Genomic DNA, 72,089 nt, shown 5'->3' on the forward strand with positions numbered 1-72,089 from the left:
AAGTGATGCAAACACAAGCAAGTATCTTTAATATATTGATGCCTTTAGACTCCAACCTGCACACTCATCCTTTCTGAGGAATTTACATGCAGTCTCCCCTGACTCCAAAACAGTTCTGAGGAATCGGTGATTGTGACTGAGTAGGAGGGCTCACTGCCTAGGTATCACACTTCCTAGGTCTGCATGAGGGCTATTGCACCTCAAGTGGTGTCTTAGTGTGCCTCAATCAGTGTTTCCACACAAATCCCTAGGCTTCTGAAGTTCTTAGTAGCCTGTGTCCTGCAGTCCCTTTTACCCAATAACCCTGTTGTTTATACTTTATAACCACCTTTCCATTTGTGGAGATTAAAAAAATTATTTGTTATTAAATAATGTGGTTTATGTAAATTGAAAAAATAAGTCATTAGAAACTTATTTGGCTAAAAAAAATAATGCCAGTTTCCCAGGAAATGTCTGCATAGACTGAGTGGAAAATAATAGAGCAGGCTCAAAGTTGGCAGCCAAGCACTTGCTTCATTGAATGTGTGTCACTATCCACAGTGTTGGAAGTAAATTGGCGTCATGAAACAGGTTCCTGAAAGGTTTCCAAATCACTATTCCAAGGATTTAAACCACATTTTCCCCCATTCCATTTAGCCTTCCAGATCATTCAAGCTTTTAAAAAACAGATCAATTTCACATTCAGTTCATCAGCCCACAAATGAATTGGCTCATATCCGTTCAAAGTCCCAGAAAACACAATCTCTGAGTTGTGCTTATTAAAGTTATGATGAACTGCATTATGACCATCTGCTTTTCTTTCTTTTTTTAGAAAGTTTACCATAAGTACCATGCACTCATGCTATACCACACACCTCTGATGCCATTGTAGCTGTAAGTTTATATCCAATGTATTCAAGCCCCAAAGACTAATGACGGTGAGGTGTGTAAAGCCAGGGGGTGGGAGTCCCCCATCCAGAGATTTTTACCTTTTTTGAATCATTAACAAACACACACAACACTGGTTTCTCTTGTTGGTTTTTTACAATTTTTAAAATAATGCTCAGTTATGATTTTGTTGGGGTTTTTACATTTTGTGTTTGTTTCTGTTTATTTTTTACCTCCTGTGTATTAGTAGGGAATTTATAGGGAAATATTTACTTTATGGAATAAATTTTAAGAACTAAAATATATTTTATTTTAAATAAAATAACGGATCTTTGATCTTACATCTAAATCACTGAATATATTTTTGCATAGCCGACATAAAGGGTGAAAATAAATTCTATCAAGAGTTTTACTTTTTTACTTCAAAGCCTTCTTAAGAGAGTCTCTTAACTACCTGTCGAAAAACATAAGAAAAGAAAAGCTAGACTCATGAGGCATTTGACTTCGGTCAGGATTGTCTCATGACAGAATCGTCTGGATGGGGCCGGTCATAACTCAGGGACTGAGTACCTATCTTCCAAACAGTTACTGTGGGGTAGATTTCCAGTCATGGAACTACCAGTTGAGTAGAGCCAAACTGAACCTTGTGAGATAGGGGCTGCAAGACTGTGTGAGGGTTCAAAAGGAGACCACCAGGTCTGTCTTCTGAGGCACCACCATATAGGTTCAGATGATCATTTCAGTTACAAACTGAGCACTTAACTGCTTGTGCCACCCAGAAGGCATGGAGGAAAATAGCTTTTCACTGTTTAGTATCTTTCCCAAAAGGAAACAGGTGCTTACTTGTGTCCTGCCTTTCCTCATATTAGTTGTGTTAGTCTGAGTACATTAGAGAAATAAATCCACAGAAACTGAAATGTATAAAAGAGAGCTATAGAAAAAAGGTAATTTCACATGGAGAAAAAAATCCCAAATCAGTGCAGCCCAAGTCTACAAATCCAACATTAGCCATATGTCCCACACCAATCCACAATGTCCTCCTCCATCTTAACAAACACATGCAGTGATGGTGGCTGCAGGTGGAAAGACCTGACCATCTGGGTTTCTGAGGTTGTTAACTATTTACTGGAATTAGAATCCACATTTTCGCCCCTGGAGCGGCTGGTGTTTGTAACCACTCAGCCACGAGGGCTCCATATCCTTGTGCAGGACTACTCGTGATTTATTATCTATCCCAATGCTGCTCCAAGGGTGGTACATGGGCCGGTGATAAACTGTGACATGTTTATTATCTGTCCATTTGTAGCTAGGTACAGAAAGGAAGGCCAGAGTGCAGGTCACTAGTATTTCCAATGCCAGCAACGTCATGCAAAGAGCAAAGCGCGCAGCAGGGTTTCCAGACTAAGGACACACTGAGGATGAAGGAATACAACACTGAAAACCTTATGCTAATCATGGAAACACTGTCAGGTAGTGGAGGACTAGTAAACCAAGGCACAACCTTGTCAGAGAGAGGGCCAGATGACGAACACTTCTGGTCAGATTAAAGGGGAGGGCCAGTGACAAAGAGACAGGACGTTTGCAGGATGGATGGCCACGGGGGCTGCAATGATGGCTTCAAACATCAGAAAGATATGGGGGTGGCCCAGGACTTGGAAACCTTTCCTCGTCCTGTACATTGGGGTTGCTTTGAAGCAGACCAACTGGATAGCACCTACCAACAAGACCAACCGAGGAAGAGGAAGCTTCTATGATCTCAGAAACTGACATCACTAGGACGTTTCAGGAGACTTATATAAAGGTAACCAATGGCCTGGCCCTTCATCACAGAAAACTGGGGAAGCACCATTGTCCTGGTTTACCAGACGTTCCCCAGATTAATTACTGTCCAGCTGCCCATAGGAAGTAGAAATACCTATAGACATGACGGAAGGGAGGTTCACTCTGCTATGGGAATGTGTTAATCTGTGCACTTTAGATGTTGAAATCCACAGACACACGTGTATAAAAGAGAGTTGTAATTAAATATTAAATGCACATCAAGAAAACTTCCCTACAAGATATTTTTAATCTCATAAGACCACCATTATCCCATTGCCCCCTCCCCCAGAATCCACACAGTCTTCAACCATCTACAAAAGATATGGAATGAGGCTGACTGCTAGTAAAAGACAAGTCAGAGAAAGGAAAATAATGTCATATATGGTGGGCCTCTGCATATAGCTGTGGAGCACCCAAAGCTGTTTCACGTAGATAATGTGGCTTCTGCTCAGATATGTCTGGGTGTACGTGAGGCTTGGAAGCAGTAGCATTTAACTGGCTAAGGCATCATCTCACTCTACTGAATTTCAAAATCAAGATACTTGAGAACTTGCAAAGCTAAAGTGACCAATGCATTAATCATTCCGCTCTTCAATTAACACCACCTGTGCATCTTGGACATTTGGCATGAGAAGCTAACAATATCAGTGAGCATAACCTGTTGTGAAAAACAGGAAGATACAAAAAGCTCCATAGTTTAATGTAATTATTGTATACGGGACCATGCAGGATGCAAAATTTCCCATAAACAACTGATGATGGGAAATGATAATGCTCTTTGAAAAAAAAAAAACCCATGTTCAGGCACTCTAGAAATGAAAAACGTAAATCTGGGTGAGGCAACACAGAAGGCAGTCTGTGAAATATGGCATTTTATGATTTCCTTCACATTCAAGTAGTTGAAAATCTAAGGCATGAGCTGAGAATAGTAAAACTGATTAAGGGTACATTAATCAATGCAGGGGAAACGCCAGAATAATTGCCACTTGCTTAATATTCTTGAATCTGCTGGAGTTCCATTTGGAGGTGAGATATGTGAAACTGTTTGAATTACAATAGTTCGGAAGTAAAAGCAATTTTACATTGCGATAAACTCAAGTGTTTTCATTGGACTCGGTTGTCTGAATTACACCCATCTAGAGCTTTTCTTTTTTTTTCACTTGTAGCTTTTGATTCTGTGTCTTCTCTTCTGCAGGCTAGGTTTTCAGGGTATTGACTGCTCTTTCTAGACTTTTGACAAACTCTTAGTCTGCAGGTTTAAGGTCTTGTGCTGGCTGCAGTTTTGTCTATGGGAAGGAGAGGGACACAGAATCAAAGGGTCTATTCAGATGGTCTATGTGTCCCAACATAGAAGTCAGACAGAACAGTCTGGTTACTGTAGTTGCCATCCCCCCTGGGACTGAGTTTTGGCTGCATGAGAAGAATGATAGGGATAAAAGTGATGCAAACCCAAGCAAGTATCTTTAATATATTGATGCCTTCAGACTCCAGCCTGGACACTGATCCTTTCTGGGGACTTTATATACAGTCTCCCCTGACTCCAAAACAGTTCTGAGTAGTAGGTGATTGTGACTGAGTAGGAGTGCTCACTGCCTAGATATCACACTTCATAGGTCTGCATGAGGGCAATTCCACGTCAAGCGGTGTCTTAGTGTGCCTCAATCAGTGTATCCACACAAATCCCTAGGCTTCTGAAGTTCCTAGTAGCCTGTGTCCTGCAGTCCCTTTTACCCAATAACCCTGTTGTTTATACTTTATAACCACCTTTTCAATTTGTGGACATTAAAAAAATATTTGTTATTAAATAATGTGGTTTATGTAAATTGAAAAAATAAGTCATTAGAAACTTATTTGGCTAGAAAAAAATAAGGACAGTTTGCAAGGAAATGTCTGGATAGGCTGAGTAGGCAATAATAAAGCCGGCTCAAAGTTGGCAGCCAAGCACTTGCTTCATTGAATGTGTGTCACTATCCTCAGTGTTGGAAGTAAATTTGCATCATGAAACAGGTTCCTGAAAGGTCCCCAAATCACTATTCCAAGGATTTAAACCATACTTTTTCCCATTCCATTTAGCCTCCTAGATCATTCAAGCTTTTAAAAAACAGGTCAATTTCACATTCAGTTCATCAGCCCACAACTCAATTGGCTCATATCAGTTCAAAGACCCAGAAAACACAATCTCTGAGTTGTGCTGTATTATAGTTATGATGAACTGCATTATGACCATCTGCTTTTCTTTCTTTTTTTAGAAAGTTTACCATAAGTACCATGCACTCATGCTATACCACACACCTCTGATGCCTTTGTAGCTGTAAGTTTATATCCAATGTATTCAAGCCCCACAGACTGATGACGGTGAGATATGTAAAGCCAAAGGGTGGGAATCCCCGATCCAGAGATTCTTCACTTTTTTTTAATATTAACAAACACACACAACATTGGTTTCTCTTGTTAGTTTTTTACAATTTTTAGAAAGATGCTCAGTTACTGTTTTTTTGTGGCTTTTATATTTTGTGGTTTTTTAATATTTTTTACCTCTTTTGTATATGTAGGGAATTTATAGGGAAATATGTACTATATGGAATACATTTTAAGAACTAAAATTTATTTTATTTAAAATAAATAACGGATCTTTGATCTTACAGATAAATCACTGATTATATATTTGCAGAGCCGACTTAAAGGATGAAAGAAAATTCTATCAAGAGTGTTACTTTTGACTTCAAAGCTTTCTTAATAAATACTTTTTCCTACCTTTGGGGAAAAAAAGCAAAGAAAAAGCTAGAATCATGAGGTATTTGACTTCGGTCAGGACTGCCTCATGACAGAATCGTCAGGATGGGGCTGGTCATAACTCAGGACTGAGTACCTTTCATCCAAACAGTTACTGTGGGATAGATTGCATGTCATGGAACTACCAGGTGTGCAGAGCCAAATTAAACCGTGTGAGATAGGGGCTGCAAGGCTGTGTGAGGGTTCAAAAGCAGACCACCAGGTCTATCTTCTGAGACACCACCATATGGGTTCAGATGATCGTTTTAGTTACGAATTGAGAAATTAACATTTTGTGCCGCCCAGAGATGGCATAGAGGAAAATAGCTTTTCTCTATGTAGTATCTTTCCCAAACGGAAAGGGTGCTTACTTGTGTCCTGCCTTTTCTTATATTAGTTGTGTTAGTCTGAGTACATTAGAGAAATAAATCCACAGAAACTGAAAAGTATAAAAGAGAGCTTTTGATAAAGGGTAAATGCACATGGAGAAAAAAATCCCAAACCAGTGCAGCCCAAGTCTACAAATCCAACATTAGCCCATATGTCCCACACCAATCCACAGTGTCCTCCTCCATCTTAACAAACACATGTAGTGATGGTGGCTGCAGGTGGAAAGAACTTCCCATCTGGGTTTCTGAGGTTGTTAACTATTTACTGGAATTGAAAGCCACTGTTTTTCCCCTGGAGCGGCTGGTGTTTGAAGCCACTCAGGCACGAGGGCTCCATCTCCTTGTGCAGGACTACTTGTGATTTATTATTTATCCCAATGCTGCTCCAAGAGTGGTACATGAGCCTGTGATAAACTGTGACATGTTTATTATCTGTCCATTTGTAGCTAGGTACAGAAAGGAAGGCCAGAGTCCAGGTCATTAGTATTTCCAATGCCAGCAACCAGATGCAAAGAACAAAGCGTGCAACCGGGTTTCCATTCTAAGGACACACTGAGGATTAAGGAATTCACCACTGAAAACCTAATCCTCATCATGGAAACACTGTCAAGTAGTGGAGGACTAGTAAACTAAGGCAGTACCTTGTGAGAGAGAGGGCCAGATGATGAACCCTTCTGGTCAGATTAAAGGGGAGGCCAGTGACAAAGAGCAGGACGTTTTCAGGATCGATGGCCACGGGGTTTACAACGATATGTTCAAACAAGAGAACGATATGAGGGTGGCCCAGGAATGGGAAATGTTTCCTTGTCCTGTACATGGGTGTTGCTATGAAGCAGATCAACTGCATTGCACCTACCAGCAAGACCAATCAAGGAAGTGTAAGCCTCTATGATCCCAGAAACTGACATCACTAGGGCTTTTCACGAGACTTATATAAAGGTAACCAATGGCCTGGCCCTTCATCACAGAAAGCTGGGGAAGCACCATTGTCCTGGTTTACCAGATGGTCCCCAGTTGAATTAATGTCCAGCTGGTCATAGGAACTAGAAATACCTATAGACATGACGGAAGGGAGGTTCACTCCGCTATGGGAATGTGTTAATCTGTGCACTTTAGATGTTGAAATCCACAGACACACGTGTATAAAAGAGAGTTGTAATTAAATATTAAATGCACATCAAGATAAATTCCCTACAAGATATTTTTAATCTCATAAGCCCAACAATACCCTATAGGCCCCCAGAATCCACGCAGTCTTCAACCATCTACAAAAGAGATGGAATGATGCTGACTGCTTGTAAAAGCCAAGTCAGAGAAAGGAAAATAATGTCATATATGGTGGGCCTCTGCATATAGCTGTGGAGCACCCAAAGCTGTTTCACGTAGATAATGTGGCTTCTGCTCAGATATGTCTGGGTGTACGTGAGGCTTGGAAGCAGTAGCATTTAACTGGCTAAGGCATCATCTCACTATACTGAATTTCAAAATCAAGATACTCGAGAACTTGCGAAGCTAAAGTGACCAATGCATGAATCGATCCGCCCTTCAATTACAACCACCTGTGCATCTTGGATATTTGGCATGATAAGCTAACAATATCAGTGAGCATAACCTTTTGTGAAAAACAGTAAGATACATAGAGCTCCATTGTTTAATGTAATTATTGTATATGGGAACTTGAAGATGTAAAATTTCCCATAAACAACTGATGATGGAAAATGATAATGATCTTTTACCAAAGAGAAACCCAGGTTGGAGCACTCTAGAAATGGAAAACATACATCTGGGTGAGGCAACACAGAAGGTATCCTGTGTAAGGCGGCTTTTTATGATTTCCTTCACAGTAAAGAAGTTGAAAACCTGAGGGATAGGCTGAGAATAGTGAAACTGATTGAGGCTACATTAATCGATGCAGAGGAAATACCCGAATAATTGCCTCTTCCTTAATAATCTTGAATCTGCCAGAGTTACCTTTGGAGGTGAGATATGTGAAACTGTTTGAACTACAATAGTACAGAAGTAAAAGCAATTTTACAATGTGAGAAGCTCTAGTGGTTTCATTGGTCCCAGATGTATTAATTACACTCACATGGAACTTTTCTTTCTTTTTTTCATTTGTAGGTTTTGATTCTATGTCTTTTTTCTACGGGCTAGTTTTTCTTGGTATTGACAGCTCTTTCTAGACTTGTGACAAACCCTTAGTCTGCAGGTTTGGGGACTGGTGATGGCTGCAGTTTTGTCTATGGGAGGGAGAGGGGCACAGAATCAAAGGGTCTATTCAGATGGTCTAGGTGTCCTAACGTAGATGTCAGACAGCACAGATGGTTCACTGTAGTTGCCATCCTCCCTTGGACTGAGATTTGGTTGCAGGACACGAATGTTAGGGATAAAAGTGATGCAAACACGAGAAAGTATCTTTAATATATTGATGCCTTCAGACCCCAGCCTGGACACTGATCCTTTCTCGGGTCTTTACATACAGTCTCTTCTGACTCCAAAACAGTTTTGAATAGTCGATGTTTGTGACTGAGTAGGAGGGCTCACTGCCTAGATATCAAACTTCCTAGTTCTGCATGAGCACACTTCCAACTCAAGCGGTGTCTTAGTGTGTCTCAGTTCCGTGTTTAAAAAATGGGATTGATAATTCTCCCAATATCATCCACTTTGTAGTTAGTCAATTAAATAACTAATCACGCCTATACGTTATTTCAAGATAAGGGGCTTGGCAACTAGGCAAAAGGCTGGCTATTTGAATCCATGCTGAGGTCCTTCAGAAGAAAGGCCTGGTGTAATAATTCCAAATTCTCAGCCCTGGGAAACCAATGGAGCAGAGCTCTATGACAGACAGGGGGTCGCCAAGAGTGAGAGCATCTAGATTGCCACTTTCCCCCCCTATTTTAACACAATTCAGGAGGCCTGGTGATGGAATGGGTGTAAAATGGGGCTGCTAACAAAATGATCAAAAATATATAACAATTGGCCTCTAACTCAGGAGAAAGAAGAGGGCTGCTACTCCCAGAAAAGTGTTCCAGCCACCAAAACATACATAGGGGCAGTTCTACCCTGTCCCAAGGTGGCACTACAAGTCACCCTCAACTCGATGGCAGAGAGTGTTTGAGAGATGCACTTCCATCTGTGTTAGGCAGCAAGACTACATGCAACCTGGATCCACTCTGCTCAGATGTTTGGGTCAACATTCAGGCAACTGCTAGGCTTAAACCAACACCATTGTCTTCCTGGAGACGTGACCAGAGGCCAGGTAGCTAACTCTCACCTTACCTATAGTTCTTTGCTCACTCCCACAGCATGATTTACTCTTCCCATGTGGATTGAACCCAAGAGAAAGGAAAGTAACTCAAGCGTTCTATTTTCAGCAGTTAATTCTGTGACACTAAGCAGGCTCTATATTACATAGAGGGTCTCCACCAACCAGGTTGCTGCTGCTGCTGCTACCTAGGAAAGAATTTTATGAGCATTGCCTTGATGGCCAGTAGTGCTTGCTCCTGAGGGGACAGACTCTAGTCACCCTTCCATTAACCCCCTTAGGTAATATTTTTATTCAACAAGTCCTCACCTGGGAGATGGTTGAGGATATCTACACTCATTGAATTACAGCCTTAGCACCCCACAGGAGCAGTTCTACTCTCTCCAAGGGGTCACTAGTAGTCACTATGGACCCGAAGGTAGTGAATTTGGTTTGGTTTTGCGTCCTCACACAACACGCATGTGTAAGTGTATAACACGTCGGGCTGCTAACTGTAAGGTCAACAGTTCGAACCACCAGATGCTTCTCTGGAGAAAGAGGAGGCTTTCTATTTCCACAAAGATCTGCAATCTCAGAACCCCACAGAGATAGCACTATTGTGATCCATAGGGACACTAACCTCAGAACTGAATCGATAGCATTGATTTTTTTGTTGTTGGGACCTCACACTGAGGAACACAGGGTGTGTTGTGTTTCGTGCCTGCTAACTGCATGGTCATTGGTTTGAATGCACCAGGACCAAGGAGAGGATTTCCACTAAACAAAAACTGTAGGGATCAGTTCTGCTCTGTCCACTTGATCACTATATATCCGAATAGATTTAATAGCAGTGGATGATTATAAAACTCATACAGAAACCCTATTCGTGCAGGAGTTTAACATCTGGATGCTAACTGCAAGTTTGGTGTTAGAAAAGCACCAGAAAACACCACAGGACAAAGATGAAGCTGGCTGCTCCCATAAAGATCCATAGCCTTGGAAATCCCGGTGGAGTTTCCTACTGTGTCCTGCACAGTCACTAAAATCAGAAGTCTCAACGAATGAGAAGGTGGCTATAAAGTAGAATCAGGAGGGTTATTTGGTAATAGGGACTGCAGGACACAGGGTACTAGGTGTTCCATCCCACGGGATGTTCACCGTGGATTCTGGAGGAGAGGATGGGAATTGGGGGGGTATAAGAGGCACGGAGAATGAGGACAAGACAATATCCTGATCAAGTCCTGTTTTAATGAACAAAGAGTCACAGCTTATAAGGGCCAGCCAAGGGGGTAGCCTCAGCCGCACATGCAGATTAGGCTACCTTGGCAACAGACCAATCAGGGAGTTCAGGGCTGCGTGCCCTGCCCATGAGTCAGTAAGGGTTTACAGTCTTCAATTAGGTACGCAGAGCTGTGGCATGTACATGCAAATCAAGCATAGGGGAGCACGATCTTTTGCCCAATCAAGGCGATGCAGGACACGGGTGCTTATCTAAAGAGCATCACCCCTTGTTTGCTCAAACTTTACAGCTGCAGTCCTCTGTCACGTAGGCTGGGGTAGAAGAATGTCCAGAGCTCCGGCTAATAAATTCCAAGTAATGGCCGGGCCTCATGGCTCCGGACAGGTCCCCCTTTTATATAGTATTCAAAGCCAAGGGAGATCCCTTTGGGAACTGCCTCTGTCTTAGGTTGTCAGGCATCAAGGGTCATCCTTACCCATCATTGATCAATGGAATGCCTTCATAAAATAAGATCAAACCAATGTCTGTCTTAGGTTGGTATGTCTTGTGCCAATTTTACCCGTCATTGACCGCCAGTTCAGCTCACAAGGGCAGGGTGTCTTATCATAACTACTCATATGAGCAACCCTGTTCAGACATCTCAAGGCGGTGGTAATGGACCTGTATGGGCTTTTCCTGGATGGCCTCAATCTGCTGTTTGATGAAAGCCATGAGCTTATTGAAAACCACCGGTACCAGTGAGCACATTAGTAACAGACTGAGTATAGGGCCTAAAAGTGGTAAGAAATAGGGTAAAAATCCATTCAGCCCAGTCCAGAGTGGGTCAGCAGCCAGCTCCCTTCTTCAATTCTCAAGGTCATCTTGCAGGTGTTTGATCTTGCCCCTGACGATCCCAGACTTGTTTGTGTAGAAGCAGCATTTTTCCTGTAGGGTCAAACAGACACCTCTCTGCCCTGCGGTGAGCAAATCTAAGCCTCTTTTATTCTGCAGCACTACTTCTGCTAAAGAATCTACCTGATCTTGTAAATCTTGTATGGTGCCTGACAAGGCTTGCACATCTGAAATCAATTGTCCGGACAGTTTGGTATATTGAGTAATAGAGACACCTAGGCCGGCAGTTCCGGAGGCAACCGCGGCAGAAATTCCTAATCCTGCAAGTAAAGGAATAAATAGCACTGCTCTTTTAACTTTTCTCAATATGTGATCAATAGTAGGGATAGGGACAGGTTCATCTCCAGGGAGGTTAATAAACATAACCCTGTCCAATTCACAGGCAATTAGGTGTAAGCCATGTTGTTACCACAGACAAAACTAAACTATTGAGAGCAAACAGGGGCTTTGAAATACTAATTACTGCACTGCAATTAGTAAATGTAGCTAAACCTACATCAATCTCATCAGTATTATTGTAAGTGGGGGAAAAGAAACAGGAAGAATTGGAAAATTGTAAAGGTTGTACCTGTAGGGGAGGAGTCATTATGCAAGAACTATTATTTGTATAGTTCATGGAATGTGTAGGTTTGGCAAGGGGGGCAGGGAATCCTTGCCTCATACAAAGCCAACATTCTTTAGCAAAGCTTGAATTAGAAGCGTTAAGCAAATTATATGTGGCTTCAAGGATATCAAAAGTCTGAGCATCAAGTTCTAGTTCACCTCTAGCCTTAGGCAATGCTAGGGGATAATATTGAAGTTGAGGATATAATGCTTTATGTAGCTCCTCAATTTTCTTCTGTACAACAATCTCTCTGACCTTATCCTGTGGACCTCCTCCGTCTGATATGTGAACAGGAGGGTTGATCTCCCAACACACAGGCTGTCCCACTGTACCTGCGCAGGAGGCTACTCCCAAGTTGTTAGATACTCCTGTGGTTTGAGGTATAACACTCCAATCACCCCCAATGGACCCGGGGCGTGTCCTCTCTAAAGTGGCAGTACAGTAAGTATTACTCCCGTGTGTGCATGGCTGATAAGAGGTATAACAGGTGCTATGCACAGCTTGGTAAAATGTTGTGCATGGGCAAGGTCCAGGATGCCCATTCTCGGAAGGGATTATGTTCGTTTTTTTTAACACACTGCCACATATTAGAAGTCCAGTCTTGATATGCTGTAGGAGAGGCGCAGTCCACTATAGACCTGACTTTCTTTGGGGGTGCTGACACATATCCTGTTTTGCAATCACAGGGTTTGCCATACCGATTTTGTAGTATGGCATGAGTCTTGCTTGGGTCATCGAGGCCAGCGTGGATTCCAGTCATGTAGATGCGCAGGGTAACAATCCACAGGACTATTGTGCCAGGACTCATTTCTGAAATGATAAGAAAGGGTACTCTCAGGGAATGACCTCTTCCCTGGATTGATTGTTATTATCGACTTGTTTCACCAGTCGCTCCGGCAGCCATCTGGCTGCATCATGTTCTTGAGAGAAGACACAAACCGAGCCTCTCCCCCAGATCAACACTGGGTCTGGGCCATGCCATGGATTGTCTAATGGATCCCTCCATTTTACCATGGCGAATTGTTTTTGAGATTCTGAGTGCCAGAAGCGATCAGTGGCGGATTTTCCGTGATCATCCAATGCTAAAAAATTTTTTATAAAGAGAGCATGATTAAGGATATTTCTGGGGGTACCCTTAGTGGGTTACCCTTCAACCCTTTTTATTTTATCAATGGTAGTCTTTAAAGATAAATGGGCTCTTTCGACCATTCCCTGTCCTTGAGGATTATAAGGGATCCCTGTGACATATTTTATTTGTCATTTATCACAGAAATTCCGAAAAGCCTTTGCTGTGTAGCCAGGACCGTTATCTGTTTTTATTTGTTTAGGAATACCTAAGATGGAAAAACAGTGCAACAGATGAGCTATAACATGTTTGGTGCCTCTCCCGTTTGGGGGTTAGCAAGTATGAACCGGCTATAAGTATCTATGCATACATGAATATATTTTAAATTACCAAATTCTGCATAATGGGTAACATCCATTTGCCAAATTATGTTAGGAACAAGCCCTTTGGGGTTGACTCCCAGGTGGGGAACTGGCAAGTATTTCACACAGTTAGCACATTGCTTAACTACCTGCCTAGCTTGTTCCCTAGTTATTTTAAACATCAGTCTTAGGGACTGAGCATTCAAATGGTGCAGACATGAGCGGCCTGTGCTAAGGTTAGGCCTTATTTGGTAATTGTGGCCACTATTTTTGTGGCGGCATCTGCTATTTCATTACCCTGAGGGGCCCTAGTAGGCCTGAATGAGCTCTAATATGCCCTAGGAAAAAAGGGGCAGTTCTCCTACGAATAAGTTGCTGACAATGTAAAAATAACCGAGCCGTTTCTGAAATATGTTTCATCTGTGCAACAGTTTCTAGGAGGGGAACTGAATGAGCCAAGTAAGCACTGTCAGTATAAATATTGAGTGCCCAAATAGGAAAAGCTGAAAAAACTGCAATAAGGGCTTGTAATTCCACCAATTGAGCTGATGTATGAGTAGTCTTAAATTTAATTATTTTGTCAGAAAAGGCATAGGCAGCAACTCCTGTAGATGGCCCATCCGTAAACACTAACAACGCATCATTTAAAGGTTCCTTACTAATAATACGAGGAAAGACAAACGCATGCAATTTGCAAAATTGAGTAAGTTTATCCGGTGGATAATGATTATCTAATTCACCAGACCAAGAAGCACAAGCTATAGGCCATGTATCAGTGTTTTGGAAAAGCCAATGCATTTGTGAGCGAGAATAGGGTTGTATAATTTTCAAAGGTTCTTTTCCAAAATATTTTCGACTATCTTCTCTGCCCAAAGTGAACAAATCAGCAATAGCATCATAATATGGGAGTAAAACCTTTTTAGGTGAAGAGGGCAAGTGAATACACATAATGGGATTATTTTGCCAAAACAAACCAGTAGGTGTAATTGCTGTGTTAAAGACTATAAATGTCAAGGGATGAGAATAATCTATACTAGTAACGAATTGAGCAGCAATAGCATCTTCTACCCGTTTAAGTGCAATGAGCGCCTCCTCAGAAATTGTTCTGGGAGACTTAGGATGGGTGTCACCTTTCAATATGTCAAACAGAGGTTTTAACTCGCCTGTGGTTAACTTTAGATATGGTCGGAGCCAATTAATATCTCCTAAAAGTTTTGGAAAATCATTGAGTGTTTTTAACTTATCTTTACGGATGACAGCCTTTTGATTGGTGATTTTTGGTCCATTTATTTGAAACCCCAAATAAGTATACGGGTCTTGTAATTGTACCTTTTCTGGAGCTATTTGCAGCCCAGCTGCTGCCAATTCCTGCTTGAGCCGGGCAAAGCATTGCAACACCTGCTCTCCTAGCTGTCCTGCTATTAAAATATCATCCATATAATGTACAATATGCATGTCCTTCCAAAAGTTTCTGACTGGTTGTGTAGCTGCAGTTACATATTTCTGACACAAGGCGGGGCTGTTCGCCATTCCTTGAGGCAAAAATTTCCACAGGTACCTTTTCATTGGTTCTTTAAAATTCGTAGATGGCACACTAGAAGCAAATCTTTTTTGATCCGCAGGATGTAAGGGGATTGTAAAGAAGCAAAATTTAAGGTCTATAACAATTTTAAAATATCCTTGAGGAATTGCTACTGGGGAAGGTAACCCTGGCTGTAGGGCACCCATGAGTACCATGGTGGCATTTACAGCTCTCAGATCCTGTAAGAGTCTCCATTTACCAGACTTCTTTTTAATGACAAATATAGGGGTGTTCCAAGGAGAAGTACTCTCTGTGATATGCCCTGCTTTTAATTGTTCCTGCACTAACTGCTGGGCAGCAACAAGTTTTTCGGTTGCTAAAGGCCATTGATCAACTCATACAGGTTCATCTGACTTCCAAGTGATGGGATCAGCACACCCTTGGGGTGCAGGCATGTCAATGGCCAAGATCAAAAATTTCCAAAGCCCTTCTTATCCAATTGTCCCAAGGCTGGGATTGGTTGCCAGATGCCATCTTCTCCTTTCCCTAGTCCTTTTCCAGGAATATAATCCTGAGCTAGCATCTGTGCAGTGACTATGTCATTGGGGCTGCACATCATGATCTTCATTTGGGAGAGCAAGTCCCTGCCCCAGAGGTTAACAGGCAATTGAGGTATAATAAATGGCTTAATGAGGCCTGAATTATTTTCTTCGTCCTTCCAGGTGATATACTTAGAACTTTGACGAGGGTTACTACTTTGCCAATTCCTCTCAAATTAGTTAGCATCTCCGAAGTGGGCCATGTAGAAGGCCAATCTTCTTGTTTGATAATAGTTACATCAGCTCCGGTATCTATCAGTCCTGTAGATGGCTTGCCATCCAACCATAAGGTCAGCGAAAGCTTCCGATTAGTAATTGGTTGTACCCAATATACATTAGAGGAACCAAAGCCTCTTGTCCCTCTTTTAGAACATTGGCTCTTATTATCAGTCTTAACAAATTGTAGTAGAATCAACTGTGCTATTCTTTCTCCTTGAGGTATAGCAATGATAGTATTAACAGCTTTGGCCATAATTTTAATTTCTCCAGCATAATCATTATCGATTACCCCTGGGTAGATTTGTAAGCTTTTCGCAATGACACTACTTCTCCCTAAGATCAATCCAAAGGTTTCAGGGGGGGGGGCATGCACCCCAGTGCTTAAGGCTTGTGCTCCCATGTCAGGGGTTAGTACTGTGTGGGAGGTGGAACAGTGGTCCAGTCCCGTGCTCCCTGGGGTTGCTTTAATAAGTTCTGAAATTGATTGTTGCTGTTTGCTGGAACAAAGCTGACCGCCCCATAAGCTTGTTTTGGGGCCTGGGGCGGGCCCCTCATCCCGTTTCCCTGCTGGGGTGGCAGAGGATTCCCTTGACTATCAGTTTTAGACTTACATTCATTGGCCCAATGCTTTCCTTTTCTGCACCTTGGATAAGGGCCTGGAGCCATCGTCTCAGCGCTCCTATGTGGGTCCCCTCGACAATCCTTAACAAAATGTCCAATTTTGTCACATTTAAAGCAACCCTTTTTATTTTTATCTTGGTCATTAAGAAAATCCCTTACTGTTTGCCCACTAAAGGCTGCTGCCATGGCCAGGCCTGTTGATAGGAAGGCCCGATGTCTGAACAAAGGGGGATATATCCCTTCAAGTCTGTCCTTTTCCTGTAGGGTCTAATTGCTGCCTGCCTGGCCGGATTGGCGTTCTCATATGCCAGTTGTTTTACATAATCTATACCAGCCTCAGCATTACCGAAGAGCCTTTCCGCTGTTGTCATGAGTCTATGAGCAAAGTCTGCGAACGGCTCGTCTGACCCCTGCTTAACTCCGGTGAGTGAAGCTCCGGGATCCCCTTTAACGGGAATTTTTTTCCAAGCCTTTGTAGCGGCTTCTTGGATTTGTGCAAACAACTCAGGGTCCTACTGCTTTTGGGTTTCAATCGCGGCATAATCACCCTCACCTATGAACATGTCAAGATCCCAATCCTTTCCCACTTGAGAGTTCCTTTTTGCCGGCAGGACTTAAAAAACTAAGATTTCCAGAGCAAATGGTCTCCTCCAGTGAGAACAGCCCTTGCCAACACATTCCAATCTCCTGGGGTGAGCCATTGTTCAGCCAAGAAATCCAAAAGGGCTGTGCGATAATGGGAAGTGGCCCCATATTGAGAAACAGCCTTCTTTAATTCCTTGATAAGGGTAAAATAGAGACCAATATATCTTCTGATAGGTTCCCCTGCTCATCTTTGCTTTCAGTGACTGGGAAAGCATGCAGAGGGGAGAGACCCTACCCCCCTCCTTCCGCATACCTCTCCTCTTTAAGGGAGTGCTGCCTGTGCTGCTGGGGTGGGCGGGCAAATATCCCTTGCTTTTCTGGGTGGGCGGGCAAATTTGCCTTGCTTTTCTGGGTCCGATGTGCCTGTATTCCCTGTTCTCAACGTTTTCAGTCTGTTAATCAAGGACTGATACAGCTCTTCTAGTCTTATCTGTTGCTCGAGCTGACTAATTTTTTCTTTGAGTTCCTCGTTTGGGTCCACTACTGCCATCACTATAGGTGCCGAGGCCAAATTACAAGGAGGAGGGTGCCAGTCAGGATTATGCTACTTAGCTGCCTCCTCTTCAAAATCATCCCAATCTTTTTCCAAAGGGTCAGGACTGTACTCATCCTGATTATCTTGGAATTCTTTTAAGATTGGACTTTTTTGGCCTTTTGTGTCCTTCTGGGTCTTTAATTTTAATAGAAGAGTTTTTTGTCCCTTCATTATTGTTTTCATCTGTAATTATAGGAGGATCCTTGGCCTCCTTTTTATCACTATCTGGGGAAGTAAGGTCAATCTTCTTCCCTGGTGGAGACTCTCTGAGATATTTTAGAACTGATTTTTAATATTGTTTCTGTCTGGGCAATGGCCGCTGTTATTTGTGGACATTTTTCCTTCTTTTCTATTAAATCTTTAATTAAAGCCCAATAAGAAAAGGCTGTGGTGGGAATTTTTTTCCTGTCCAAAGACCTCATAATAATCCTCTAAAGCATTACCAACTCTTTGCCATCTTTTTATATCAATCGTCCCTTGCTGTGGAAACCAAGGACAAGTATCTTTTATAAAGTCAAAAAATCTAAATAAATCACAACTTTTAACCTTACTCCCCATGCCTTTAAAGCCTCTTTCAATTGTTTCACATAAATCTGATGCTGGCTTAGTTCTTGACCCATCTTTAGGCACTCTCACCTTCAGTCTCGCCCCAGCAGGTTCCCATGCCGCCTGAAGGAATTTTCTTCCACTTTAACTCGCCAGCTTATTCCTGGGCCTCAATTCCTCACATTATCCCTCATATCCAGCTCACACGATGGGTGCCAGTTGTCCCGTCCCACAGGACATTCACCGTGAATTCTGGAGGAGAGAGTGGAAATTGGGGGGGTTCAAGAGGCATGGAGAATGAGGACAAGGCAATACCTGATCAAGTCCTGTTTTAATGAACAAAGAGTCACAGCTTATAAGGGCCAGCCAAGGGGTGAAGCCTCAGCCGCACTTGCAGATTAGGCAACCTTGGCAACATTCCAATCAGGGAGTTCAGGGGAGAGTGCCCTGCCCATGATTCAGTAAGGCCTTACAGTTTTCAATTAGGTTCGCAGAGGAGTGGCATGTACATGCAAATCAAATATAGAGGAGGACGATCTTTTGCCCAATCAAGGGGATGCAGGACACGAGTGCTTATGTAAAGAGCATCACCCCTTGTTTGCTCAAGCTTTACAGCTGCAGTGCTGTCACGTAGGCTGGGGTAGAAGAATGCCCAGAGCCCAGGCTAAAAAATTCCAAGTAAAGGCAAGGCTTCATGGCTCCAAGCAGGTCCTAATAAATTCCAAGCAATGACCGGGACTCATAGCTATAGGCAAGTCCTAATAAATTCCAAGTAATGGCCGGGCATCATGGCTCCAGACAAGTAGGAATTTCAGAAGCCTAGGGATTTGGATGGAGACACTGATTCAGAACAATGTGACTTGAACCTGGCTACCACTAAACCAGCGTGAACCACTCTGAGAAGCTCTAGTGTTTTCATTGGTCTCGGTTGTCTGAATTCCACTCACCTGGAGCTTCTTTTTTTATTTTTTTTCACTTGTAGCTTTCATTCTGTGTCTTCTCTTCTGCAGGCTAGTTTTTCAGGGTATTGACAGCCCTTTCTAGACATTTGACAAACTCTTAATCTGCAGGTTTCGGATCTGGTGCTGGCTGCAGTTTTGTCGATGGGAGAGAGAGGGGCACAGAATCAAAGGGTCTATTCAGATGGTCTATGTGTCCTACTATAGAAGTCAGACAGAACAGTCTGGTTACTGTCGTTGCCATCCGCCAGGGACTGAGTTTAGGTTGCATGAGAAGAATGATAGGGATAAAAGTGATGTAAACAAAAGCAGATATCTTTAACACACTGATCCCTGCAGAGTCCAGCCTGAACATTGATCCTTTGTGGACTCTTTGCATACAGTCTCTCCTGACTCCAAAACATGGCTGAGTAGTCGGTGATTGTGACTGAGTAGGAGGGCTCACTGCCTAGATAACACACTTCCTAGTTCTGCATGAGCGCTCTTACAACTCAAGCGGTGATTTAGTGTGCCTCAGATTCCATGTTTGAAAAATGGGGTTGATAATTCTCCCCACATCATCCACATGTGGTTCGTCAAATAAATAACTAATGAAACCTATAGGTAATTTAAAGTTAAGGGGCTTGGCTACTAAGAAAAAGGCTGGCTTTTAGAATCCATTCAGAGGTCCCTCAGAAGAAAGGCCTGAGGTTACATCCAAACTCTCAGCCCTGGGAAACCAATGGAGCAGAGTTCTATGACAGACAGAGTATTGCCAAGAGTGGGAGCAGCCCTGGGAAACCAATGGAGCAACTTCTATGAGAGACAGAGTGTCGCCAAGAGTGGGAGCAACTAGATTGCCACATTTCCCCCTATTTTAACACAATTCAGGAGTCCTCGTGGAGGAATTGTTGTGAAATGGGGCTGTTAACCAAATGGTCAAAAATATGTAACCATTGGACCCTATCTCAGGAGAAAGAATAGGTCTGTTACGACCAGAAAAGTGTTACGGTCACAAGGGAAGTTCTAAAATGTCCCATGGTGGCACTATAAATCACCCTCAACTCAGTGGCAGTGAGGGTTTAAGAGTTGCACTTCCATCTGGGTTAGGCAGCAAAACTGCATGCAACCTGGATCCACCCTGCTCAGATGTTTGGGTCAACATTCAGGCAACTGCTAGGCTTAAACCAACACCATTGTCTTTCTAGACATTTGACAAACTCCTAATCTGCAGGTTTTGAATCGGGTGCTGGCTGCAGTTTTGTCTATGGGAGGGAGAAGGGCACAGAATCAAAGGGTCTATGTGTCCTACTGTAGAAGTCAGAGAGAACACTTTGGTTACTGTTGTTGCCATTCGCCTGGGACTGAGTTTTGGTTGCCTGAGAAGAATGATAGGGATAAAAGTGATGCAAACACAATTATCTTTAATACATTAATCCCTCCAGAATCCAGCCTGAACAGTGATCCTTTGTGGGGTTTTTACATACAGCCTCTCCTGACTCCAAAACAGTTCTGAGTAGTCGGTGATTGTGACAGAGTCGGAGGGCTCACAGCCTAGATATCAAACTTCGTAGTTCTGCATGAGTGCTCTTCCAACTCCAGTGGTGGCTTAGTGAGCCTCAGTTTCCTTGTTTGAAAAATGGGGTTGACAATTCTCCCCACATCATCCACTTTGTGGCTAGTCAATTAAATAACTAATCACGCCTATATGTTATTTCAAGTTAAGGGGCTTGGCTGCTAAGCCAAAAGCTGCCTATATTAATCCATCCAGAGGTCCCTCAGAAGAAAGGCCTGGTGTAATACTTCCAAACTCTCAGCACAGGGAAACCAATGGAACAGAGTTCTATGACAGACAGGGGGTAGTAAGGAGTTGGAAAAGATGGATTGCCACTTTTTCCCTCTATTTTAACACAATTCAGAAGGCCTGGTGATGGAATGGGTGCAAAATGGTGCTGCTAACAAAATGGTCAAAAATATATAACCATTGGCCCCTGTCTCAGGAGAAAGAAGAGGGCTGCTACTCCCAGAAAAGTGTTCCAGCCACCAAAACATACACAGGGGCAGTTCTACCCTGTCCCATGGTGGCACTATAAGTCACCCTCAACTCGATGGCAGTGAGTGTTTTAGAGATGCACTTCCATCAGTGTTAGGCAGCAAGACTACATGCAACTTGGATCCACCCTGCTCAGATGTTTGGGTCAACATTCAGGCAACTGCTAGGCTTTAACCAACACCATTGTCTTCCTGGAGACGTGACCAGGGGCCAGGTAGCTAGCTCTCACCTCACCTATAGGTCTTTGCTCTCTCTGGCTGCATGATTCACTATTCCCATGTGGATTGAACCCAAGGGAAACGAATGTAACTCAAGTTTTCCACTTTCACCTGTTAATTCTGTGACACTATGCAGACTCTAGATTACATAGAAGATCTCCACCAAGCAGGTTGCTGCTGCTGCTGCCACCTAGGAAAGAATTATATGAGCATTGCCTCGATGGCAAGTAGGGCTTGCTCCTCAGAGGACAGACTCTAGTCACCCTTCTTTAACCCTCTTAGATAATATTTTTCTTCCACAAGTCCTCACCTAGTAGCTCATTAAGGATGTCTACACTAATTGACTTAAAACCTCAGCACCCTACAGGAGCAATGCTACTGTATCCAAGAGGATCACTAGGAGTCAACATGGACTCGAAGGTAGTGAGTTTGGTTTGGTTTTGAGTTCTCACACAACACACTTGTATAAGTGGATAACACGTCGGGCTGCTAACTAAAAGGTCAACAGTTCGAACCACCAAATGCTTCTCTGGAGAAAGAGGATGATTTCTATTTCCACACAGATCTTCAATCTCAGAAACCCACAGAGACAGATCTAATGTGATCCTTAGGGACACTAACCTCAGAAATGAATAGAGAACAGTGATTTTTTTTTGTTGGGACCTCACACTGAAGAGCACAGGGGTTGTAGTGTGGTCTGCCTGCTAAATGCATGGTCAGCGGTTTGAAACCACCAGGAGCAAGGTGAGGCTTTCCACTAAACAGAAACTCCAGGGATCAGTTCTGCTCTGTCCACTTGATCACTATATATCAGAATAGATCTAATAACAGTGGATGATTATAAAACTCGAACAGAAATCCTATTGGTGCAGGGGTTTAACATCTGGATGCTAACTGCAAGTTTGGTGTTAGGAAAGCACCAGACAATTCCCCAGGACAAAAATGAAGTTGGCTGCTCCCATAAAGATCCGCAATGTTGGAAATCCCGGTGGGGTTTCCTACTCTGTCCTTCAGAGTCCCTCTGAATGAGAAGTGTCAACAAATGAGAAGGTGGCTATAAAGTAGAATCAGCTGGGCTATTGGGTAATAGGGACAACAGGACACAGGGTAGGAAGAATTTCAGAAACCTAGGGATTTGGGTGGAGACACTGATTCAGGCAAATGTGACGTGAACCTGGCTACCAATAAAACAGCGTGAACCACTGGGGGAAGCTCTAGTGTGTTCATTGGTCTCGGTTGTCTGAATTCCACTCAACTGGAGCTTCTTTTTTTTTCACTTGTAACTTCTCATTCTGTGTCTTCTCCTCTGAAGGCAATTTTTTCCGTGTATTAACAGCTCTTTCTAGAATGTTGACAAACTCTTAATCTGCAGGTTTCGGGTCTGGTGCTGGCTGCAGTTTTGTCTATGGGAGAGAGAGGGGCACAGAATCAAAGGATATATTCACACGGTCTATGTGTCTTACTGTAGAAGTCAGACAGAACACTCTGCTTACTGTTGTTGCCATCCACTTGGAACTGCAAACACAAGCAAGTATTTTAATACATTGATCCCTCCAGAATCCAGCCTCAACATTTATCCTTTGTGGGGTGTTTACATCCAGTCTCTCCTGACTCCGAAACAGTTCTGAGTAGTCGGTGATTATGGCTGAGTAGGAGGGCTTACAGCCTAGATATCAAACTTCCTAGTTCTGCATGAGCGCTCTTCCAACTCCAGCGGTGTCTTAGTGTGCCTCAGTTTCCTTGTTTGAATATGTGGTTGATAATTCTCCTCACATCATCCACTTTGTGGTTAGTCAATTAAATAATTAATCACACCTATAGGTTATTTCAAGTTAATGGGCTTGGCTACTAAGCAAAAGGCTGGCTATTTGAATCCATCCAGAGTTCCCACCGAAGAAAGGCCGGGTGTAATACTTCCAAACTCTCAGCCCAGGGAAACCAATGGAGCAGAGTTCTATGACAGACAGGGTATAGCCAAGTGTGGGAGAAGCTAGATTGCCACTGTCCCCCCACCCCCTATTTTTAACACAATTCAGAAGTCCTGGAGGTGGAATGGGTGTAATGGGGCTGCTAACAAAATTGTCAAAAATATATAACCATTGGCCCCTATCTCAGGAGAAAGAAGCGGCTGCTACTCCCAGAAAAGTGTTCCAGCCACCAAAATATACACAAGGGAAGTTCTACCCTGTCCCATGGTGGCACTATAAGTCACCCTCAACTCGATGGCAGTGAGTGTTTGAGAGATGCACTTCCATCTGAGTTAGGCAGCAAGACTACATGAACCTGTATCCACCCTGCTCAGATGATTGGGTCAAGATTCAGGCAACTGCTAGGCTTAAACTAACACCATTGTTTCCTGGAGACGTGACCAGGGGCCAGGTAGCTAGCTCTCAACTCACCTATAGTTCTTTGCTCACACCTGCAGCATGATTCACTCTTCCCATGTGGATTGAACCCAAGGGAAAGGAATGTAATTCAAGCTTTCCATTTTCAGCTGTTAATTCTGTGACACTATGCAGACTCTAGATTACATAGAGGGCCTCAGCACCCAGGTTGCTGCTGCTGGTGCCACTCAGGAAAGAATTTTGTGAGCATTGCCTCAATGGCCAATAAGGCTTGCTCCTCGGGGGACAGACACTAGTCACCCTTCCATTAACCCCCTTAGGCAATATTTTTCCTCCACATGTCCCCCCTGGGAGATGGTTGAGGATGTCTACACTCATTATGTTACAGCCTCAGCACCCCATAAAGATCCACAGCCTTCAAAATCCTGGTGGGGTTTCCTGCTCTGTCCTGCAGAGTCACTCTGAATCAGAAGTCTCAACGAACGAGAAGGTGGCTATAAAGTAGATTATCAGCAGGGTTATTGGGTAATAGGGACTGCAGGACACAGGGTACTAGGAATTCAAGAAGCCTAGGGATTTGGGTGGAGACACTGATTCAGGCCAATGTGACTTGAACCTGGCTAACACTAAACCAGCGTGAACCACTGTGGGAAGCTCTAGTGTTTTCATGGTCTCAGTTGTCTGAATTCCACTCACCTGGAGGGTTTTTTTTCACTTGTATCTTTTGACTCTTTGTCTTCTCTTCTGCAGGCTAGATTTTCAGGGTATTGACAACCCTTTCTAGACTTTTGACAACTCTTAGTCTGCAAGTTTGGGTCTGGTGCTGGCTGCAGTTTTGTCTATGGGAGGGAGAGGGGCACCGAATCAAAGGACTATTCAGATGGAATATGTGTCCTACTGTAGAAGTCAGACAAAACATTCTGGTTACTGTAGTTGCCATCCCCATGGGACTGAGTTTAGGTTGCATGAGAAGAATGATAGGGATAAAAGTGATGCAAATGCAAGAAAGTATCTTTAATATATAGATCCCTTCAAACTCCAGCCTGGACACTGCTCCTTTCTGGGGATTTTACACACAGTCTCCCCTGACTCCAAAACAGTTGTGAGGAGTCGGTGATTGTGAATGAGTAGGAGGACTCACTGCCTAGATATCACATATCCTAGATCTGTATGAGGGTTATTTCACCTCAAGCGGTGTCTTAGTGTGCCTGAATCAGTGTTTTCACCCTAATCCCTAGGCATCTGAAGTTCCTAGTAACCTGCGTCCTGAGGTTCCTTTTACCCAATATTCCTGGTGTTGATACTTTATAACCACCTTTTCATTTGTGGACATAAAAAAAATTATTTGTTATTAAATAATGTGTTTTATGAAAATTGAAAAAATACGCCATTAGAAATTTATGTGGATAAAAAAATAATGCCAGTTTGCAAGTAAATGTCTGAATAGGCTGAGTAGAAAATAATAGAGCCGGCTCAAAGTTGGCAGTCAAATACTTGTTTTACTATCCACAGTGTTGGACCTATATTGGCGTCATGAAACAGGCTCCTGAAAGGTTCCCAAATCACTATTCCAAGGATTTAAACCATATTTTTCCCCCCAGTCCATTTAGCCTTCCAGATCATTCAAGCTTTTAAAAAACAGGTCAATTTCACATTCATTTCCTCAGCCCACAACTGAATTGGCTCATATCAGTTCAAAGACCAAGAAAACACAATCTCTGAGTTTTGCTGTATTAAAGTTATGATGAGCTGCATTATGACCATCTGCTTTTCTTTCTTTTCTAAGAAAGTTTACCATAAGTACCATGCACTCATGCTATACCACATACCAGTTATGTCATTCTAGCTGTAAGTTTAAATCCAATGTATTCAAGCCCCACAGACTAATTAGGTGAGATGTGTAAAGCCAGGGGGTGGGAGTCCGCCAACCAGAAATTTTTACCTTTTTTAATTATTAACAAACACACGCAACATTAGTTACTCTAGTTCATTTTTTTACAATTTTTAAAAAGATGCTCACTTTTGGTTTTGTTGGGGTTTTTATATTTTGTGTTTGTTTGTTTTTATTTTTACCTCCTGTGTATAAGTAGGGAATTTATAGGGAAATATGTAATTTATGGAATAAATTTTAAGGAGTAAAATATATTTTATTTTAAATAAAATAACGGTTCTTTGATCTTAGAGCTAAATCACTGATTATTTATTTGCAGAGGATGAATGAAAATTGCATCAAGAGTTTTACTTTTTTATTCCAAAGCCTTCTTAATAAAGTCTTTTTACTACCTTTGGAAAAAAAAGAAAAGAAACAGCTGGAATCATGAGGTATTTGACTTCGGTCAGGACTGCCTCATGAGAGAATCGTAAGGATGTGGCCGATGATAACACAAGAGTGAGTACCTTTCATCCAAATAATTACTGTGGGGTAGATTCCAAGTCATGGAACTACCATGTGTGCAGAGCCAAACTGAACCGTGTTAGATAGGGGCTGCAAGGCTGTGTGAGGGTTCAAAAGCAGACTACCAGGTCTGTGTTCTGAGGTATCACCATATGGGTTTAGATGATCGTTTTAGTTACGAATTGAGTACTTAACTGTTTGTGCCACCCAGAGATGGCATGGAGGAAAAGAGCTTTTCTCTATTTAGTGTCTTTCCCAAATGGAAACGGGTGCTTACTTGTGTCCTGCCTTTTCTTATATTAGTTCTGTTATTCTGAGTACATTAGATAAATGAATCCACAGAAAATCAAATCTATAAAAGAGAGCTTTAGATAAAAGGTAAATGCACATGGAGAAAATATCTCAACCCAGTGAAGCCCAAGTCTACAAGTCCAACATTAGCCCATATATCCCACACCAATCCACAATGTCCTCTGCCACCTTAATAAATACATGCAGTGATAGTGGCTGCAGGTGGAAAGAACTGCCCATCTGGTCTCTGAGGTTGTTAACTCTTTCCTGGAATTGAAAGCCACATTTTCTCCCCTGAAGGGGCTTGTGTTTGTAACCACTCAGCCATAAGGGCTCCATCTCCTGGTGCAGGACTACTCGTGATCTATTGTCTACCCCAGTGAAGTTCCAAGGGTGGTACATGGGCTGGTGATAAACTGTGACGTGTTTATTATCTGTCCATTTGTAGCTAGGTACAGAAAGGAAGGCCAGAGTCCAGGTCACTTGTATTTCCAATGCCAGCAACGTCTTGCAAAGAGCAACGCGTGCAGCAGGGTTTCCAGACTAAGGACACACTGAGGATGAAGGAATTCACCACTGAAAACCTTATGCTCATCATGGAAACACTGTCATGTAGTGGAGGACTAGTAAACCAAGGCAGAACCTTGTCAGAGAGAGGGCCAGATGACGAACCCTTCTGGTCAGATTAAAGGGGAGGGCCAGTGACAAAGAGGCAGGCCGTTTCCAGGATGGATGGCCACGGGGGCTGCAACGATGGGTTCAAGCATCAGAACGATATGAGGGTGTCCCAGGACTGGTAAGCATTTCCTTGTCCTGTACATGGGGGTTGCTTTGAAGCAGACCAACTGGATAGCACCTACCAACAAGACCAACCGAGGAAGAGGAAGCATCTATGATCCCAGAAACTGACATCACTAGAGCGTTTCAAGAGACTTTTATAAAGGTAACCAATGGCCTGGCCCTTCATCAAAGAAAGCTGGGGAAGCACCAGTGTCCTGGTTTACCAGATGTTCCCCAGATGAATTACTGTCCAGCTGTCCATAGGAAGTAGAAATACCTACAGTCATGACGGAAGGGAGGTTCACTCCGCTACGGGAATGTGTAAATCTATGCACTTTAGATGTTTAAATCCACAGACACACGTGTATAAAAGAGAGTTGTAATTAAATATTAAATGCACATCAAGAAAACTTCCCTACAAGATCTTTTTAATCTCATAAGCCCACCATTATCCCATAGGCCTCCCAGAATTCACACAGTCTTCAACCATCTACAAAAGACATGGAATGAGGCTGACTGCTAGTAAAAGACAAGTCAGAGAAAGGGAAATAATCTCATATTTGGTGGGCATCTGCATAGAGCTGTGGAGCACCCAAAGCTGTTTCACGTAGATAATGTGGCTTCTGCTCAGCTAATCTGGGTGTACGTGAGCTTGGAAGCAGTAGCTTTTAACTGGCTAAGGCATCATCTCACTATACTGAATTTCAAAAGTCAAGATAATCGAGAACTTGCAAAGCTAAAGTGACCAATGCATGAATCATTCCGCCCTTCAATTAACACCACCTGTGCATCTTGGACATTTGGCATGATAAGCCAACAATATCAGTGAGCATAACCTGTTGTGAAAAAGAGGAAGATACATAAAGCTCCATTGTTTAATGTAATTATTTTATATGGGAACCCGCAGGATGTAAAATTTCCCATAAACAACTAATGATGGGAAATGATAATGCTCTTTGACCAAAGAAAAACCCATGTTTGGACACTCTAGAAAGGAAAAACGTAAATCTGGGTGAGGCAACACAGAAGGCAGCCTGTGAAATGCGCCATTGTATGATTTCCTTCACATCCAAGAAGTTGAAAATCTAAGAAATGAGCTGAGAATAGTAAAACTGACTGATGCTATATTTACTAGAGGCAGGCTAAACACCAGAATAATTGCCTCTTCCTTTATTTTCATGAATCTGCTGGAGTTACCTTTGGAGGTAAGATTTGTGAAATTGTTTGAATTACAATAGTACGGAGAAAATAGCAATTTTACACTCTGAGAAACTCTATTGTTTTCATTGGTCTCGGTTGTCTGAATTACACTCACCTGGAGCTTTTGATTCTATGTCTTCTCTTCTGCAGGCTAGTTTTAATTACATTAAACAATGGAGCTTTATGTATCTTCCTTTTTTCACAACAGGTTATGCTCACTGTTATTGTTGGCTTATCATGCCAAATGGCCAAGATGCACAGGTGGTGTTAATGGAAGGGCGGAATGATTCATGCATTGGTCACTTTAGCTTTGCAGGTTCTCGAGTATGTTGACTTTTGAAATTCAGTATAGTGAGATGATCCCTTAGACACTTAAATGCTACTGCTTCCAAGGCTCACGTACACCCAGACATATCTGAGCAGAAGCCACATTATCTACGTGAAACAGCTTTGGGTGCTCCACAGCTCTATGCAGATGCCCACCAAATATGAGATTATTTCCCTTTTTCTGACTTGTCCTTTACTAGCAGTCAGCCTCATTCCATCTCTTTTGTAGATGGTTGAAGACTGTGTGGATTCTGGGGGGCCTATGGGATAATGGTGGGCTTATGAGATAAAACAATCTTGTAGGAAAGTTTTCTTGATGTGCATTTAATATTTAATTACAACTCTCTTTTATACATGTGTGTCTGTGGTTTTAAACATCTAAAGTGCACAGATTAACACATTCCCATAGTGGAGAGAACCACCCTTCTGTCATGTCTATAGGTATTTCTACTGCCTATGGGCAGTTGGAAAGTAATTCATCTGCGGAACGTCTGGTAAACTAGGACAATGGTGCTTCCCCAGCTTTCTTTGATGAAGGGCCAGGCCATTGGTTACCTTTATAAAAGTCTCTTGAAACGTCCTAGTGATGTCAATTTGTGGGATCATAGAGGCTTCCTCTTCCTCGGTTGGTCTTGTTGGTAGGTGCTATCCAGTTGGTCTGCTTCAAAGCAACCCCCATGTACAGGACAAGGAAATGCTTACCAGTCCTGGGACACCCTCATATCGTTCTGATGCTTGAACCCATCGTTGCAGCCCCCGTGGCCATCCATTCTGCAAACGGCCTGCTTCTTTGTCACTGGCCCTCCCCTTTAATCTGACCAGAAGGGTTCGTCATCTGGCCCTCTCTCTGACAAGGTTCTGCCTTGGTTTACTAGTCCTCCACTACATGACAGTGTTTCCATGATGAGCATAAGGTTTTCAGTGGTGAATTCCTTCATCCTCAGTGTGTCCTTAGTCTGGAAACCCTGCTGCACACTTTGCTCTTTGCATGATGTTGCTGGCATTGGAAATATGAGTGACAAGACTCTGGCCTTCCTTTCTGTACCAAGCTACAAATGGACAGATAATAAACATGTCACAGTTTATCACCGGCCCATGTACCACCCTTGGAGCAGCACTGGGGTAGACAATAAATCACGAGTAGTCCTGGACAAGGGGATGGAGCCCTCGTTGCTGAGAGGTTACAAAAACCAGACTCTTCAGGGGAGAAAATTTGGCTTTTGATTTCAGGAAAGAGTTAACAACCTCAGAAACCAGATGGGCAGTTCTTTCCACCTGCAGCCACCATCACTGCATGTGTTTATTAAGATGGAGGAGGACATTGTGGATTGGTGTGGGACATATGGGCTAATGTTGGACTTGTAGACTTGGGCTGCACTGGGTTGGGATGTTTTGTCCATGTGCATTTACCCTTTATCTAAAGCTCTCTTTTCTACATTTGAGTTTCTGTGGATTTATTTCTCTAATGTACTTAGACTAACAAAATTAATATAAGAAAAGGCAGGACACAAGTAAGCACCCGTTTCCGTTTGGGAAAGACACTAAATAGAGAAAAGCTACTTTCCTTCATGCCAACTCTGTGTGGCACAAACAGTTAAGTACTCAATTCGTAACTAAAATGATCATCTGAACCCATATGGTGGTACCTCAGAACACAGACCTGGTGATCTGCTTTTGAACCCTCATACAGCCTTGCAGCCCCTATCTAACACGGTTCAGTTTGGCTCTGCACACATAGTAGATCCATGACTTGGAATCTACCCCACAGTAACTGTTTGGATGAAAGTTACTCAGTCCATGAATTATCATCGGCCCGTCCTTACGATTCTCTCATGAGGCAGTCCTGACCAAAGTCAAATACCTCATGATTCTAGCTTTTTTTTCCCACAGGTAGTAAGAAGACTTTATTAAGAAGGCTATGAAGTCAAAAACTAAAACTCTTGATACAATTTTCTTTCACCCTTTAAGTCGTCTCTGCAAATATATAATCAGTAATTTAGCTGTAAGATCAAAGGTCCGTTATTTTATTTAAAATAAAATATATTTTAGTTCTTAAAATTTATTCCATAAAGTACATATTTCCCTATAAATTCCCTACTTATACACAGGAGGTAAAAAATAAAAACGAACAAACACAAAATATAAAAATCCCAACAAAACCAAAAGTGAGCATTTTTTTAAAATTTGTAAAAATCCAACAAGAGAAACCAATTTTGTGTGTGTTTGTTAATAATTTTTTAATCGTTTTATTGAGGCTCATAAGGCTCTTATCACAGTCTGTACATACATCAATTGAGCAAAGTACCCTTATACATTCGTTGCATTCGTCATTCTCATAATTCACCTTAAACTTGGGTTCCTGGAATCAGAACTGTTTCCTTTTTTTTGCCCGTCCCCCTCCCTCCCGATCCCACCACTGGTCCCTTGATAGTTTATAAATAATTATTATATCTTATCTTACACTCCCCGGCATCTCCCCTCACCCGCCTCCCCATTGCCCATCTCTCAGAGAGGAGGTTACACTTAGATCTCTGAGATCGGTTCTCCCTTTCTACAGCCCCTTCCCTCCTGGTGTCGCCTCTCCCACCGCTGGTGTTGAAGGGTTCGTCTGTCCTAGATTCCCTGTGCCTCCAGATCCCCACTGCACCGCTGTACATCCTCTGGTATAACCAGGTCCGCAAGGCAAGGTAGAATTGGGGTCATGATGATTGGGAGGGGAGGAAGTGTTCAGGAACTAGAGGAAGGTTTTGAGTTTCATTGTTGCTACACTGAACCCTGAGTGGCCCATCTCCTCCACACTACCCCTCTGGAAGGGGTGTCCAGCTGTCTACAGATGGGCATTGGGTCCACATCATGCACTCCCCCTCTTTCATGGTGATGTGAATCTCACCACCACCCCACCTTTGTTGTTGGAGACCTGGTCTCCTCTGCCCTTCATGGTCACCTATGTTGGTGTGCTGCTTCTGTGTGGGCTTGGTTGCTTCTGGGCTAGATGGCCGCTTGTTTGCTTTCAAGCCTTTAAGTCCCCAGACGCTATATCTCTCAGTAGCCGAGCACCATCAGCCTTCTTCACCACACTTGCTTATGCACACTTTCGTCTTCAGCGATTATGTGAGGAAGGTGATCACACAATGATTGTTTTTGTTCCTTGGTGTCTGCTAGATGGTCCATTCAAACCTTGTATGCACTTTAGGCCATGTGCTTCTTCTCTGTGGGCTTTGTTGCTTCTGAGCTAGATGGCCGCTTATTTGCCTTCAAGCCTTTAAGACCCCAGACGCTATATCTTTTTGATAGCCGGACACCATCAGCTTTCTTCACCACATTTGCTTACACACACGTCTATCTTCAGTGATCATGTCGGGAAGATGGGTATCCTGCAATGACTGTTTAGCAGGGCGATGTGCTATTTTATTGGGGGACTATGCATGAGGAGGCCCAATGTCCATCTGCTACCCTACTACTGAACCAATAAATATATGCATTTAAGTCTATTGCCCTCATAATCATAAATATATTTACATATGTACATGTCTGTATTTAGGCTTCTCTATGCACTTTGCCTCCTACTCCTTTCCTCTATTTCCTTTCGCTTTCCTCCCGTCCCATTACCATGTTTAGCCTTCATTCTGGTTTCATTAATTCCTATCAGTTATCTTGCTCTTAGTCACTCCCTACCAGTCCTCCCCTCCACTCTCTCCTCTGGTTTTGAACCACTCGCTGTTCCCTTGTCCCTGTGTTGGGCGACACCTCCTCCCTTCCCCTACCTCCGACGCTCTCATGTCCCTCCAGGACCGTTGGTCCTGTTGTTTTCTTCTCTCATTATTTGTCCAGACTATCTTGTCTAGGTGGACCTGCTGACATAGTAATATGTACATACAAATGCATATGACTTTGACTGCGCCCAAGTGGCACATAAGAACATGGCTTTGACAGAAGCAACATCAACACGCTGATAATCAGAAAAGCCACTAACATACAAAATTTACAAGTTAAAAAATAGAACAAATAAAAAAAGACAAAACAAAAAGATATAAAATATTAAAAGAAAAATTGCTAGTAGTTCAAGGTCAGTTCTTTGGCCTTTAGGAGTGTTTTCTAGGTGTAGCTTGTGATGCGCCACGTCCTGGCCCGGAAGTCCATCCTTTATACTCCCTCAGAATCCCTTTGCTCTGCTTCCTCCACTGCTCCATTGCACGCCCCCAGTGTTTGCCTCAGTGTGGCAGGGTCAGCTCAGTCACACATCCCCCAGTGTCTCAGGTACTGTCCCGTGTAGGGCCATGTGTTGGTGCAGGATATCACATCTCGTAGTGTGGCCAGCTGAATGTTCCTCTCTGTATGATGGGCCCTTCTAGCTGGTCTATCGACCTTGGGCTTGGTGGACCCAGGTGTACTCCACTACGTCCTTTATCCTTCTTTTGTTTCAGCTTCCTTCTGGACGTAGTGTCGTGGGTCAGTTCCTTTCCCACTCCAGACGATCTATTTTTGTTTCGGTGGTATTCCCTTTGAGTGTGGGGGTCGGCCTAATTCTGGTTTGGGCCAGCGTGTCGTCCAGTCTCTTTGTGTAGACCTCTGTACTTTGCGTTGCCGTCCTTGTTTGGTGTGTCGTGGTGGGGTCCGTATGCATGTTCCAGATCTTATGGGGACACAACCGATACTCTCCCCCGGGTAGGTTAGTACCCCATACCATCCATTCGGATTCTCCCCCTCCCGGTTCTCCCTCTCCCTGCCCCACTACTCCTTCTTTATGCTGGGCTCTCGTATACCTCCCTAAGTGTGGCCTGCCCTCCCTCCAACTATCTATGCTTCCCCCCATTTATTGTGGGATGGATGTTTATTCTTCTATTTCTGTCATGCTGATTGTACGTACCTCAGGGGACTCATGTTGTACCTGTCCCTTTGGGTCTGGCTTACCTCGCTTAACATAATTCCTTCCAGCTCTTCCCATGAAATAACGTGTTTCATGTGCTCATCGGTGCTTTTCAGTGCTGCATAATACTCCATTGTATGTATGTGCCAAAGTTTGCTAATCCACTCGTCTATCGATGGAAACTTAGGCTGTTTCCAAATCTTTGCTATTGTGAATTGTGCTGCAATAAACATTGGAGCACATACGACTGGTCGTGTTTTATTTGCTGCTTCAACCGGGTATATGCCCAGTAGAGGGATGGCTGGGTCATAAGGTAGATCAATTTCCATTTTCTTTAGGTATCGCCAGATTGCTTTCCAAAGTGGCTGTACAAATCTGCACGACCACCAGCAGTGGAGGAGGGTTCCTACTTCACCACAGCCCCTCCAACACTTGTTGCTCTCTGATTTACTGATCTGGGCTAGCCTCAGGGGTGTTAGGTGGTATCTCATGGTTGTTTTGATTTGCATTTCTCTTATGGCAAGGGACTTCGAGCACTTTCTCATATGTTTATTGGCCATATGGATCTCCTCTCTAGTGAAAGTTCTTCTCAATTCTTTTGCCCACTTCCTTAGGGGGTTAACTGTTTTCCTGTTTTTGCAGGTCACGATGGTGTTGTAGATTTTAGTAATGAGCCCTTTGTCTGCTGTGTCATTACTAAAAATCTTCTCCCAGTCTGTGGGTTGCCTCGTCACCCTCTTGGCGAAATCTTTCGAGGTGCACAGGCCTTTAATTCTTATTAGATCCCATTTGTCGATTTCCAGTTCACCTGTGAGTGTACCCTTCCCTGTTGCAGTGAGCCTATGTGCTCCCTGGGCCAGTGCTGTGAGATTAGTCCCAATTCCCTCCTTATTGGTCCTGATGGTTTGGGGTTTGACTTCTAGATCTGTGATCCACCTTGAGTGTATTCTTGTGCATAGGTTGAGGTAAACGTCTTGTTTCATCTTTCTAAATGTGGATATCCATTGTTTCCAGCACCACTTATTAAAGAGGGCATCTGCTTCACACTTGACGTTTTTGGAACCCTTGTCGAAGATCAGTTGTCTATATGCTGATGATTTTACTCCTGGGCTTTCTATACTTTTCCACTGGTCTGAGTGTCTATCATTGTGCCAGTACCATGCTGTTTTGACCACTGTAGCTGTGTAGTAGGCATTAAAATCAGGTAGGGCGAGTCCTCCAATTGTGTCCTTCTTCTTGAGGAGTTCTCTGCTAATTCTGGGTTTCTTCCCTCTCCATATGAAGTTGGTGGTCAGTTTTTCCAATTCTTTGAAGAAGGTTGATGGTAATTGGATTGGTATAGCATTGAACTTGTAGAGTGCTTTAGGAAGAACTGTCATCTTTACTGTGTTCAGCCTACCTAACCATAAGCAGGGGAGGGTCATCCATTTGTGAAGGTCACTTTTGGTTTCCTGTAATAGGGTTATATAATTATGCTTATAAAGGTCTTTAGTATTTTTTGTTAAATATATTCCTAGGTATTTCAGTTTGTTCTTGGCTACTGTGAAGGGTAATTCCCTCTTAATCGCGTCTTCCATGGCCCTGTCTGATGTGTATAGAAACCCTACCGACTTCTGTTTATTGATATTGTATCCTGCTACTCTTCTGTATTCCTCTATTGCTGTAAGTATTCCAACTGTGGAGTTTTGGGGGTCTTCAATGTATAGGATCATGTCATCTGCAAATAGCGATAGTTTCACCTCCTCCTCTCCCAAATGGATCCCTTTGATGTCCTTCCGCTGTCTTATGTTGTTAGCCAAAACCTCCAAAACGGTATTGAATAGAAGAGGGGACAGGGGACATCCTTGTCTTGTACCCTTTTCAAGTGGGATTGTTCTTGTCTTTTCTCCATTGACTATGATGTTGGCTGTTGGTCTTTCACAGATAGCTTGTATGAGCTTGAGGAACTTACCTTCCAATCCTATCTTCATGAGTGTTTTGATTAGGAATGGGTGCTGGATGTAGTCAAATGCTTTTTCTGCATCTATGGATATTATCATATGGTTTTTATCTTTTTCTTCTCGATGTGGTGTATGATATTGATGGATTTTCAGATGTTAAACTATCCCTGCATCCCTGGGATGAATCCTACCTGGTCGTGGTGGATGATAGGTTTGATGTTCCTTTGTATTCTATTGGCCAATATTTTGTTAAGGATTTTTGCTTCTATGTTCATTAGAGATATTGGTCTATAATTCTCTGCACCTGTGGGGTCTTTGCCCTGTTTGGTTATCAAAGTAATGCTGGTTTCGTAAAATGAGTTTTGGAGCTTGGCGTTCTTTTCTATGTTATGGAATACTTTGTGGAGGATCGGTGTCAGCTCTTCCCTGAATGTTTGGCAAAATTCTGCTGTGTAGCCATCTGGCCCTGGGGCCTTTTTCCTTGGTAGGTTTTTTTTTTTTTTTTCATGGTTCAAAAGGTTGACAACATTTAATTCCATGCAAATATAATTCCATATGATATGATATTTTTTTTAAAGATCATTTTTTGGGGGCTCTTACAACTCTTGTCACAATCCATGCATCAATTTTATCAGACATATTTGTACATATATTGCCATCTTTCTTTTCTAGACCCTTACTTTCTTTTTTTTTTTTTTTTAACAAATTATTGGGGCTGATACAATTCTTTTCACAGTTCATACATATACATACATCAATTGTATAAAGCACATCTGTACAGTCTTTGCCCTAATCATTTTTTTCTCCTCTTTTCTTCTGTTACATTTTATTAGGGACTCCAACAACTCTTACCACAATCCATACATATACATACATCAATTGTATAAAGCACACCCATACATTCCCTGTCCCAATCATTCTCAAGGCATTTGCTCTTCACTTAAGCCCCTTGCATCAGGTCCTCTTTTTTTTTCCCCCCTTCCCTCCCTTTTCCCCCCTCCCTCATATGCCCTTGGTAATTTATACCTCGTTATTTTGTCATATCTTGCCCTATTCTGGGTCTCCCTTCCCCCCTTCTCTGCTGTCCCTCTCCCAGGGAAGAGGTCACATGTGGCTCCTTGTAATCAGTTCCCCCTTTCCAACCCACTCACCCTCCACTCTCCCAGCATCGTCCCTCACGCCCTTGGTCCTGGAGGTATCATCCACCCTGGATTCCCTGTATCTCCAACCCTCATATGTACCAGTGCACAGCCTCTGTCCTATCCAGCCCTGCAAGGTAGAATTCGGATCATGGTAGTTGGGGGGAGGAAGCATCCAGGATCTGGGGGAAAGCTGTGTTCTTCATCGTTACTACCTCACACCCTAATTAACCCATCTCCTTTCCTAAGCCCCTCTATGAGGGGATCTCCATTGGCCGACACTTGGGCCTTGGGTCTCCACTCTGCACTTCCCCCTTCATTTAATATAATATATATATACGCATACATATATACATATACACATATATACACATACATACACACACTTATATCTTTTTTTTTTTTTTGCATGATGCCTTATATCTGGTCCCTTGGGCACCACGTGATCGCACTGGCCGGTGTGCTTCTTCCATGTGGGCTTATTTATTTCTGAGCGAGATGGCCGCTTGTTCACCTTCAAGCCTTTAAGACCCCAAACCCTATCTCTTTTGATAGCCGGGCACCATCAGCTTTCTTCACCACATTTGCTTGTGCACCCATTTGTCTTCAGCGATCCTATCATGGAGGTGTGCAGTCAATGATATGATTTTTTGTTCTTTGATGCCTGGTAACTGATCCCTTTGGGGCCACTCGATCACACAGGCTGGTGTGTTCTTCCATGTGGACTTTGTTGCTTCTGAGCTAGATGGCCGCTTGTTTATCTTCAAGCCTTTAAGACCCCAGTCACTATCTCTTTTGATAGCCGGGCACCATCAGCTTTCTTCACCACATTTACTTGTTCACCCATTTTGGCTCCAGCTGTTGTGTCGGGAGAGTGAGCATCATAGAGTTCCAATTGAATAAAAGAAGGTATTCATGCATAGAGGGAGTGTTTGAGTAGAGGCCCAAGGTCCTTCCGCCACCTTAATACTTGACCTATAAATATAGACACAAAGATCTATTTCCCCAACCTCCTATATATATTTGCATGTACATGTCTTTGTCTAGACCTCCATGAATGCCCTTTGACTCCTAGCTCTTTCCTCCATCTCCCTTGACCTTCCTCCTGCCCTACTACCATGCTTCTTTGCCACCTGGGCTAGAGTATACCTCTTCTCTAAGCAACCTTACCCTTGATCATTTCCCACCAGGCCTGCCACTCCCCCTTCTCTACCCTTTGGGGTCCCATGTTTTTCCCTTGTCCCTGGGTTTGTTAACACCACTTCCTTACCCCCCCTACCCCCCACCCCAAGTCCCCCCGGAACTGTCGGTCCCGTTGTTTTTCATCCAGATAGTTCATCCAGCCTGTCCTATTCAGACAGACCTGTGGAGTCACTAACATGCACGAAAACTAGACAGAGGAACACAAAGCAACAGTATACAACCAGACAACAAAACAACCAAAACAAACCACTGAAAAAGAACAGAACAAAACAGTTCACAAGAGAAAAGCTTGTAGTTAGTTCAGGGATCTTTGCTGGCCCTTAGGAGCGTTTTCCAGTCCAGTCTGTTGGGGCACCACGCCCTGGCCCAAAGTCCACTTTCAGCATTCCCTGGGGACCTTGCCACTCCATTCCCTTATGACCCAGCCATCCCTCTACTGGGCATATACCCGGTTGAAGCAGCAAATAAAACACGACCAGTCGTATGTGCTCCAATGTTTATTGCAGCACAATTCACAATAGCAAAGATTTGGAAACAGCCTAAGTTTCCATCGATAGACGAGTGGATTAGCAAACTTTGGCACATACACACAATGGAGTATTATGCAGCACTGAAAAGCACCGATGAGCACATGAAACACGTTATTTCATGGGAAGAGCTGGAAGGAATTATGCTAAGCGAGGTAAGTCAGTCCCAAAGGGACAGGTACAACATGAGTCCTCTGAGGTAAGTACAATCAGCATGACAGAAATGGGGCATTAATCCACCCAAGGGGAGGGTATGGCTTATATCTCCTTGGTAGGTTTTTTATGACACTCTCTATTTCTTCCTTCGCTATGGGTTTGTTGAGGTTCTTGATCTCTGTCTCAGATAATCTAGGGAGAGATTGTTTTTCTAAATATTTATCCATGTCTTCCAGGTTTCTGAATTCATTAGAATACAAACCTTCATAGTACTTTGTGATTATCCTTTTTATCTCATTGGGGTCTGTTGTTATTGCCCCCGATTCATCCCTCATCCTGGCTATTGATGTTTGCTCCTTTCTCTCTTTGGTAAGTTTTGCCAGAGGAGTGTCAATTTTATTAATTCGTTCATAAAACCAGCTTCTAGTTGCGTTAATCCTTTGCATTGTTCTTTTGTCTTCCCACTGGTTTAACTCCGCACTGATTTTTATTATTTCTTTTCTCTTGCTATTGGACTGGTAGTTCTGTTGACTCTGTTCTAGTTGTTGGAGGTTTTGTGTTAACATATCTGTCATATGCCTTTCTTCTTTTTCATATATGCATTCAGTGATATCAAGCTACCTCTGATAACTGCCTTTGCAATGTCCCATAAGTGTTGATATGTTGTATGCTTGTTCTCATTAGTTTCTAGAAACTTCCTAATATCCTCTCTGATCTGGACCTGAACCCATTCATGTCGCAGGAGATCGTTGTTTATTCTCCAATTGGTTGCCCTTGCTTTTCTGGGTGCCCTCTTATTAATCTCCAGCTTTATGGCATGGTGGTCTGAGAAAGACGTCTGGATAATATCTATGTGTTTGAATTTACTCAGGCTGACCTTGTGTCCCAGCATGTGATCTATTCTTGAGAAAGATCCGTGTGGATTGGAGAAGAATGTGAAACCTTTTGCTTTTGGATGAAAGACTCTATAGATGTCAATCAGGCCCTGTTGCCTAATTACATTGTTTAGCTCTCTGGCCTCTATGTTGAGCTTCTTTCCCTGTGACCTGTCTTTCTCTGATAGTGGAGTGTTGAAGTCCCCCACTATTATTGTTGTTTCCATGATTTCTTCTGTCATTTTTTTAATTGTTTGTTTGACGAAATTTGCCGCGCCATTATTAGGTGCGTAAATATTCAGTACGCTAAGTGCTTCCTGGTTTACTGAACCTTTGAGCATTATGTAGTGTCCCTCTTTGTCTCTTTTTATGTTTTGGATCTTGAAATCCATTTTGTCAGAGATTAAGTTAGCCACTCCTGCCTTCTTAGAGTTACCATTTGCTTGGTAAACTTTCTGCCAAAAGGACAAGTACAACATGAGTCCACTGAGGTAAGAATTAAAAATTTTTGGTAAAAAAGCAAAAGTGGCATAGGGAAAAAAGCTACTGTATATAAACATTTTAGGGGTGAAGACGGTGTAGTATGGAAGAGACCAGACCAAAACCATGGATGTACATGGTAGACAATGGTGGAGGAGGTGGGGAAAGGAAAACAAAAGGATGAATACAAGGAAGAAAAGGGTAGTGGGGTCAGGGGGCATTAATCCACCCAAGGGGAGGGTATTGTTTATATCTCCACAGGGAAAGTGGGACCAGACTTCAACCCAGTGTCGCAAGGTGTGAATGCAATATCCCGGCGTGGAGGAGGGAACCAGTGGAGAGGTTTGGGAGGCTGGCCCCAGCACCATAAATTAAGTGGATTCCTGCCCCTCCCCCAAAAAGAATTTGTTCCAAAGGACGACATTGACTCTGCAGCTCTGGGAGATGGACATATCTGATCAGAGTACACGGGAGCAGATGAAGGGGCAGGAGCAGAGAGTGGAGCACAGCCTGGCACACCAGGCAGTGATGATGATGTTCCTGAGTAGAGCAGCCAGTCCACAGAGAGAACAACATGGCTGGCCCCACTATGAGAAATGATGCCAATCAGTGACTAAGGGCGATACAGGGGACTGCACCGGAGACACAGTGTGGGAATTGCACCTGACCTGATACCACCACACCGAGGCAAATCACTGGGGGAGTGCAGCGGAACAGCAAGGGAATGGAGTGGCAAGGTCCCCAGGGAATGCTGAAAGTGGACTTTGGGGCCAGGGCGTGGTGCCCCAACAGACTGGACTGGAAAACGCTCCTAAGGGCCAGCAAACGATCCCTGAACTAACTACAAGCTTTTCTCTTGTGAACTGTTTTGTTCTGTTCTTTTTCAGTGGTTTGTTTTGGTTGTTTTGTTGTCTGGTTGTATACTGTTGCTTTGTGTTCCTCTGTCTTGTTTGCGTGCATGTTAGTGACTTCACAGGTCTGTCTGAATAGGACAGGCTGGATGAACTATCTGGAGGAAAAACAACGGGACCGACAGTTCCGGGGGGACTTGGGGTGGGGGGATAATGCGGGTAAGGAAGTGGTGTTAACAAACCCAGGGACAAGGGAAAAACATGGGACCCCAAATGGTAGAGAGGGGGGAGTGGCAGGCCTGGTGGGAAATGATCAAGGGTAAGGTTGCTTAGAGAAGAGGTATACTCTAGCCCAGATGGCGACGAAGCATGGTAGTAGGGCAGGAGGAAAGTCAAGGGAGATGGAGGAAAGAGCTAGGAGTCAAAGGGCATTCATGGAGGTCTAGACAAAGACGTGTACATGCAAATATATATAGGAGGATGGGGAAATAGAACTATGTATCTATATATATAGGTCAAGTTTTAAGGTGGCGGAAGGACCTTGGGCCTCTACTCAAACACTCCCTCTATACATGAATACCTTCTTTTATTAAATTGGAACTCTATGATGCTCACTCTCCCGCCACAACGGCTGGAGACAAAGTGGGTGAACAAGTAAATGTGGTGAAGAAAGCTGATGGTGCCCGGCTATCAAAAGAGATAGTGACTGGGGTCTTAAAGGCTTGAAGATAAACAAGCGGCCATCTAGCTCAGAAGCAACAAAGTCCACATGGAAGAACACACCAGCCTGTGTGATCGAGTGGTCCCAAAGGGATCAGTTACCAGGCATCAAAGAACAAAAAATCATATCATTGACTGCACACCTCCATGATAGGATCGTTGAAGACAAATGGGTGCATAAGCATTTGTGGTGAAGAAAGCTGATGGTGCCCAGCTATCAAAAGAGATAGTGTCTGGGGTCTTAAAGGCTTGAAGGTGAACAAGCGGCCATCTAGCTCAGAAGCAAAAAAGCCACATGGAAGAAGCACACCGGCCAGTGCAATCACGAGGTGCCAAGGGACCAGGTATAAGGCATCATGCAAAAAAAAAAGATATAAGTGTGTGTATGTATGTGTATATGTATATGTATATATATACCATATTAAATGAAGGGGGAAGTGCAGAGTGGAGACCCAAGGCCCAAGTGTCGGCCAATGGAGATCCCCTCATAGAGGCGATTAGGAGAGGAGATGGGTTAATTAGGTTGCGAGGTAGTACCGATGAAAAACACAGCTTTCCCCCAGATCCTGGATGCTTCCTCCCCCCAACTACCATGATCCGAATTCTACCTTGCAGGGCTGGATAGGGCAGAGGCTGTACACTGGTACATATGAGGGCTGGAGGTACAGGGAATCCAGGGTGGGTGATACCTTCAGGACCAAGGGTGTGAGGGACGATGCTGGGGGAGTGGAGGGTGAGTGGGTTGGAAAGGGGGAACTGATTACAAGGATCCACATGTGACCTCTTCCCTGGGAGAGGGACAGCAGAGAAGTGGGGAAGGGAGACTCCGGATAGGGCAAGATATGACAAAATAACGAGGTATAAATTACCAAGGGCACATGAGGGAGGGGGGAAAGGGGAGGGAGGGGGAAAAAAAGAGGACCTGATGCAAGGGGCTTAAGTGGAGAGCAAATGCCTTGAGAATGATTGGGGCAGGGAATGTATGGATGTGCTTTATACAATTGATGTATGTATATGTATGGATGGTGATAAGAGTTGTATGAGTCCCTAATAAAATGTAAAACAAAGAAAAGAGGAGAAAAAATGATTAGGGCAAAGACTGTACAGATGTGCTTTATACAATTGATGTATGTATATGTATGAACTGTGATAAGAATTGTATGAGCCCCTAATAAATTGTTAAAATTTAAAATAAAATAAAATAAATAAATAGAAAAAAAAACTTTCTGCCAGCCCTGTATTCTTAGCATATGCTTGTCTGCTCGCTTAAGATGTGTCTCTTGCAGGCAGCAGATTGATGTGTTATGTTTTCTAATACAGTCCTCCAGCCTCTTTCTTATAATGTACGAATTGAGCCCATTTTGTATTCAGAGTGATTATTACTATCTCTGGCTTCATAGTTGCCATATTCTGTTTTGTGTTTTTGGGTCCTTACCTATCTCCCTTCACATCAGTGTACTGCGTTTGAGTGGAGGGAGAAGAAATACAATCAAAAGCAACAGGTGAAAAAAAAAAAAACTCCAGGTGAGTGCAATTCAGACAACCGAGAACAATGAACACACTAGAGTTTCTCACATTGTAAAATTGCGTTTACTTTCATACTATTGTAATTCAAAGGGTTTCACATATCTCACCTCCAAAGGTAACTTCAGCAGATTCAAGAATATAAAGGAAGAGGCAATTATTCTGGGGTTTCGCCTGCCACTACTAAATGTAGCCTCAATCAGTTTTACTATTCTCAGCTCATCCCTTAGATTTTCAACTTCTTAGATGTGAAGGAAATCGTAAAATGCCTCATTTCACAGTCTTCTTTCTGTGTTGCCTCACCCAGAATTAGGTTTTTCATTTCTAGAGTGCCCCGACATGTGTTTTTCTTGGTCAAAGAGCATTATAATTCCTCATCATCAGTTGTTTATGGGAAACGTTATATCCTGCAGGTTCCCGTATACAATAATTACATTAAACAATGGAGCTCTATGTATCTTACTGTTTTTCACAATAGGTTATGCTCACTGATATTGTTGGCTTATCATGCCAAATGTCCAAGATGCACAGGTGGTGTTAATTGAAGGGCGAAATGATTCATGCATTGGTCACTTTAGCTTTGCAGGTTCTCGAGTATGTTGACTTTTGAAATTCAGTATAGTGAGATGATGCCTTAGCCAGTTAAATGCTACTGCTTCCAAGGCTCAAGTACACCCAGACATATCTGAGAAGAAGCCATATTATCTACGTGAAACTGCTGTGGGTGCTCCACAGGTGTATGCTGATGCCCACCAAATATGAGATTATTTCGCTTTCTCTAACTTGACTTTTACTAGCAGTCAGCCTCGTTCCATGTCTTTTGTAGATATTTAAAGACAGTGTGGACTCTGGTCAAGGTTGTCTGAATTCCACTCACCTGGAGCTTTTTTTTTGTTCACTTGTAGCTTTTGAATCTGTGTCTTGTCTTCTGCAGGCAAGTTTTTCAGGATATTGACAGCTCTTTCTAGACTTTTGACAAACTCTTACTCTGCAGGTTTCAGGTCTGGTGCTGGCTGCAGTTTTGTTTATGGGAGGGAGAGGGGCACAGTATCAAAGGGTCTATTCAGATGGTCTATGTGTCCTATAGTAGAAGTCAGACAGAACAGTGTGATTACTGTAGTTGCCATCCGCCTGGGACTTAGTTTTGGTTGCATTAGAAGAATGATAGGGATAAAAGTGATGCAAACACAAGCAAGTATCTTTAATATATTGATCCCTTCAGACTCCATCCTGCACACTGATTATTTCTGGAGTCTTTACATACAGTCTCCCCTGACTCCAAAACAGTACTGAGGAGTTGGTGATTGTGACTGAGTAGGAGGCCTCACTGCCTAGATATCACATTTCCTAGGTCTCCATGACGGCTATTCTACTTCAAGCGGGGTCTTCGTGTGCCTGAATTAGTGTAACAACAATCCAAAAATCTTTCACCGTGTCACAAAAGACACAAAATGAGACCCATATTGGGCAAAATCCAAGTCACTGTGGGACATATCTCCACATTGTCTCTGACAAAATAGTGCTGCATCATGATAAGTCCACGTGGCTTCTGTTGCGAGATTACTTGAAGGAAGTAAGCATTGGAAGCAAAACGTTGAGTGGTGACATCACCTTCACCGTGGACTGTCCTTTATGAAAAAAGGAACACTTTTCTGGGAGAAGCAGAACTCTTCTTTCTTCATGAGATAGAGGTTAATGGTTATGAACTTTTGACCATTTTGTTAGCAGCCCCATGTCACACCCTGTCCACCACCAGGCCTCGTGATGTGTGTTACAAATAGGGAAAAACATGAGTTGCAATCAAGCTGACACCCACTCCTGGTGACCCTCTGTCTGTCATAGAACTCTGCTCCATAGGTTTCCCAGGGCTGATAGTTTGGAAGTATAACACCAGGCCTTTCTTCTAAGGAACTTCAGAGTGGATTAAAACAGCCTGGCTTTTGCTTAGCAGCCAAGCACCTTAACTTTAAATAACCTATCGGCATGATTAGTTATTTAATTAACTAAACACAATGTGGATGATGTGGGGAGAACTGTCAAGCCCATTTTCCAGAAAAGGAAACGGAGATACATTAAGGCACCGCTTAAGGTGGAATAACCCTCATGCAGACCTAGGAAATGTGTATCTAGGCAGTGAGCCCTCCCATTCAGTCACAATCACTGACTCCTCAAAACTGTCTGGAGTCAGGAGAGACAGTATATAAAGAACCCGGAAAGGATCAATGTCCAGGCTGGCGTCAAAAGAGTATCAATATATTAAAGAGACTTGCTTGTGTTTGCATCACTTTTATCCCTATCATTCATCTCCTGCAACCAAAATTCAGTCCCATGGAGGATGGCAACCACAGTAACCAGACTGTTCTCTCTGACATATCCAGTAGGAAGAATAGACCATCTGAAAAAGCCCTTTGATTCTGTTGCCCTCTCCCTCCCATAGACAAAACTGCAGCCAGCACCAGACCCCAAACCTGCAGACTAAGAGTTTATCACAAGCCTAGAAAGAGCTGTCAATACCCTGAAAAACTAGCCTGCAGAAGAGAAGACATATAATCAAAAGCTGCAGATGAAAGGGAAAAAAAAAGCTCCAGGTGAGTGTAATTCAGACAACCGAGACCAATGAAAACACTAGAGCTTCTCACAGTGTAAAATTGCTTTTAGTTCCATCTATTGTAATTCAAAGGGTTTCACATATCTCACCTCCAAAGGTAATTCCAGCAGATTCAAGAACATAAATGAAGAGGCAATTATTCTGGTGTTTAGCCTGCCTCTAGCAAATGTAGCCTCAATCAGTTTTACTATTCTCAGCTCATCCCTTAGATTTTCAACTTCTTGGATGTGAAGGAAATCATAAACGGCCGCACTTCACAGGCTGCCTTCTGTGTTGCTCACACAGATTTAAGTTTTTCATTTCTAGAGTGCCCCGACATGGGTTTTTCCTTCGGTCAATGAGCATTATCATTTCCCATCATCAGTTGTTTATGGGAAACTTTACATCCTGCAGGTTCCCGCATACAATAATTACATTAAACAATGGAGCTTTAGGTATCTTCCTGTTTTTCACAACAGGTTATGCTCACTGTTATTGTTAGCTTATCATGCCAAATGTCCAAGATGCACAGGTGGTGTTAATTGGAGGGCGGAATAATTCATGCATTGGTCACTTTAGCTTTGCAGGTTCTCGAGTATGTTGACTTTTGAAATTCAGTATAGTGAGATGATGCCTTAGCCAGTTAAATGCTACTGCTTCCAAGGCTCAACTACACCCAGACATATCTGAGCAGAAGCTACATTATCTACGTGAAACTGCTTTGGGTGCTCCACAGGTGTATGCAGATGCCCACCAAATATGAGATTATTTCCCTTTATCTGACTTGTCTTTTACTAGCAGTCAGCCTCATTCCATGTCTTTTGTAGATGGTTGAAGACTGTGTGGATTCTGGGAGGCCTATGGGATAATGGTGGGCTTATGAGATAAAAAGATCTTGTAGGAAAGTTTCCTTGATGTGCATTTAATATTTAATTACAACTCTCTTTTATACACGTGTGTCTGTGGATTTAAACATCTAAAGTGCACAGATTAACACATTCCCATAGCGGAGTGAATCTCCCTTCCGTCAAGTCTATAGGTATTTCTACTTCTTATGGGCAGCTGGACAGTAATTCATCTGGGGAACGTCTGGTAAACCAGGACAATGGTGCTTCCCCAGCTTTCTTTGATGAAGGGCCAGGCCATTGGTTACCTTTATAAAAGTCTCTTGAAACGTCCTAGTGATGTCAGTTTCTGGGATCATAGAGGCTTCCTCTTCCTCGGTTGGTCTTGTTGGTAGGTGCTATCCAGTTGGTCTGCTTCAAAGCAACCCCCATGTACAGGACAAGGAAATGTTTACCAGTCCTGGGACACCTTCATATCGTTCTGATGCTTGAAACCATCGTTGCAGCCCCCGTGGCCATCCATTCTGCAAACGGCCTGCCTCTTTGTCACTGGCCCTCCCGTTTAATCTGACCAGAAGGGTTCATCATCTGGCCCTCTCTCTGACAAGGTTCTGCCTTGGTTTACTAGTCCTCCACTACCTGACAGTGTTTCCATGATAAGCATAAGGTTTCACTGGTGAATTCCCTCATCCTCATTGTGTCCTTAGTCTGCAAACTCTGCTGCATGCTTTCCTCTTTGCATGATGTGGCTGGCATTGGAAATACCAGTGACCTGGACTCTTGCCTTCCTTTGTGTACCTAGGTACAAATGGACAGATAATAAACATGTCACAGTTTATCACCGGCCCATGTACCACCCTTGGTGCAGCACTGGGGTAGATAATAAATCACGAGTAGTCCTGCACAAGGAAATGGAGCCCTCGTGGCTGAGTGGTTACAAAGACCAACCGCTCCAGTGGAGAAAAGGTGGCTTTCAATTCTACTAAATAGTTAACAACATCAGAAACCTAGATGGGCAGTTCTTTCCACCTGCAGCAGCCATCACTGCATGTGTTTGTTAAGATGGAGGAGTGCATTGTGGATTGGTGTGGGATGTGACACTGTGCTCTGTAACAATAACAGGCAGCTCACCCCCCTGCCTGGTCAGGAATGGGTGCCCTGTAACAGTAACAGGCAGGTCACCCCCTGGTCAGAAATGGAAAAATTTTAAATTGCAGCCTAAAACAGGTGTAGCCCAGTCCAGGATGTTTACGCTCCAAGAAGCAGCCTAGGCTACCTACAGTATTGTTTAGCAGACCACTGGGGACAAACTGACCTTAAATGTAGAACTTACTTTGTTAGACTTAAAAACTGTTTTGTTTCACTTTTCTGAGAATGCTTTGCCAGTTTCACACAAGAACTTGCCTTCCCCCTCCCCTTGCTTGACAAGACGCCCACAAGGATGTATAATAACTTCCCTTTGAAGCTGTTTGGGGCTCTCACCTTACAGACTGAGCCTGCCTCAGTTGCTGGTGAGGGCCCAGATTCAAATCTGTCTGAATAAAGGTTTCTGTTTCCATCTCTCTTTCAGTGAGTGGTCTGGGTGAGGGTCTCACTAACATTTGGAGGCCCCAGCGAGATCCCCCAGATCCCAGGGACGGGGGTCCCTTGCTGCAACTCACTCCTGGAGGGTTCGGACCCAGCAGCCTGGTTACTGCCTGCACAGCACCGGTAAGTCAGGCCTGTTTACATTCCTGATTCCTGGTTAGGAGCACTCCACAGTGAGACTTACGGGGGACAGGACGCCGTCATGGGCCCCATAGTCTGACCAAAACAGTGACGACTGTGGAGGTCCTGGTTTATTGGAAATCCCAAATTTTGAAGTGAGAGTGAATGTGGCCGGCCACAAATGCTAATAGGAAGTTTGTATGTTTGTGTGACTGGAAGCTTGTCATTTTTGTTATTAGGATTGTCTGTATTATTTGTCTCTTTAAGCTTAATTATGGGCCAGGGAAATTCTAAGGGTTCCAATAATGCCTGCGAATGTTTAATCCAGGGCTCGCTCACAGCGCTTAAATGTTTGTTAAAAAAATTTTCCTGATTTCAGGCGCCGAGGGGACAGATATGGTATTTCTGTAAACGCTCTCAATTTAAGAAAATTCTGTGAACATGAGTGGCCCACTTTTGGAGTGCACAGGCCCCCAGAGGGCTCTTTTAATCCCCTCCAAGCTTCATCGGTCCAGCGGATTTGTTATGGCACTCCGGGTCACACAGATCAAATTCTCTATATTGATATTTGGATTGATATCATTTATATTAACTCTAAGTATTTAAAAGGTTGTGGTTGCCCACCGGACCCAGCAAACTGCTTAGACTCCCACCTGCAAAGGCCAGTCCTTCTGGCCGGAAAACTGCTGGGACGAGGGCGGACCTCCAAACCAGTCTTGCCCTCACCCCCAGAAGATCCCCCTGTTGCCCGCCTGGACAGACTTCCCCCATATGCCGATCCAAGACCGGCTACACCGGGAACCCCTACACCAGCCACCACCACCGGAGCCGTTTCCCCTTACTCCACCCAACCCGATCCCCTTAATCCTCCCCATACCCGGTCAGGAGCCCCTTTTGGCGACAACCCTCCAGCTGCCCAACTCTCACTACACCAGGTTGAGAAAGTTGACAGCCTTGGGCAAAAGTTAAGAGTCTACATCCCTTTTACCACTTCTAATCTTTATAATTGAAAAAAATCAAAAAAGCCCTTCAGTGAGGACCCCCAAGCCATGAGTGTTCTCCTAAAGTCTGTTTTTTACACCCATCAGCCCACCTGGGATGATTGCCAGCAGCTCTTAAACACCTTGTTCACTGCTGAAGAGCGAGAAAAACATTAAAATAAAATCTAAAAACAATGTTTTAGACGAGGACGGAGAACCCGTCACTGACCCCGCCCTCATTGAGGCTGCATTCCCCTCCACCTGTCCCGAATGGGATCCCAACACCTCTGTGGGGGAACAGGCTCTCAATTGCTACCGCTGTATCCTACAAAAAGCGGTCAAGGGGGCGGGTAAAAAGTCCATCAATCTTTCAAAGATAGTTGAGACCAGGCAATGACCTACAGAGAGCCCAACAGCGTTTCTAGAAAGGTTGTGTGAGGCCTATCGGACTTACACCCTCATTGACCCCACTGCCCCGGCAAGCCAGGCCACCCTAGCAGTTCAGTTTGTAGCCCAGTCTGCCCCAGATATTAGAAAGAAACTCCAAAATTTAGAAGGGTTCAAAGAAAAGTCTTTGCCTGAATTATTGGCCATAGCTCTGAAGGTTTTTGACAACAGAGAGGACCCTGCGGAAGCCACCTGCACGCTTGCACAGAAGATGGCCCGGGTATTGCTTGCCAGTAACAGGCCTCCACAATATTCCAAACATCCGCCAGCGCGAGGCCCCCGTAAACTGCTTGGAAAGAACCAATGTGCCTATTTTTAAAAGATGGGTCATGTTAAAAAGACTGCCCAGAGAAGCCCCCAGCCAAGAAAGGACCCCCAAAAGGTGTTGACCTGGTCCTCCTTGAGGACACTGAATGAGGATGTCAGGACTCCAGCACACTCGGGGAGCCCCGGGTAACCTTAAAACTGGGGGACCAACCAGTAAATTTCCTCAAAGACACCGGGGCTACTCAGCCAGTTTTGCTCCGACCCCAAGGCCCCCTTTCAAAGGAACGGACAAAAATAGTGGGGGCCACGGGAAAAGTAAAAGCCTATCCTTGGTCTGAAGCCCGCATCACCAACTTGAGAAAGGGGACGCGGACACTATCCAAAAGTCGAATACAAGTGGTGCTGCAGCTCAAGACCCCCACCACCAAGAGGCAGGTACGGAAATTCCTTGGGGCAGTGGATTACTGCAGACTCTGTATCCTCGGGTTCGCAGAGATAGCCAAGCCACTGTATGCCGCGACGGGTGGAGCAAACAAAGAACTCAATTGGGGTGAGGCTAAAAAAAAAGCATTCCAGGACCTCAAGTCAGCATTGGTAAGCACCCCCGCCCTAGCGCTCCCCAACTTAGATAAATCTTTTCATTTATTTGTAGCTGAAGCCTGAGGAGTGGCTAAAGGAGTGTTAACTCAACAACTGGGGCCATGGAATTGGCCAGTGGCTTATTTATTAAAAAAAACTGGACCCAGTGGCCACGGGGTGGCCAAACTGCTTGCGAGCCACTGCCATTCTAGTTAAAGAAGCCTCTAAGCTAACTTTTGGGCAGGACCTACAAGTCACGACCCCACACAATGTGGAACAACTGCTGCGCTCACCTCCGGACCGGTGGCTCTCAAATGCCCGCATAACCCAGTACCAAGTCCTTCTCCTGGACCCACGGAGAGTCAGCTTCCTTAAAACAGCAGCCCTCAACCCAGCCACACTCCTCCCTGACCCAAGTGAGGAAGGCGGCCCGGAACATGATTGCGTGGAGGTAGTGACTTCCCTCACATCTCACCGAGCCGATTTAACTAACTTGCCACTAACAAATGCAGAAGTAACTCTCTTTACAGATGGTAGCAGCTTCGTGGAGGACGGGGTCCTGTTTGCAGGGGCTGCTGTAGTGACACTAGAAAAAGTAATCTGGGCCCAACCCCTGGTGAAAGGGACTTCGGCACAAAAAGCTGAACTCATTACCTTAACCCAGGCCCTGGAATGAGCTAAAAAAAAAAAAAAAGCAGGTGAGAATTTAGGCGCTCTCCATGGACCATATGCATACAGCACTATACAAAGAGCGCGGCCTTCTCACAGCAGGAGGCAAAGACATTAAAAATTAACTGAACTTTTAAAAAATACTGGATCGAGGCCTACAATAAATGGCCAAAAAATAGCCCAAAGGTGTGTCACCTGTGCTCAGGTAAATGCCAATCCAGATCCTGTGTCAGCTCAGGGAGTCTGGAGCCACGGTGGAGCGCCTGAAAAACATTGGGAGTTGGACTTCACTGAGCTCCCTAAAACAAAAGGTGGCTGCAGGTACTTGCTAGTCATGGTGGACACTTTTTCTGGCTGGCCAGAAGCATGGGCCACTTAGAAGAAAACTGCACAAGTAGTAGTTAAGCAGTTAGTATATGAAATTTTACCCAGATTTGGCCTCCCAGTAACCCTGGGGTCGGACAATGGCCCGGCGTTCATCGCCCAGGTCTCTCAGATGCTTGCCAGGGCACTAAAGATCAAGTGGAAGTTGCATTGCAGTTACAGGCCTCAAAGCTCAGGTCAGATAGAACGCATGAATAGAACACTTAAAGAATGCCTTATAAAATTAAAATTAGAGGTTGGCGGTAGCTGGGTCGAGCTCCTTCCTTCGCCCTATTACGTGCTCGATATACTCAATATTTAAAAGGGCATTCCCCTTTTGAAATCATGTTTGGAATGGCTCCTCCCCTCAACCCCTGAATGGAGGATGAGACCTTAAGCTCTATCAAAAATCATAACCTCTTTAAGTCTTTGCAGGCCCTACAAGCCGTCACAGAAGTATACCACGCAGTTCCCCAAAAGACTAACATCTCCCCAGAACGAGGTCCCTTGTTCCAACCTGGGGACTTGGTTTGGGTAAAGAAGCTCAATCTAGAAAAGCTATAGCCACGTTGAGACAGACCACACACCATTGTTCTCAGCACTCCAACAACAGCGAAGATTTCAGGAAAGCAACAGTGGATACATCATTCCAGACTAAAGAAGGCCGCCGAGGAGTCAGACACCCCAACATGACGAGTACTCCGCACCAACAACCCCTTAAAAATCAAGCTCTCATGTTCACAGTTTGATTTCTTTCACAGTAAAAGCAGCTGCCATATGGAAACCGAAAAATCCGCACCAGTTGTCGCTTCACCAATGGACACTAACCCGTACAATCGATGGAGGAGGAGAAATCACCATTGCTAACCAAACCAGCATTGGCAAGCCTACTTTCTTATTTAACTTTTATAAACTCCTAGGCCAGAACTAAAGTCAGGCTTGGTCCTATGGGTGCGGGAACCAACGCAGGAAGAAGGCATTGCAATCAGTCCAGTTTTACTTGTGTCCACATGCAGGTAAGGGTGACTGTGGTAATCATAAAGACTATTATTGCAAAAGTTGGGGTTGTGAAACCATCCCACCCTGGAAACAGTCTGACCCCCATATTTATGTTACAAGGAAAGTCCCATCCAAGAACTGCCAGTCAGAGGATTTTTGCAACCCCTTAATTATCAGGGTGACAACCTGGGGAAAAAATTACTGGATAGGTGAAAAAACATGGGGACTAAGATTGTATGTGTCTGGCTACAATCCTTGATTGAATTTATTATCCAGAAGAAAATAATTTTTACTCAACCTAACCCAGTAGGGCCAGCAAGGGACACTATAATACCGCCACCGCCTCTCATTTACAAACCTATCAAGACTCTGCCAAAGCCCACGTGGCAATCACCAGTCCCAGACGTTTCACCAGAAACCCTTGAAAAAAACAGCTAATTTAATCTCAAGACCGCAGTCTTCAATCTTAAATACTTTAACAGCCATGTTTTCCTTTTTAAATAATTCTAATCCTGATCTAACTAATGATTGTTGGTTATGTTTAAATCCTGAGCCCCCCTTTTATGTAGGTATTGCCACAAATGTATCTATTGGAACCAGCCTGCACTCCATCCAGAATATTTCCATCCAGAAAATAAACAATGGGAGCTATAAAGACCCCTGCATGTGGGGAAGTGAACCCAAGCTAACCCTAGGAGACATCACGGGACAAGGACTTTGCCTCATTAATGACCAGTATGATTGGGACTCCTCTCCATACCAGGGCATCTGCACCTCATCCATCATCATCCCTGTCAATGACCCTCGGTCTTCAAATTGGATCATTTGGTTAAAGGCTCCCCTTGGAACCTGGTGGGCATGCTCCAATGGAATCACCCCTTGCGCGTTTCCCCCTACCTTAGCCAAAAACCATCCTGAGTTGTGTGTATTAGCCCATGTTTTGCCTCAAGTCTATTATTATTTGGGTGAAGGAGGTAGAAAACATTTAGGGTTACCTCCCAACCGCCAGAAACGAGCACCTGTGTTAATTCCCATTTTAATAGGACTTGGAGTCGCAGGTTCAGCAGCAGTTGGAACTGCAGCATTAATACGAGGAAATATGCATTTTGAGGAGCTCAGTCGAAGAATAAACGAAGATATCAGTACCCTAGAACAGGCTGTTTCTATTTTGGAAACTTCCTTAAGTTCCCTAACTGAAGTAGTCCTCCCAAAGCATAGAGGGTTAGATTTACTATTTTTAAAGCAAGGAGACCTATGCGTAGCATTGAAGAAACGTGCTGTTTCTATACCAATCACTCAGGCATTATTAAAGAAAACCTTAACCAACTCAGAAAAAGAATAAAATAAAGAGAAGAAGCCTGATACTCACAGGGAAACTGGTATCAAAACCTTTTCACCTGGTCCCCGTGGCTCACGACTTTAACTAGCGCAGTAGCTGGACCACTGCTCCTCCTTCTGCTTGCCATAACCGTGGGTCCTTATGGACTGCGAACTCTTGTTTCATTAATCCAAAAGCGAACCCAAGACTTAAAAATCTTAATTATGAGATCACACTATCAAAATCTAACTCTAGTAGAAAAGGAAAATTTTAAATCAAGAATTTGATTCTTGGTCAAAAGAAGTGGGGAATGTGACACTGTGCCCTGTAACAATAACAGGCAGCTCACCCTCCCGCCGGTCAGGAATGAGCGCCCTGTAACAATAACAGGCAGCTCACCCTCCCGCCGGTCAGGAATGGGTGCCCTGTAACAGTAACAGGCAGGTCACCCCCTGGTCAGAAATGGAAAAATTTTTAATTGCAACCTAAAACAGGTGTAGCCCAGCCCAGGATGTTTACGCTCCAAGAAGCAGCCTAGCCTACCTACAGTATCGGTTGGCAGACCACTGGGGACAAACTGACCTTAAATGTAGAACTTACTTTGTTAGACTTAAAAACTGTTTTGTTTCACTTTTCTGAGAATGCTTTGCCAGTTCGCACACGAACTTGCCTTCCCCCTACCCTTGCTTGGCAAGACGCCCCACAAGGATGTATAATAACTTCCCTTTGAAGCTGTTTGGGGCTCTCACCTTACAGACTGAGCCTGCCTCAGTTGCTGGTGAGGACCCAGATTCGAATCTGTCTGAATAAAGCTTTACTGTTTCCATCTCTGTTTCAGCGAGTGGTCTGGGTGAGGGATTCGCTCGCTAACATGGGACATATGGGCTAATGTTGGACTTGTAGAACTGGGCTGCACTGGGTTGGGATGTTTTCTCCATGTGCATTTACGCTTCATCTAAAGCTCTCTTTTCTACATTTGAGTTTCTGTGGATTTATTTCTTTAATGTACTCAGACTAACACAACTAATATAAGAAAAGGCAGGTCACAAGTAAGCACCCATTTCCGTTTGGGAAAGACACTAAATAGATAATAGCTAGTTTCCTCCATGCCATCTCTGGGTGGCACAAACAGTTAAGAGCTCAATTGGTAAATAAAATTATCATCTGAACCCATATGGTGGTACCTCAGAAGACAGACATGGTGGTCTGCTTTTGAACCCTCACACAGCCTTGCAGCCCCTATCTAACACGGTTCAGATTGGCTCTACACACATGGCAGTTCCATGACTTGGAATCTACCCCACAGTAACTGTTTGGATGAAGATACTCAGTCCCTGAGTTATGACCGGCCCCATTCTAATGATTCTGTCATGAGGCAGTCCTGACCGAAGTCAAATACCTCATGATTCTAGCTTTTTATTTTCTTTTTTCCCCCCACAGGTAGTAAAAAGACTTTATTAAGAAGGCTTTGAAGTCAAAAAATAAAACTCTTGATACAATTTTCTTTCACCTTTTAAGTCAGCTCTGAAAATATATAATCAGTGATTTAGATGTAAATTCAAAGATCCGTTGTTTTATTTAAAATAAAATATATTTTAGTTCTTAAAATTTATTCCATAAAGTACATAGTTCCCTATAAACTCCCTACATATACACAGAAGGTAAAAATAAAAACAAACAAACACAAAATATAAAAACCACAACAAAACATAAAAACTGAGCATCTTTTTAAAAATTGTAAAAAAAACCAACAAGAGAAACCAATGTTGTGTGTGTTTGTTAATAATTTTAAAAAGCTAAAATTCTCTGGATGGGGGACTCCCACCCCTGGCTTTACACATCTCACCATCATTAGTCTGTGGGGCTTGAATACATTGGATATAAACTTACAGCTAGAATGACATAACAGGTATGTGGTATAGCATGAGTACATGGTACTTATGGTAAACGTTCTAAAAAAAGAAAGAAAATCAGATGGTCATAATGCAGCTAAACATAACTTTAATACAGCACAACTCGGAGATTGTGTTTTCTGGGTCTTTGAACTGCTATGAGCCAATTCAGTTGTGGGCTGATGAAATGAATGTGAAATTGACCTGTTTTTTAAAAGCTTGAATGATCTGGAAGGCTAAATGGACTGGGGGGAAATATGGTTTAAAACCTTTGAATAGTGATTTGGGAACCTTTCAGGAACCGGTTTCATGACACCAATTCACTTCCAACACTGTGGATAGTGACACATATTCAATGAAGCAAGTGCTTGGCTGCCAACTTTGAGCCGGCTCTCTTATTTTCTACTCAGCCTATCCAGACATTTACTTAATAACAAATAATTTTTTTAATCTCAACAAATGGAAAGGTGGGTTATAAAGTATAAACACCAGGGTACCTGAGTAAAAGGGACAGCAGGACACAGGGTACTAGGAACTTCAGAAGCCTAGGGATTTGGGTGGAGACACTGATTCAGGAACATTAAGACACCGCTTGAGGTGGAATTGCCATCATGCAGACCTAGGAAGTGTGATATCTAGGCAGTGAGACATCCTACTCAGTCACAATCACCGACTCCTCAGAACTGTTTTGGAATCAGAGGCGACTGTATGCAAAGACCCCACAAGGGATCAGTGTCCAGGCTGGGGTTGGAAGGGATCAATATATTAAAGACTCTTTCTTGTTTCTGCATCACTTTTATCCCTATCATTCTTCTCATGCAACCAAAACTCAGTCCCAGGGGGATGGCAACTACAGTAACCAGACTGTTCTGTCTGACTTCAACAGTAGGACACATAGACCATCTGTATAGACCCTTTGATTCTGTGCCCCTCACCCTCCCATAGACAAAACTGCAGCCAGCATCAGAGTCGAAACCTGCAGATTAAAAGTTTGTCAAAAGTCTAGAAAGAGCTGTCATTACCCTGAAAAACTACCCTGCAGAAGAGAAGACACAGAATCAAAAGCTACAAGTGAAAAAAAAAAGCTCCAGGTGAGTGTAATTCAGACAACCAACCAATGAAAACACTAGAGCTTCTCACAGTGGCTCACGCTGGTTTAGTGGTAGACAGGTCCAAGTCACATTGGCCTGAATCAGTGTCTCCACCCAAATCCCTAGGCTTCTGAAATTCCTAGTACCCTGTCTCCTGCAGTCCCTATTACCCAATAACCCTGCTGATTCTACTTTATAGCCACCTTCTCGTTCATTGAGACTTCTGATTCAGAGTGACTCTGTATGACGGAGTAGGAAACCACACCGGATTTCCAAGGCTGGGGATCTTTATGGGAGCAGCGACCTTCATTTTTGTCCTGGGGACTGATCTGGTGGTTTTCTAGCAACGAACTTGCAGTTAGCATCCAGATGCTTAAACCCCTGCACCAATAGGGTTTCTGTTTGAGTTTTAAAGTCATCCACTGCTATTACATCTATTCTGATATATAGTGATCAAGTGGACAGAGCACAACTGATCCCTACGGTTTTTAAGGAGTGCAAAGACTCACCTTTGTGAGGCCTATATATTCCTGAATCTGCTGGAGTTACATTTGGAGGTGAGGTCTGTGAAACTGTTTGAATTACAATAGTATGGAAGTAAAAGCAATTTCTCATGGAAATTGTGGTGACAAAGCTAGTGATCCCAGTAAACGTATCAATGCATGTCAAGTAAACTCCTCTGGCAATAATGAGGCTCGAGGTATTTGTGGTGTCAAGGAAGTAATATAGGTAAAGATATGAGTAAAGGGAGGTTCGCACAGCTACATGAGTGTGAAAGTGTGGGAACTTTAGAGAAACAAATCCACAAAAACTCGTTTCAGAAGAAATTTTTAATTGAATATTCAGTACGCAACAAGAAAACATACCTCCCCATAGCAGCCATAGCTCACAGTCCCAACATTTTACTATGTGCACCAACAATCCATAAATCTATCACCATGTCACAAAAGAGACAAAATGAAATCCATATAGTTCAGAATCCAAGTCAGTGTGGGGCATATCATCTCAAGACTGGTGGGGATCTCCACATTGTCTCTGGCAAAATAGTGCTGCATCATGCTGAGTCCACGTGGCTTCTTTTGCAAGATTACTTGAAGGGAAGTAAGCATTGGAAGCAAAACGTTGAGAGGTGACATCATCTTCACCCTGAACTGTTCTTTATGAAACATGGAACACTTTTCTGGGAGTAGCAGACCTCTTCTTTCTCCTAAGATAGGGGCTAATGGTTATGAACTTTTGACCATTTGGTTAGCAGCCCCATGTCACACCCTGTCCACCACCAGGCTTCGTGATGTGTGTTACAAATAGGGAAAGACAAGACTCGTAATCAAGCTGGCACCCACTCCTGACGATCCTCGGTCTGTCTTAGAACTCTGCTCCATAGGTTTCCCAGGGCTGATAGTTTGGAAGGATAACATCAGGCCTTTCTTCTAAGGCACTTCCGGGTGGATTTAAATTGCCTGCATTTTACTTAGCTGCAAAACCCCTTAACTTTAAATAACCTATAGGCGTGATGAGTTATTTAATTGACTAAATACAATTTGGATGATGTGGGGAGAACTATCTACCGCATTTTCCATAAAAGGAAACAGAAGCACACTAAGACACCGCTTGAGGTGGAATTACCATCCTGCAGACCTAGGAAGTTTGATATCTAGGCAGTGGGACATCCTACTCAGTCACAATCACCTACTACTCAGAACTGTTTTGGAGTCAGGGGAGACTGTATGTAAAGACCCAAGAAAGGATCAGTGATGAGGCTGGAGTCTGAAGGGATCAATATATTAAAGATACTTGCTTGTGTTTGCATCACTTTATCCCTATCATTCTTCTCATGCAACCAAAACTCGGTCCCAGGTGGATGGCAACTACAGTAACCAGACTGTTCTTTCTGACTTCTACAGTAGGACACATAGACCATCTGAATAGACCCTTTGATTCTAGGCCCCTCACCCTCCCATAGACAAAACTGAAGCCAGCAAAAGACCCGAAACGTGCAGACTAAGAGTTTGTCAAAAGTCCAGAAAGAGCTGTCAATACCCTGAAAAACTAGCCTGCCAAAGACAAGACACAGAATCAAAAGCACAAGTGGGGGAAAAAAAGCTCCAGGTGAGTGTAATTCAAACAACCGAGACCAATGAAAACACTAGAGCTTCTCACAGTAGTTCACGCTGGTTAAGTGGTAGCCAGGTTCAAGTCACATTGGCCTGAATCAGTGTCTCCACCCAAATCCCTAGGCTTCTGAAATTCCTAGTACCCTGTGTCCTGCAGTCCCTATTACCCAATCACCCTGCTGATTCTACTTTATAGCCACCTTCTCGTTCGTTGAGACTTCTGATTCAGAGTGACTCTGAATCCCACCGGGATTTCCAAAGTTGCATATCATTAGGGGAGCAGCCAGCTTCATCTTTGTCCTGGGGAGTTGTCTGGTGGTTTTCTAGCACCAAACTTGCAGTTAGCATCCAGATGTTAAACCCCTGCACCAATAGTGTTTCTGTTTGAGTTTTACAGTCCTTCACTGCTATTAAATCTATTCTGATATATAGTGATCAAGTGGACATGGCAGAACTGATCCCTATGGTTTGTGAGGAGTGGAAAGCCTCATGTTGGTCCTAGTGGATTCAAACTGCGATCAAGTGGACAGAGCCGAACTGATCCCTACAGTTTGTGAGGAGTGGAAACCCTCACCTTGGTCCTAGTGGTTTCAAACTCCTGACCATGCAGTTAGCAGCACAACACACTATACACCCTGTGCTCCTCAGTGTGAGGGCCCAACTAAAAAATCACTGCAATTGATTCAGTTCTGAGGTTAGTATCCCTATGGGTCACAGTAGAGCTGGGTCCGTGGGTTCCTGAGATTGCAGAACTTTGTGGAAATAGAAAGCCTCCTCTTTCTCCAGAGAAGCATCTGGTGGTCCAAACTGTTGACCTCACAGTTTGCAGCCCATCGTGTTATCCACTTACACAAGTGAGCTGTGTGAGGACTCAAAACCAAACCAACTCACTGCCATAGAGTCCATGTTGACTCCTAGTGACCCTCTTGGATAGAGTAGAACTGCACCTGTGGGGTGCTGAGGCTTTAAATCTATGAGTATAGACATCCTCAACTATCTCCCATGTGAGGAGTTGTGGAGGAAAAATATTACCTAAGGGGGTTAATGGATGGGTGACTTGAGTCTGTCCCCTGAGTAGCAAGCCTACTGGCCATCGAGGCAATGCTCATAAAATTCTTTCCTAGGTGGCAGCAGCAGCAGCAACCCGGTTGGTGGAGACCATCTATGTACTCTAGAGCGTGCATACAGTCACAGAATTAATAGCTGGAAATGGAAACCTTGAGTTACATTCCTTTCCCTTGGGTTCAATCCACATGGGAATAGTGAAACATGCTGCAGGAGTGAGCAAAGAACTATAGGTAAGGTGAGAGCTAGCTACCTGGCCACTGGTCACGTCTCCAGGAAGACAATGGTGTTGCTTTAAGCCTAGCAGTTACCTGAATGTTGACCCAAACATCTGAGTAAGGTGGATCCCGGTATGATGTAGTCTTGCTGCCTAACCCAGATGGAAGTGCATCTCTAAAACACTCACTGCCATCGAGTTGAGGGTGACTTATAGTGCCACCATGGGACAGGGTAGAACTGCCCTTGTGTATGTTTTGGTGGCTGGAACACTTTTCTGGGAGTAGCAGACCTCTTTCTCCTGAGATAGGGGCCAATGGTTATATATTGTTGACCAAATTGTTAGCAGCCACATTTTACACTCATTCCACCACCAGGCCTCCTGAATTGCTTTAAAATAGGGGGGGGGAGTGGCAATCTAGATGCTCCCACTCCTGGCGACCCCCTGTCTGTCCTAGAACTCTGCTCCATTGGTTTCCCAGGGCTGAGAGTTTGGAAGTATAACACCAGAGCTTTCTTCTGAGGAACATCTGGCTGGATTTAAATACCCAGCCTTTTGATTAGTAGGCAAGACCCTTAACCTTAAATAAACCATAGGTGTGATTAGTTATTTAATTGACTAACCACAATGTGAATGATGTGGGGAGAATTATCAACCCCCATCTCCAAACAAGGAAACTGAGGTACACTAAGACACCTCTTGAGGTAGAAGAGCGCTCATGCAGAGCTAATAAGTGTGACATCTAGAGAGTGAGCCCTCCTACTCAGTCACAATCACCAACTCCTCAGAACTGTTTTGGAGTCAGGAGAGACTGTATGTAAAGACCCCACAAAGGATCAATGTTCAGGCAGGATTCTGGAGGGATCAATGTATTAAAGATACTTGCTTGTGTTTGCATCACTTTTATCCCTATCATTCTTCTCATGCAACCAAAACTCAGTCGCAAATAGGATGGCATAATATTGAATAGACCGTTCTGTCTGACATGTCCAGTAGGACACGTAGAACATCTGAAAAGGCTCTTTGATTCTGTTGCCCTCTCCCTCCCATAGACAAAACTGCAGCCAGCTCCAGATCCCAAATCTGCAAACTAAGAGTTTGTCACAAGTCTAGAAAGTGCTGTCAATACCCTGTAAAACGAGCATGCAGAAGAGAAGACATAGAATCAATAGCTTCAGGTGAGGGGAAAAAAAGCTCCAGGTGAGTGTAATTCAGACAACTGAGACCAACGAAATCACTAGAGCTTCTCACAGTGTAAAATTGCTTTTACTTTCATACTATTGTAATTCAAACAGTTTCACATATCTCACCTCCAAAGTTAACTGCAGCAGATTCAAGAATATAAAGGAAGAGGCAATTATTCGGGTGTTTAACTTCCCTCTAGTAAATGTAGCCTCAATCAGTTTTACTACTCTCAGCTCATCTCTTAGATTTTCCACTTTTTGGATGTGAAGGAAATCATAAAATCCCGCATTTCACAAGCTGCCTTCTGTGTTGCCTCACCCAGATTTAGGTTTTTTCATTTCTAGAGTGCCCCAACATGGGTTTTCCTTTGGTCAAAGAGCATTATAATTTCCCATCATCAGTTGTTTATGGGAAAATTATATCCTGCAGGTTCCACTTTACATTAATTACATTAAACAATGGAGCTTTATGTATCTTCCTGTTTTCACAACAGGTTATGTTCACTGATATTGTTAACTTATCATGCCAATGGCCAAGATGCACAGGTGGTGTTAATTGAAGGGCGGAATGATTCATGCATTGGTCACTTTAGCTTTGCAGGTTCTCGAGTATGTTGACTTTTGAAACTCAGTAAAGTGAGATGATGCCTTAGCCAGTTAAATGCTACTGCTTCCAAGGCTCACGTACACCAAGACATATCTGAGCAGAAGCCACATTACCTATGTGAAACAGCTTTGGGTGCTCCACAGGTGTATGCAGATGCCCACCAAATATGAGATTATTTCCCTTTCTCTGACTTGGCTTTTACTAGCAGTCAGCCTCATTCCATCTCTTTAGTAGATGGTTGAATACTGTGTGGATTCTTGGGGGGGCCTATGGGATAATGATGGGCTTATGAGATTAAAAAGATCTTGTAGGGAAGTTTTCTTGATGTGCATTTAATATTTAATTACAACTCTCTTTTATACACGTGTGTCTGTGGATTTAAACATCTAAAGTGCACAGATTAACACATTCCCATAGCGGAGTGAACCTCCCTTCCATCATGTCTATAGGTATTTCTAATTCCTATGGGCAGCTGGACAGTAATTCATCTGGGGAACGTCTGATAAACCAAGACAATGGTGCTTTCCAATCTTTCTATGATGAAGGGCCAGGCCATTGGTTAATTTTATAAAAGGTTGTTAAGTCATCCTAGTGATGTCAGATCTGGAATCATAGAGGCTTCCTCTTCTTAGGTTGGTCTTGTTAGTAGGTGCTATCCAGTTGGTCTGCTTCAAAGCAACCCCCATGTACAGGACAAGGAAGTGCTTCCCAGTCCTGGGCCACCATCACATTGTTCTGATGTTTGAACCCATCGTTGCAGCCCGTGTGGCCTTCCATCGTGCAAATGGCCTGCCTCTTTGTCACTGGCCCTCCCGTTTAATCTGATCAGTTGGGTTCATCATCTGGCCCTCTCTCTGACAAGGTTCTGCCTTGGTTTAATAGTCCTCCACTACCTCACAGTGTTTCCATGATGAGCATAAGGTTTTCAGTGGTGAATTCCGTCGTGCTCATTGTAACTTAGTGTGGCTTTGCCCTTTGGATGACATTGCTGGCATTGGAAATACCAGTGACCTGGACTCTGGCCTTCCTTTGTGTACCTAGCTGAAAATGGACAGATAGTAAACATGTCACTGTTCATCACCTGTCCATGTACTACCCTTGGAGCAGCACTGCTGTAGATCATAAATCATGAGTAGTCCTGCACAAGGAGATGGATCCCTTGTGGCTGAGTGGTTACAAACACCGGCTGCTCCAGGGGAGAAAAGGTGGCTTTATATTCCAGTAAAAATTTAACAACCTCAGAAAGCCTGTTGGGCAGTTCTGTCCACCTGCAGCCGCCATCACTGCATGTGTTTGTTAAGATGGAGGAGGACGTTGTGGATTGTTCTGGGACATATGGGATAATTTTGGACTTGTAGACTTAGGGTGCACTGGGATGGGATGTTTTCTCCATGTGCATTTATCTTTTATCTAAAGCTCTCCTCTATAAATTTGAGTTTCTGTTTATTTATTTCTCTGATGTACTCACACTAACACAACAAATAGAAGAAAAACCAGGACACAAGTTAGCACCCTTTTCACTTTGGGAAAGACCCTCAGTACAGAAAAGCTATTTTCCTCCATGTCATCTCGGGGTGGCACAAACAGTTAAAAAGCTCAATTCATAACTAAAATGATCTTCTGAACCCATATGGTGGTGCCTCAGAAGACAGACCTGGTGGTCTGCTTTTGAAACCTCACACAGCCTTGAAGCCCCTATCTAACACGGTTCAGTTTGTTTCTGCACACATGGTACTTCCATGACTTGGAATCTACACCACAGTAACTGTTTGAATGAAAGGTACTCAGTCCCTGAGTTCTGACCCGCCCCATTCTGAAGAGTCTGTCATGAGTGAGTTCTGACCGAAGTCAAATACCTCATGATTCTTGATTTTTATTTTTGTCTTTACACATCTGACCATTATTAGTCTGTGGGGGTTGAAAACATTGGATATAAACTTACAGCTGAAATGATATCAGAGATATGTGGTATAGCATGAGTGCATGGCATTTATTGTAAACTCTCTAAAAAAAAGAAAGAACAGAAAATAGCCACAATGCAGCTCACAATAACAATGCAGCTCACAATAACTTGAATCAGAGATTGTGCTTTCTGGGTCTTTGAGCTGATATGAGCCAATTCAGTAGTGGGTTCATGAAAAGAATGTGAAAATGACCTGTTTTTTAAAAGCTTTAATGATATGGAAGGCTAAATGGAATGGTGGAAAATTTGATTTAAATCCTTGGAATAGAGGGTTGGGAACCTTTCAGGAACCTATTTCATGACACCAATTTACTTGCAACACTGTGGATAGTGACACACATTCAATGAAGCAAGTGCCTGGCTGCCATCTTTGAGGCGACTCTATTATTTTCTACTCAGCCTATCCAGACATTTACTTGCAAACTGGCATTATTTTCTTAGCCAAATAAGTTTCTAATGGCTTTTTATTAGTTTCCATAATCCACATTATATAATAACAAATAATTTTTTTAATCTCAACGAACATAAAGGTGGCTATAAAGTAGAATCAGCAGGGTTAATGGGTAAAAGGGACTGCAGGACACAGGGTACTAGGAACTTCAGAAGCCTATGGACTTGGATGGAGACACTGATTCAGGCCAATGTGACTTCAACCTGGCCAGACTAAAACCACTGTGAACCACTGTGAGAAGCTCCATTGTTTTCACTTGTCTCGGTTGTCTAAATTACACTCACCTGGAGCTTTTTCTTTCCACCTGTAGCATTTGATTCTATGTCTTCTCTTCTGCAGGGTAGCCCAGGGCTACATGAGGGCTCCTCCACCTCAAGCGGTTTCTTAGTTTGCCTATATTTCCTTGTCTGGAAAATGTGGTTGATAGTTCAGGAACCTCTTTCATGACACCAATTTACTTGCAATACTGTGGATAGTGACACACATTCAATGAAGAAGATCAGTTCTGCTCTGTCCACTTGATCGCAGTTTGAAACCAAGAGGACCAAGGTGAGGCTTTCCACTCCTCCCAAGCCGTAGGGATCAGTTCAGCTGTGTCCACTTGATCACAGTTTGAAACCAACAGGACCAAAGTGAGGCTATCCACTCCTCACAAACTGTAGGGATCGCTTCTCCTCTGTACACTTGATCACTATATATCATAATAGATTTAATAGCAGTAAATTACTTTAAAATTCAAACAGAAACCCTATTGGTGCAGGGGTTTAAGCATATGGATGCTAAATACAAGTCTGGTGTTAGAAACTCACCAGACCACTCCCCAGGACAAAGATGAAGCTGGCTGCTCCCATACAGATCCGCAGCCTTGGAAAGCCCGGTGGGTTTTCCTACTCTATCATACAGAGTCACTCTAAATGAGAAGTCTAAACGAATGAGAAGGTGGGTATAAAGTAGAATCAGCAGGGTTATTGGGTAATAGGGACTGCAGGACACAGGGTACTAGGAATTTCAGAAGCCTAGGGATTTGTGTGGAGACACTGATTCAGGCCAATATGACTTGAACCTGGCTACGACTGAACCAGCTTAAACCACTCTGAGAAGCTGTAATGTTTTCATTGGTCTCAGTTCTCTGACTTACACTCACTTGGAGCTTTTTTTTCTTCATTGTAGCTTTTGATTCTCTGTCTTCTCTTCTCCAGGCTAGTTTTTTGGGGCATTGACAGATCTCTCTCGATTTTTGACAAACTCTTAGTCTGCAGGTTTCAGGTCTGGTGCTGGCTGCAATTGTGTCTATCAGAGGGAGAGGGTCACCGAATCAAAGGGTGTATTCAGATTGTCGATGTGTCCTCCTGGGGAACTCAGAAAGAAAAGTCTGGTCACTGTAGTTGTCATCCCCCCTGGAACTGAGTTTTGGTTGCAGGAATAAGAATGATAGGGATAAATGTGATACAAACACAAGCAAGTATCTTTAATATATTGATCCCTTCAGACTAAAGCCTGGACACTGATCTTTCTGGGGTCTTTACATACAGTCTTCCCTGATTCCAAAACAGTTCTGAGGAGTCGATGATTGTGACTGAGTAGGACGGCTCACTGCCTACATATCAATCTTCCTAGGTATGCATGGGGGCTCTTCCAACTCAAGCAGTGTCTTAGTGTGCCTCCGTTTATTTGTCTGGAAAATAGGGTTGAGAGTTCTCCCCACATTATCCACTTTGTTATTAGTCAATTAAATATCTAATCATGCCTATAGGTTATTTAAAGTTAAGGGGCTTAGCTGCTAAGCCAAAGGCTGGCTGTTAGAATCCACCCTGAGGTGTCTTAGAAGAAATGCCTGATGTTATACTTCCAAACTCTCAGCTCGGGGAAAACTATGGAGCAGAGTTCTATGACAGACAGGGAGTCACCAGGAGTGGCTGTCAGCTTGATTGCCACTCTTGTTTTTCCCTATGTGGAAGGAGTGTAACATGGGGCTGCTAACCAAATGGTAAAAATTTCATAACCATTAGCCCCAATCTCAAGATAAAGAAGAGGTCTGCTACACCCATAAAAGTATTTCAGCCAACAAAACATACATAGGGGCAATTCTACCCTGTCCCACAGTGTCACTATAAGTCACCCTCAACTCGATGGCAGTGAGAATTTTAGAGAAGCACTTCCATCTGTGTTAGGCAGCAAGACTACATGCAACCTGGATCCACCTTATCAGATGTTTGGGTCAACATTCAGGTAACTGCTAGGCCTGAACCAACAGCATTGTCTTCCTGGAGACGTGACCAGGGGCTAGGTAGCTAGTTCTCACCTCAACTATATCATCCTGCAGCATGATTCACTATTCACTATTCCCCTGTAGATTGAACCCAAGGGGAAAGGAATGTAACTCAAGCTTTCCATTTTCAGCTGTTAATTCTGTGACACTGCAGGCTCTAGGCTACATAGATGGTCTCCAATAACCAGGTTGCTTCTGCTGCTGCTGCTACTGCTGCCACTTAGGAAAGAGTTTTATGAGCATTGCCTCGATGGCCAATAGGGCTTGCTCCTCAGGGGACAGAGTCTAGTCACCCTTCCATTAACCTCCTTAGGTAATATTTTTCCTCCACAAGTCCTCACCTGGGAGATGGTTGAGGGTGTCTACACTCATGGAGTTACACCCCCAGCACCCAACAGGAGCAGTTCTACTCTATAGAAGAGGGTCACTAGGAGTCAATATAGACACCAAGGTAGTGAGTTTGGTTTGGTTTGGAGTCCTCACACAGCACACTTGTGTAAGTGAATAGCACGACGGGCTGCTAACTGTAAGGTCAACAGTTCTAACCACCAGATGCTTCTCTGGAGAACGGGGAGACTTTCTATTTCCACAAAGATCTGCAATCTCAGAAACCCACAGAGACAGCTCTACTGTGACCCATAGGGACACTAACATCAGAGCTGAATTGATAGCAGTGATTTTTAGATGGGACCTCACACTGAGGAGCACAGAGGGTAGAGGGAGTTGTGCCTGCTAACTGCACGGTCAAGAGTTTGAAACCACCAGGACCAAGGTGAGGTTTTCCACTAAACCCAAACCGTAGGGATCAGTTCGGCTCTGTCCACTTGATGGCAGTTTGAAACCACAAGGTGAGGCTTACCACTCCTCACAAACCATAGGGATCAGTTCTGTTCTGCCCACTTGATCACAGTTTGAAACCACCAGGACAAGGGTGAGGTTTTCCACCCCTCACAATCAGTAGGGATCAGTTCTGCTCTGTCCACTTGATCGCAGTTTGAAACCTCAAGGTGAGGCTTACCACTCCTCACAAACTTTAGGGAACAGTTCTGTTCTGCCCACTTGATCACAGTTTGAAACCACGAGGACCAAGGTGAGGTTTTCCACTCCTCAGAACACATAAGTCTTTGCTCAATCCTGCACCATGATTCTCTATTCCCATGTGGAATGGAAGTCAAGTAAAAGGAATAAAACACAAGCTTTCCTTTCTCGACTGTTAATTCTCTGACACTATGCAGGCTCTAAATTACATAGAAGATCTCCACCAACCAGGTTGCTGCTGCTGATGCTGTCACCTGGGAAAAAATTTTATGAGCATTGACTCGATGGCAAGAAGGGCTTGCTCCTCAGAGGACAGACTCTAGTCACCCTTCCATTAACCCCCTTAGGTAATATTTTTCCTCCACAAGTCCTCACCTGGGAGATGGTTGAGGATGACTACACTCATGGAGTTACAGCCTCAGCACCCGACAGGGCAGTTCTACTCCATCGAAGAGGGTCACTAGGAGTCGACAGGGACTTGATGGTAGTTAGTTGGGTTAGGTTTTGAGTCCTCACACAGCACACTTGTGTAAGTGGATAACACGACGGACTGCTAAGTGTAAGGTCAACAGTTCAAACCACCAGATGCTTCTCTGGAGAAAGAGGAGGCTTTCGTTTTCCACAAAGATCTGAAATCTCAGAAATGCACAGAGACAGCTCTACTGTGACCCATAGGGACACTAACATCAGAACTGAATCGATAGCAGTGATTTTTTTGTTGGGACCTCACACTGAGGAGCACAGGGGTAAAGTGAATTGGGCCTGCTAACTGCATGGTCAAGATTTTGAAACTACCAAGACCAATGTGAGGTTTTCCACTCTTCACAAACCTTAGAGATCAGTTCTGCTCTGTTCACTTGATGCCTATATATCAGAATATATTTAATAGCAGTGAATGACTGTAATCCACAAACAGAAACCCTATTGGAGCAGGGATTTAAGCATCTGGATGGTAACTGCAAGTTTGGTGCTAGAAACCCACCAGACCCCTCCCCAGGATAAAGATTAAGCTGACTGCTCCCATAAAGAACCGCACACTTGGAAATACTGGTGGCTTTTCCTACTCTGTTCTGCAGAGTCACACTGAATCAGAAGTCTCAATGAACGAGAAGGTGGCTATAAAGTAGAATCAGCAAGGTTATTGGATAATAGCGACTGCAGGACACAGGGTACTAGGAATTTCAGAAGCCTAGGGATTTGAGTGGAGACACTGATTCAGGTCAATGTTACTTGAACCTGGCGACAACTAAACCAGCGTGAACCACTGTGAAAAGCTCTTGTGTTTTCATTGTTCTTGGTTGTCTGAATTACACTCACCTGGAGCTTTTATTTTTTTGTTTTACACCTGTAGCTTTTGATTCTGTCTTCTCTTCTGCAGGCTAGTTTTTCAGGTTATTGACATCTCTTTCTATACTTGTGACAATCTGTTAGTCTGCAGGTTTGGAGTCTGGTGCTGGCTGCAGTTGTGTCTATGGGAGGGATAGGGCCACAGAATCAAAGGGTCTGTTCATAGGGTCTATGTGTCCTACTGCTGAAGTCAGACTGAACAGTCTGGTCACTGTATTTGCCATCCACCCTGGGACTGAGTTTTGGTTGCAGGAGAAGAATGATAGGGAGAAATATGATACAAACACAAGCAAGTATTTTCAATATATTGATCCCTTCAGAATCCATCCTGTACACTCATCCTTTTTTAGAGTCTTTACATACAGTCGCCCTGACTCCAAAACAGTTCTTAGGAATCGGTTATTGTGACTGAGTAGGATGGCTCACTGCCTAGATATCAAACGTCCTACGTCTGCATGAGGGCTCTTCCACCTCAAGCGGTGTCTTCGTGTGCCTCTGTTTCCTTGTCTGGAAAAGGGGGTTGATAGTTCTCCCCACATCATACACTTTGTGGTTAGTCAATTAAATTACTAATCATGAATATTGGTTATTTAAAATTAAGGGGCTTTACTGCTAATCAAAATGCTGGCTATTTGAATCCACCTGGAGGTGCCTTAAAAGAAAGGCCTGGTGTTATACTTCCAAACTATCAGCCCTAGGAAATCTATGGAGCAGAGTTCTATGATAGACAGAGGGTCGCCAGGAGATAGTGTCAGTTTGATTGCCACTCTTCTTTTTTCCCTATTTGTGTCACACATCATGAGGCCTGGTGGTGGATTGAGTGTAACATGGGCCTGCTAATCATATGGTCAAAAGTTCATAACCATTAGCTCCCTTCTCAGGAGAAAGAAGAGGTCTGGTACACACAGAAAAGTGTTCCAGCCACCAAAATATACACAGGGGCAGTACTACCCTGACCCACTGTGTCACTAAAAGTCACCCACAACTCGATGGCAGTGAGTGTTTTAGAGATGCACTTCCATGTGTGTTAGGCAGCAAGAATACATACATCCTGAATCCAGCCTGCTCAGATGTCAGGGTCAACATTTAGGCAACGAATAGGCTTGAACCCACACCATTGTCTTCCTGGAGATGTGACCACTGGCCATGTAGCTAGCCCTCACCTCATACATAGGTCTTTGCTCCCTCCTGCAGCATGATTCACTATTCCATGAGGATGGAAACAAAGGAAAAGGAATGTAACTTGAGCTTTCCACTTTCAGCTGTTAATTCTGTGGCACTCTTCTGGCTCTAGACTACATAGATGAACACCACCAACCAGCATGTTGCTCCTGCTGCTGCTGTTGCTGCCACCAAGGAAAAAAATTTTTGAGCATTGCCTCGATAGCCAGTAGGGCTTGCTCCTCAGAGGACAGACTCTAGTCACCCTTCCATTAACCCCCTTAGGTAATATTTTTCCTCCACAAGTCCTCACCTGGGAGATGGTTGAGGATGTCTAAACTCACAGAAGTAAAGCCTCAGCACCCCACAGGAGCAGTTCTACTCTATCCTGGAGGGTCACTAGGAGCCAACATGGACTCGATGGTAGTGTGTTGGGTTTGGTTTTGAGTCCTCACACAGCACACTTGTGTAAGTGGATAACACGACGGGCTACTAACTGTAAAGTCAACAGTTCGGACCACCAGATGCTTCTCTGGAGAAAGAGGAGGCTTTCTATTTCCACAAAGTTCTGCAATCTATGGAACCACAGACACAGCTCTACTGTGACCAATAGGGACACTAACCTCAGAACTGAATCAATAGCAGTGATTTTGTAGTTGGGCCTCCACACTGAGGAGCACAGGGGCTATAGTGTGTTGTGCCTGCTAACTGCATAGTCAGTAGTTTGAAACCAGCAGGACCAAGGTGAGACTTTTGACTCCTCACAAACCATAGGGGTCACTTCTGCTCTGTCCACTTGATCTCTGTTTGAAACCAACAACCAAGGTGAGGCTGTCCACTCATCACAAACCTTAGGGATCCGTTCTGCCCTGTCCACTTGATCACTATATATTTGAATAGATGTAATAGCAGTGGATAACTTTAAAACTCAAACAGAAACCCTATTGGTCCAGGGGTCTAAGCATCTGGATGCTAACTGCAAGTTTGGTGCTATAAACCCAACAGTCCACTCCCCAGGACAAAGATGAAGCTGGCTGCTCCAATAAAGATCCACAGCCTTGGAAATCCTGGTGGGTTTTCCTACTCTGTCCTGCAGAGTCACTATGAATCAGAAGTCTCAACGAACGAGAAGGTGGCTATAAAGTAGAATCAACAGGGATATTGGGTAATAGGGACTGCAGGACACAGGGTACTAGGAATTCAGAAGCCTAGGGATTTGGGTGGAGACACTGAATTAGGCCAATGTGACTTGAACCTGGCTACAACTAAAGCAGCGTGAACCACTGAGAGGAGCTCTAGTGTTTTCATTGGTCTCAGTTGTCTGAATTAAACTAACCTGGAGTTTTTTTTTAACTGTAGGTTTGATTCTATGTCTTCTCTTCTGCAGGCTAGTTTTTCAGGGTATTGACAGCTATTTCTAGACTTGTGACAATCTATTAGTCTGTAGGTTTGGAGTCTGGTGCTGTCTGCAGTTGTGTCTACGGGAGGGAAAGGGCCACAGAATCAAAGGGTCTATTCATAGGGTCTATGTGTCCTACAGGAGAAGTCAGAAAGAACAATCTGATCACTGTAGTTGCCATCCCCCCTGGGATTGAGTTTTGGTTGCAGGAGAAAAATGATAAGGACAAATGTGATACAAACACAAGCAAGTGTCTTTAATATACTGATCCCTTCAGACTCCAGTCTGGACACTTATCCTTTCTGGGTCTTTATATACAGTCTCCCCTGATTCCAAAACAGTTCTGAGGAGTCGATGATTGTGACTGAGTAGGAGGGCTCACTGCCTAGATATCAAACTTCATAGGTATGCATGAGGGCTCTTCCAACTCAAGCGGTGTCTTAGTGTTCCTCCATTTCCCTGTCTGGAAAATGGGGTTGATAGTTCTCCCCACATCATCCGCTTTGTGGTTAGTCAATTAAATAACTAATCATGTCTGTAGTATATTTAAAATTAAGGGGCTTGGGTGCTAAGCAAAAGGCTGACTATTTGAATCCACCCACAAGTGCCTTAGAAGAAAGGCGAGTTGTTATACTTCCAAATTCTCAGGCTGGTAACCTATGGAGCAGAGTTCTATGACAGACAGGAGTCGCCAAGAGTGGGTGTCAGCTTGATTGCCACTCTTGTTTTCCCTATCGGTAACACACATCAAGAGATCT

The sequence above is a fragment of the Tenrec ecaudatus genome, assembly GCF_050624435.1.
Source record: "Tenrec ecaudatus isolate mTenEca1 chromosome 2 unlocalized genomic scaffold, mTenEca1.hap1 SUPER_2_unloc_14, whole genome shotgun sequence".
NCBI lineage: Eukaryota > Metazoa > Chordata > Mammalia > Afrosoricida > Tenrecidae > Tenrec > Tenrec ecaudatus.